Consider the following 72,089-nt stretch of genomic DNA (forward strand, 5'->3'; position numbering starts at 1 on the left):
TTTTTTTTGGTAATGTTCAGGATATACCTTATGTTAAATTATAGATGCTGTGAGGATTTTTTTAATGAAATTTTACTTACAGAAAAAATAAATTATGACATATATAAATATATTTTTAGGTTTAAATTATATTTACTAATGAAATATTAAATTTATCAAATATATATATATTTTATAAATTTATTTATAAAAATAAGTAATATGTACTTTTTGGTCATTTTACCACTTCCTACACCTCACAAGCTTTACTTTTATTAAAGACCAACTATATAACTAATATTTTCAAGTATATTTATCGGAATAATTTATTCACTTAAAAACATTATAAATTAAAATTTTTAAAAGAGCATTTAAGCCCAAAGAAAAAAAAAACTTAAAAGCCCCTATTAAAAAATAGTGAGTCGAACAGACTCTTAGGCTTAATAAGTCTGCCTGCATGATAACGAGTGATATTTTAAAAAATTGCATTTTAAATAAAATAAAAATAAAAAATAACAACCAAAGAATACAAAAACTAATATTTATAACAATAAAATATATAATGAAGTAAATTAAATATTCAAACTCCACATACAAATAAATATTTCCAGTCTTTCAAGCATTATCAGAGGCGAAAGGTTTCTTTTTTTTGGGGTGGGGGGGGTACCCTACCAACATTTAATATGGAAGAAATAACGGAGAAATATATACCCAAGAAAATAAATACAAAACAAAGCAGACAGACAAGAGGAATCTGATACTTCATTTACTGCTTTGAGTAGTAGAATGGTAAAATCCCAATCAGCTGCAGAGATGAGCTCTGTTTCAATCATAATTCATAAATAAATCTGACATTTCTGGGTGCCAGTCGGTCTCCCCGTGATCTGAGCTTTTTTCTTTTTTTTTTGGCTGGGCGGGGGGGGGGGCAAAAAAGCCCATATTTATAAAATATATATATATATAGTTAGTATAATAACATTAGTTATAATTTTACTCCACTAATATTTTGTGAAAGATTGTATGTATAAATAAAAATATTTTACTGAAAGAACTAAAAAGCACTGAATTCAAAGTAAGAGCAGATGTGAAAATGAAGACGATGCGAAAGTGCAGATAGAAAGAGTGTTTCAGGGTGAGAGTAACCTCAGCTGGTAAGTACAAACTAAATGAACTTAATATATACGCTTTAATATCAGTAAATGATAAATAAATTTAGTATGCTTTAAGATCCCCCATTGTAGATTGGGCATAGATCCCCCTTATATTCATTACCTTGCACCATTTGGAAAAGCTCATTTTTGCAGTTCTAATTTTATTTTATACAAAGACTGCTTTTACTATTCAAATTTAATTAAAATGCTTAATACCTGAAAGGAAATATACCCTTAGAGAGGATAACATCCAGCAATCTGTCACAAAGCTTGGTTTAGATTTGTTGGACCACAGGATCAATGTTTCATTTGATAGGAACACTACTATATATATGTATTGAGAGAGAGAGAGAGAGGAAGTAATTAATTAATCCATAGAATTAAACGATTAAGACTAGTTAGAAAGCCATATATGTCATATATATGTCCATAAGAGTCGTTTTCTCTAGATTTATTCATGGTCTTAAAAAGGTATCTTATGTCCATATATAAGAGTCATTATCTCTAGATCTATTCATGATGAGGTTTTGCTCAAATAGAGATATGTATATTCAGTGACAGACAATGTCCACTTCCCACCTTATCTCTAAGCCACTTTTAAGATGGAAACTAACGTAAGAAAGCCCCCGAAAGTGATAATTGAGCGGGACTTAAAGCTGAAACAAATATCAATAGTTTTAACTTAAGTGTTACGTTTCATATGAACTTGAGTTTTCATTTGATATAGCTAATTAGTGAGATGTAAAAGTGAAAAAGTTAGTGATTTTTTATTTAAGGTTTAAAGTTGATGATTCTAATTACTATTAAAAACTCAACATAGGTTTCGGAGAGGATAAACAACCATGCATGATCAAACTAACGGACCTCATGATGAAGCATAATTTCATGTACAAGGTAGGGATATAAGAATCTCTGGACGCTGATTTAACCTTTCTTTCAAGAAGTAAAATTTACGTGGATTAATGCATAACATTACTCCATAACTGAACCCGAACTGTGAAAAGTAATACACCCAATGTGATGTTGACTCAATAAACCACATTAATGGGAAGGAAAGCAAAAGGATTTGGAATCTCTATCCCCATTAATGGGGGCCGTTTGGGTTGGTGTGAACCCCAAAGAGCCAACTACGTACAGTTGCATGAATGATGAAGAGATGTGAATGAATTTTAGTTGAAAAAATATATATTTTAATTTATTTATGATTTTTTTATTTAAACACTCAATTTTTTTTGTTGTTTTAAAGACATTTCTGAACTTGCAATTTCAAGAACTTTCAATTTCAAATCAATTGATTCAAAATTACATATGGATATTTTTGAAACAATAAAAAAATTAAGTATTTAAATAAAAAAAACGTACATTGGACTAAAATATGTATTTAGCAAATATAATATACATTACTACCATCTTTATAGCCTCTTCTCCAAGACCCAGCCTTCTCCTTCAGCTCAAGCGTCTTAACTCACCGCCAAACGCCGCCCAATTCCCCAGCTATAAGAGCACACCTCCATTTCCATCTCAAACCAGCTTCAATATCATCAAACCCAGATTCTTAATTTCGTTCCCAACCTCTTCTCAGCAATGGCTGCTCTTAACCCTAAGCCAGTCCTCGCTCTCCTCCTGCTCTTCAACCTCTTGCTCGCCCTATCCGGGTTGGCATTTGCCGGCCGCATCACGCCGGCCACCGCCACGAACACAGACGTAAAGCAGCCGGAATCCTTCATTGGTAAAGACGGCAGCTTTCTTGTTCCGGGCATCGGCCGCTTCATCCTCCCGGGTCATGGTTTCAACCCTTTCACGTACAATCCTGTCACCGGCACCAACGGAGGGCAGCCAAGCGTTGGCGGATCCATCGGGTCCGGTGGTGGCACCGGCCACAGCTACGTTCCCGGAGGCGACGATACCTTCGTCCCCAACCCCGGCGTCGAGGTGCCGAACCCTGGAACTGGGGGCAGCACTCCTGGAAGAGCACGTCCTTAAATTTGCATGGATGCAGGATGCATGGACGGCTCTGGGTTTTCCTAGGGTGGTTTCTTTCGTTCTCCGGCAAGAATAAAGGTTTAGTGTAACGCTGCAGTATTGGATTAGTGTCTCTGGGTTTTCTCCATGTATGGATGTCGTTGTAGAATGTCTCATTTGTTTCTGAATAAAATTTCAGTTGTTCTTGTTCATTTCTGTTAACTTGCGGTCGGTGAACGAAGCTTTCTGCCTTGTTAGGGAGAGGAGAGGAAATATTTCCCTTTAACTAAGTTAAAAGAGTGGTACTGAGATATATAATATTAATTGTTTTCAAAAAATCACGTACAATACAAAATCATACAAAATATATAATAATGGGAAGTGGGAACAAAGTTTATGTTTAATGTCCCATCTTGCCTCAATCTTAAAGTGAGAAAATGATGAAATCAGATTCTACTGAAGAAATTTGATGAGACAAGGATGATGAATAAAGGATGGCTCTCTTGTGTGAAAAATTATTTTGACATTGAAAATGGCATAATTAAAAACAAAGATATTTTTGAGAAATTAAGACAATTAATAAAAAAAGATTTTAGAAAAAAGGAAAGATGGAACAAATGACAACCTAGCTACCAAGTCCAAGTCCAATTCCAATTCCAAGCCCAAGCTGTTGGAGAGATTGAATCTTCTTCACCCATATTTGTTGCATTGCTTAGAAGCTAGAAGCGACAGGTTTTTATGGGTGCCCTACAAACATTTAATATATATGATGGAGAAAAAAAATAGGGAAATACAAGAAAACAAACAAACAAACAAATTCCAGATAAATTGAAGAATAATCTGATAGTTCATTTACTGATCCGATGATTCCGATCTGAGTTGAATACAGGGTGAATGAGTCCCAGTCAGTACGGATGAACGTCAGTGAGTGTCTTGTCGCTGTGATCTTCAGTTTGTTTTTTTTTTGTAAAAAAAGGAAAACCCATTTGGTATAATGATTGAAGAGCTTAAAAAAAAGTATTGATTTAGTTTTCCGAAGAACTCTTTTACAGTGCCCAACAAATTCTACTGAGAGGGTTATCCAAGGATTCAAAAATATAAAAATACCCTCAACTAAATTATAAATTTACAAATTCTGCTATTATCTTACCTACTTGCTCTCTTGTCTCTCTACCCTTTACATAACCATTGATCGTCATTACTTTCTCAATAGAAGCAGAATGTAACGACAATCAATTAAACGAAGACAATGATGGTTGACAATTATATCAACAAGAGAAGAGAACATGCGGGCAAAATAATGATAAGATTTGTAAATTTACAATTTGAACAAGAGTATTTTTATCTTTTTAGTATCCTTCTATAACCCCCTCGATACAAGAGTGATATTTTGTCAAATTTGCATATAAATAATTATATTTTACTGAATGAAAGAAAAGTCATGGAATGGATTCTTTCGAGAGTAGATATTTACAGGACGGTGCAGAAGAAGTACAGATGGAACAAGTGTTTCAAGGCTAGTTTTTAGTACAGAGAAAGGATAATTAAGCTGGAAATTAAGTTTTAAGATTTCCCAAAACATTTCAAAGTATCTACTTGACATTTAACAAAATTATTCCCACAAGTTACGTGAATTTTAAGTTTAATGATATTTTGTATAACATGAAAAAACTTTTTTATAATGTAAAAAAGTGTGTATTGGAGTACCAGTCAATATATGGCCTGCCGCAAGAAAACATAATAAAAATAAGTTAGTATTATTCGGGCGATACTGAGACGTCTCAGGTGAATTAAAAAAAAAAATTAATATTATTTCAGTGTCAGTATTCACCCGTAGTAGTTGTACCAGTTATCATTGGGTTATATTGAGGTATTGTACCAAATGATATTATTTTTTAAAATTAATTTAAAATTAAAAATAAATAATAAAAAATAAATTAATTACACCAATAATCACTCAATTTTACATTATGTTACTGTTTGATCACTGAATTTTGAAATACTATCATTTAATTACTAATATTTCAAAACTGTTACTGCTTAATTACTAAACTTTAAAATATTATCTATTAGACACTAATATTTCAAAATTATTTTTCATCCGTCACTCGTGAATTTAAAGTTTAGTAACTAACGAGTGACTGTAAGAAATAATTTTGAAATATTAATGATTAACATGTAATATTTTAAAGTTCAGTGATTAAGCAGTAACACTTTTGAAATATTAATGATTAACATGTACCATTTCAAAATTCAGTAATCAAACAGTAACAGAATGTAAAGTTAAATGATTATTGGTGTAATTAACCTAATGAAAAATATATAAAATGTTTGTGTGTATATTTTTTCAAATAGAAGGAATTTAGAAGTGGGGTGGGAGAGTGAATTGAGTCTTGTAAGATCTGAAAATTTTCTTTCAATTTTTCAGTTTTCAAAGTTGATCAGTTAATGTGTCATTTGTTGATGGATGGATAATAGCAATTAGTTAAACTGATCAAGCATAAACACATAAGATTTATAAAAATTAGGCTTTAATCTTGTATTAAACTGTCGTTACAATTAATTTTACTAACAAGAATACATTGTAGCAAATATGAACCTTCACAAATTGAGATCACCTTACATGTAAGTGAATTAAATACAAAATAAACTTACAGCCCTTTAAATTAGAACAAAGGAGGAGGATTTACAACGAAACTTCACACTTGAATGCTTTAAGATGCCTTGGATACGTTCTGCTTTCAAAGTCTCTTTTAAGTCTGAAAAAAGATAGTTCGTTTTAGCTTTGTAGGAAGAAGAACTTAGCTTAAAGAAGGGTTAGTCAAACACATTAGACCATCTATAATAAATGACGTATATATAAGAGGAGAAACAATAGCTTGGGGGTTTGTAAACTCTTCTCAGAAAATCAGGAGTTTATTTAACATGTTATGAGTAAAAGAAAATAAAAGAGATTGAAGTCATTAAGTACTTGGATGTGCCCTCTCTTGCAGGAGTTCTCGTCGCTCGGTCTCACGATTTTTGATAGGGGAGGTAAATTTAAATTTAATCCATAGTGATTATATAGAAAATGGATTCGAAACTAGAAACCTAGCCCGTCCACCACTCCGAATTCATTAAGTACTTATACGAATATGGAGGGGTATAATTCTAAAGCAGGATATAGCTTTCAAAAATGAGAAGAAAAGGAATATTTGAGGTTAGAATAATGTTTCAAATTGTCGAGGACACTTCAGTGATGGGCATTAATGCCTCAGAGAAAATTGTAGGTTTGTATTATGTTCCAAAAAGAGGAAATCATTGTTTTACAACAAGAATATCATGTACCAAAAACTTAGAAAATTGTTTAGAATGAATAAAGAAACCCCAAGTTTAAAAAAATGATAGATAGATAGTTAATTTCTTTGAAGATAATTTTTTAAAATAACAGCACTTGATCGACCAAAGTGAATCTTTGATTGACTAAACAATCTTCTTCAGAATGATCGGAAATAGTTTTGGAGGACTTTAGTTTACTAAAGTATATTTTTTGGTCGACCAAATTGATTCTGATAAAGTGTTCTAAAATATATTGAAGACCTTTGGTCAACCAAGACTTGTATTTAATTGACTAAATTAAGTATTAATAAGCCCTTGAAGAACACACTACCCTTCTTTGGTTGATTACTTACCTCCATTTGGTTGACTAGATAGGTAGAAGATTGCATTTTCTTTATCGTTTTTAAGTTATTTTTAATTTTTTAAAATAATAAAAACGTATTTTTTTATTATTTTTAAAAATACATTTTTAAAAATAAAAAAAAATTATAAGGAAAACTCAAAACAAAACAAAATTGTTTATTTATTTAAATTCAAAATATATTTATTTATTCATATTTTATTATTATAATGAAAAAAATATTACAAAATTCATGAACTTTAAAATGTATTTATTTTTAATAATATATTAACATTAAATATTTTTAATTTACTAAATAATCAAATTTATTGAATAAAATATTATTAAAAAATTATTTTCAAAATTTCAGAGAGAATGCGTTTTCTAATTTTCTGTTTTGAGAAATAATTTTTCAAAATGACAAATAGAATGCGTTTTAAATTTTTTAAAAATAGACTACCAAAACAAAAAATTAAAAATGAATTCAAAATTCAAAACTGAAAATTAAAAATCAAAGAGAATACAACCAAATTTTTGAGTGTTTTTACTCACTCGTTTGTTATGGTCAACTACACAAAAGAGGGACAAGGCTTAAACCTCGCTACTAACTTTTGGTCAACTAGACAAAAAAAAATTTTAACAAACTTTAAAAATATGTTTACTACTTTTGTTTGATGGATCATTCAACAACATTTGATCAATCAGACAAAAATTCATTTTAACAAACTTAAAAATTTAAGAATTTATGTTGAAGGAATAATATTTTCAATTTTTATCATATCGATTTTACGTTTCAAACAAAATAGTTTATTTTTCATGAACGATGATTTCAAAGAAAAGGAATGACGAATTTAGTTACTATCAAAAACCCATTGGATTGTACCCTTAAAGTTAACAGAACTATTGTCGATTTATCATTTTTTACTTGATTGTGTTAAATTAGTTATTCAGGCATATTTGATTATTTAGGTTATATAATTTTTTGAAGTATACATTGAAAGTGCTTAAAAACAAATTTTCACACACAAAACAATCAGAATGATGCGATTTTCTTCATATATGAAGGGAAAAACCTGCAATTGATGGCACTAAGTAAGCCTGGTTTAGATTTGTTGGACACAAGATCAGTTTTTCATTTGATGAGAACACTTAGTAGAGGCAGTAATCCAATCCATAATGACAAATGATCAAGACTGGTTAGAAATCGATGTTATGCCTATAAGGGTCACTATCTCTCCCTATTTCTAAGATAGAAAAACAAAAATAAATTAAATTTGACAGTTGAGTCTAGGATATGAAAATTGTTAAAACTTTACATATGGATAAAATATTTCGTGGTATATCAGTTAAGTACGTACACTACACAATAACAACAATAAATCATAAGTCTTAATCCCATAAGGTGGAAAGTTTAACTAATGAAGCAAAAATTAAATTTTCATTTAACAAAACTAATCAAATGATGAACCGGATATAAAGTGACAGACCTAGTTGTTATGACAAACTCTCCTTTTCCAGTTTTGGGTCATGACAGACTCTCCTTTTTCAATTTCGGACTCGTGAGGCCAAAAATTCAATATCTCGATCTCAATCTGACTAATATTAATCTTAAAAAACTTTCTTGACCTACACTCACCAATAGTGATCTTGGTTTAGCTCATCAATTATATTACCATAAGTTTCTCACTCAAAAATTGCAAAACCATTTGTAACAATACAGGTCTGTGTCCAAAAATACTAGCTAAAAATGACTAATAAATTCATAGTATCAAGTACGGTTACCCAAGAACTTCTCAGTAGACTACCAACTTCGGATTTGGGTCATGAAAAATTGGCCTTATGGAACCAAGGAGAGGAAATAGACCCATGTGGCCAACCTAATAAGCTTTGAATGAATTAGCTTAAGTCAATTTGAGATTACAACAACGTGATTTATGGCTACCGTTATGTGTATGGAGCAACAAGGGTAGCAGAGCTAGCTACTCTGTTTATTCATAAAGCACAGTTTTGCCAACTACTCCTATCTCCACCACAGACGCCAGAGGGCAGAGAAGACAACCACCCATAAAGCAAAGAGGAATATAAACTCAAATACATAAGAGAACAAAACAATTACGAGGTCTGAACTGCAAGGAATCATACACGCTATCAAATTTCAAGCAAATTGATGTGCCGCCGCCTAGAATAAATGCACTTAATAACTAGACCACCTACCACTGATCCTCCAGCTTACAGGACCACAAGGACATTCTTGTATTAACAGTAACCAAAGAGTCTTATCTTCTGTGATTTGTCATTGGAAATTAGCTGTTATTTGGTATCAATGATAAGCCACGTTAGTGAACCTTCAAATCATTGTTCCCCTGTTCAACAGCAATAAGATCAGCTAATTAATTCCATTGTTTCCTTAAAAGGACTTTCCTAATACAATCTAAGCATAGAAGCTACCACCTGTATCTGTCCATCAACACCAATATTATCACTAACTAAAGCTCAACTAATCAATTCCTTTGTTTCCTAAAAGTCATTCTCTTATACCATCGACATCTGAATATAAGCCATTAATGTCTAATCTGGGAAATAATTCAGAATTCATTCATTGCTACCATATAACCAATTTAGACAAGCAAATTATAGGGGGCCAGTCTCCATCCACAACCTCATTACTTTAATTACTCGAGCTACCACTTAACTGAATCAAGGCCATCAATTGCATCTCATGTCTAGACAAACAAGTTATGCGGATGACAAGCAACCTGCAATAGATCCCATAAGAAACATTCAGCTAGCAGACAAAGAACAGATTCAGTAATTAAATCTTGCATCCATGAAAAGGCCACTAAACCTACTTCATGCCTACCTAAACAGGAGGTGGATCATTAATCAGTTTCTTTGCTTGATTTTTCCATAAAGAAGGGATGGGAAACATGAATACTCAAAAATAGCACATGGACTCCATCAATCATAACAAACTAGTTATTTTCTTTGTCATTAAGATGGACCCAGCTATTGTAATTTCACGAATGAAATTAATTTTTTGGTGTGAAAGTATACAATAAATTAAGAAAAACATGTATAAAAAAGCTCCAACTCTTTAAGTTTCGACCAAGGAGAGGTTCCAATGTTAGTGAACAGAAATTGGAAACCGAATATGTCATGAGAAAGTGCACACAATCCTTGAAGCACATTAACCATGAGATTTATTTCCAGATAATCAGCTCATGATAAAATAGAGCTTTTGTAGATGTCTTCTTGATAAATATTTCTCAAGCTGAAGTAAGCATAAAGCTATCAACTTTGTTACATAGGCCTTCCTCAACTAAATTGGTCATGTGCCGAGCCACCCTTCAATCAAGTCAAATGCATCTCATGCATGAATAGCATCTCCAAATATCATTAGACATCACCAGGATAGCATCTCGTATGAATAATGCCACCATGTATGTTTATGAGTGACTTCATGCAGAATTTAAATAAATAAAAAGTTGCTGCCTTTTAGGCTTTCCATAAGGATTCGTGGATTTCTTGAATAGATGTTACAAAAACCATAAATTATAACGTTGAGAGCGTAGTAATATGGCCAGATCAGAAATGTTCATTATCGGATCAGACAAATGACATTGGAAAAATACTAACTTGGAATGAAAGTTCATAGAAAAATCATATTATCTCTACAAGTAGGAAAGAATAAGTAAATATTATCTCAAACAGTTATTAATCATGAATATCATAAACAGGACTGAGAAAAAGAAAATTCCTTGGAAGCTCTGAGCTGAACCAGGAATATACAAGAATTCCATGAAGGATTCTAGGAAAGACTACACTGGACAATGCACAGGAGCACGAAAGTAGAAATGTCTTCTCTTCAGTATGTTTCTTGATGAAGTAAAATAGTATGCGTCATTCTGGTCATCATCATCATCATCATCATCATCATTGGCTTTAATTCCCCAAAGAGGGATTGGCTATATGTATTCTAGCTCTACAATCATCCTTATCCATGGCCATATCGAGTACAGGTTCATTCTGGTAATTCAGAAAAGATTTATTGAGACTAAAATTGTTTCACAGAGAGACAGAAAAAACTAAATAATTATTCTTTAATGACCATCAAAAACAGTCACTAGACAGATAACCTACATGAATTGATAGACTGCATACAGAACAACAATGCCAGTAAGTCTGCCCATAGCATCTGAAAAAATGTTAGTTTTCTAAACACAGAGAAAGTTCAAAATTTGTCAGAAAAACTAGCTTCACTATTTTTGTTCTCTGTTATTCAAATTTTAGCAAAAATTCAATTGTTTTCTTTTTAAGTAAAATTGTATCCCTGTCCATTGAGGATTAAGACATATAAATCCCAGCCTCTAGGTTCCAAAATTTGCATACCCCTCCTTGTGAGGTAAAACGTCAGTAACAATTTCCCCTTCCTGTAATTCAACTGTCAGGCCAAGTCATTCAAAAAGTATATTTTATGACACAAATGGCCTTAAAAGCTTCAAACTGGAATTTTGTAGCCTCTGAAGCAGTTATAGACTTGCCAATTTATCCCCATTATTGATTGTATGATAAGGCTGAGGAGCCGAGGATCAGGCCAACATGGGACAAGGCCCGTGTGTCAAACATGACAAAGATGGGGCGAGCAAGGCTGTGGAGTGGGGTAGCCTTGCTGAAAATGGGCACAGTGGGGCACATCAGAGCTGCACTGCATTACATGGGCACACAGAGGCAGCCAGGCAACAGTACTATTGGTCTAGGCCGTACAAGGCCTTACAAGCAGATGGAGTCTGGCAGATGTCAGCACCACTTGATCTGACAAGGTTAGGGGCGGAATTCAAGGGAATTCCGACTATTCGGAGAAGAGAGTAGGGAGAGAGAAAACCAAGAAGATTCTTACTAATCATGAGGAGCATGGCTCCAGTACAACCGAATATATATATATGCTGTTAGAGGGCCCATCTAGAAAGTAGCTATCGCTCAACATTCCCTACCCTACCGAGGCTCACCCAATAGACGTTACAAAATATGGATGGACCTTTCTACCCCTATTACATATTAGCTACGTGACAATTCCCCCCTCCTTAAAATATTTCTTGTCCTCAAGAAATCACACCGGCTGCCCGAGAAAACTGTTTAAGCAACTCAGGGAGGTACTCCCAAGTTGTGTCATCTGGAGGCTGATTGTTCCATTGTACCTGCACTTGAATCAGGGGCAGGGACCCTCAGTAGATGACCCTCTTGTCAATAATTGCCATAGGTTCAGATTCTCCCATGTAATCCTCCTCCAAGGTTGGCGATTCGGCACTTACAACTTCATGTGGCCTTACTGATTTCTTGAGTAGTGATATACATGGAAGATTGGATGGATGCCTACTCCCTCAGGTAGTTGTAGTCTATAAGCGGAGCTCCCTATCTTAGCTATTACTTGGAAAGGGCCGAAGTACTTAGGGCCTAGTTTAGAGGGGGGCTTACCGGTAAACATTTGCTGCTGAAATCTTTTTACCTTCAAGTAAATGGAATCTCCTCCTTCAAAATTCCTTTCAGTTCTCCTCCTATCTGCCATTTGCTTCATTCGGTTTTGTGCTACCGTTAATTCTTTTCTTATTAACTGAAGGGCTTCTTGTCTCTGCCTCAAGTATCGATCCACATCCCATTCCACATTGGAGTAATGCATCACTGCTAGGATGAGTGGCAGTTTGTAACCAAAGAGTGCCTCGAAAGGCGATCTCTTAAGTGAGTTGTGGAAGTTTGAGTTGTAGCACCACTGAGCTAAAGGCAACCATTGATTCCAGCTTTTAGGTTTAGTGAAACATACACACCTTAGATAAGCTTCTAAGCATTGATTCATGCTTTTCGTTTGTCCATCCGTCTCCGAATGATGGGCTGTAAACATATGCAAGCCAACTCCCAATTGTTTGAACAATTCTCTCCAAAAGTTGCTGGTAAATATCTTGTCCCTGTCTGAAGTGATAGACAAGGGCAAGCCATGTACCTTCACCACTGAGTCCAGTAGTATTCTAGCCACATCCGAAGCTGTAAATGGATGAGCTAGGCTGAGGAAATACCCAAATTTAGTCAACTCATCCACCACTACTAGAATAGTGTTCTTCCCTTCGGATCTAGGTAGTCCCTCCACAAAATCCATGGAAATTCTTTGCCAAGCCTGGTCTGGTATCTCCAATGGCTGAAGTAAATCGGGGTATGGAACTTGCTCGTGTTTGCATATTTGGCAAACGGAGCATGCTAATACATGAGTTGTCACCTCCTTCTTCATTCCCGGCCAATAGAACAACTGTCTCACCTTGTTGTAAGTAACATTCAAGCCGGAATGCCCTCCAATGGGAGATGCATGCAAGGCTTGTAGGATTTGGATCTTGAGTTGAGGGTCTTCTCCAATCACCATCTGCCCCCTATACCTCAATAACCCGCCTTCAATGTGTATCCTTTCTGTTCGCCACCTCCAACTGCTAAACTGGTCATAAGTTCTTGAGCCCATGGTGTCCCTTCATAGCTACTTGACACCTCTTTAATCCAATCGGGAACAACTATAGAGATTGCTCGGCATTCACCCTTTTCTTCCCTCCTTGACAGTGCATCAGCCACTGTATTCTCTTTTCCTTTACGGTATTGGATACTGTATTCCAATCCTAGCAGCTTGGTTACTCCTTTCCTTTGTAACTGTGTGTGTAATCTTTGCTCTCCTAAGAACTTGAGGCTTTCATGGTCGGTCTTGATAACAAACGAGTTTCCTTCCAGAGAACATCTCCATTTGTCTACTGCCATGAGTACAACTATTAATTCCTTATCATAGATGCTCAGCCCCAAGTGTTTGGGAGCTAAAGCCTGAATAAGGAAAGCTATCGGCCTAAATTCTTGTGCGAACACCGCTCCCACTCCCGTGTCACATGCATTTGTTTCCAATATGAAAGGTTTGAAAAATTTGGTAAAGCCAGAATTGGAGTTTGGGTCATAGCCTCCTTTAAGGAATTGAAGGTTGTTGCTGCTCTCTCCCCCCATTCAAATCCATTTTTCTTGAGCAGTTCAGTCAGCGGCTTGCTGATTATCCCATACCCCTTAATGAACTTCATGTAATAGCCGGTTAGCCCAAGAAAGCCCCTCAATTCTTTGACAGACTTAGGAGTAGGCCACTCCACCATAGCGGTTTTTTTTTTTTTTGGATCAATGAGCACGCCTTCTCCAGTGATGATATGCCTAAGGTATTCCACCTTTCCCTCTACGAAGATACATTTAGACTTCTTAACATACAATTGGTTAGATTTGAGGACTTGGAATGTGGTTTTGAGGTGGGCTAGGTGTTGCTCCATGGTTGGGTTGTAAACTAAGATATCATCGAAGAAAACAAGGATATACTTTCTGAGGTAAGGGCTGAAAATATGACTCATGAGGGCCTGAAATGTTGTGGGAGCATTTGTTAGGCCGAAAGGCATTACTAGGAATTCATAAAGCCCTAGATGGGTGCGAAATGCGGTTTTAGGAATATCCAAGGCACTCATTTGAATCTGGTGATAACCAGATCTAGGATCAAGCTTGGAAAAAATTGTAGCCCCCGATAATTCATCAAGAAGGTCATCTATGATAGGGATGGGGAATTTGTTTTAGATGGTGGGTGTTTAGCTATCTATAATCGACACAAAACCTCCAACTTCCATTTTTTTCTTAACCAAGAGAATAGGGGAGGCAAACAGGCTTTAACTTGGCCGGATGACATTTTTGGACAGCATTTCTTTCACTAGGCATTCAATCTCAGCCTTTTGAAACGGGGAATAACGATAGGAACGAATGTTTATGGGTTTGGTATTTGGCTTGAGGTGGATGGTATGTTCTAAAAAACAGTCTAGGGGTAAGGATGTAGGTTCCACGAATAATTCCTCAAATTCAACCAACGGAGAATGTAAGGAGTCAATAAATTTATCTTGCTCAAGGAATTGACCAAGGCCTGTAATATAAACCATTGATTTTCCACTATTTCTACTTCTTTTCTCCCTTCCCACATCTCAACGGCATAAACCGAATGAAGCTGAGCAACGGTTCCTTCTTCCTGCTCAATGAGTTTCTTCAGGTGGCTTCCTGAGATTGCTTTGCACTCTCCTCCATCCCCACATCTTGTTATCGTTAACCTTCTTCCTCCCTTATCAAAAGTCACCTCTAAGGTGTTGAAGTCAAATATGAGGGGGCTGACTATTTTCATCTAGTCTACTCCCAACACCACTTGACATCCACCTAACTGTAAAATTCTCAAATCGACAGAAAACTCATGCCCTTGCATCCTCCATGTAAAACCTTGGCACTTGTACCGGCTAATCATTTTGTGACCATTAGCGACCGTGACATATAGGGGAATAGTGGGTTGGAGTACACATAGTAGTTCCTTGGTTGTGGTTTCATCCAAGAAACTATGCGAGCTCCCACTATCTATCAATATCAAAAGTTTCCTCTTCCCAACGTTACCTCTGATTTTGATCATCTTCTCCGAAGGGTGGCCTTCCAGGGCGTGAAGTGAAATCTGCCCTCCTTCCTCCTCCTCTTCCAATTGCTTCCTTGTTTCCATGTCAGGCATTTCTTCTTCATCTTTGTCATCTTCCCCTTCCATTTGCATTTGTGCCCTTTTGCATTGGTGTCCCACTGTGTATTTCTCCCCACATTTGAAACACAATCCCATCTGTCGTTTTTGATCTAATGTAAGGGACTGTAGGGGATTGGCTACAATCTGTGCCTTTGGTGGGTAACTCCCCTTATACATTTGAGAGTCGCCAGCCTTCTAACCCCCTCCCCCCCCCCCCCCCCCCCCCCCCCCCCTTACAGGGCTTTGCCACCACACTCTAGACCCTTTTTGTGAGAGTCTGTGCTTCTTAGCGAAGGCATCCAAGGATAACTCATGTAAGCGAGTCTTCTCTGCCACTTGCCTGACGGTCGCTAATTGTAACATCTTCACCATCAATCTTAGTTCATCATTCAATCCGCCAAGGAAGCTAGACACAAAATACTGCTCGTCTAGCATGGGGTAGGCGTGTCCTAGCCTGGATTTCAACTCCTCAAATCAGGCCTAGTACTCTTCCACTGTTCCTTCTTGTCGTAGTTTATTAAACTGTTCCACCACATCAGTTAAGCTACTTTCACTAAACCGGGCACAAAATTCCTCTACAAACTCTGGCCACCTCCATTCATGTCGCTTAGCACTCCAACTTTAAAACCATGAGTTTGCTACATCGTTCAAGTATGCAGCAGCCATGTTAACTTTGTTTTCTTCCACCACCCGATAGTGATAGAAGAAGCGTTCGCACCTTCTTATCCACCAACGAGGCTTCACCCCTTCAAACACTGGTATCTCCATCTTTGGGATGGGAGTGTTTGTTGCAGCACCTAAGCCTCCTCTTATGGTCGCCTCTCCTGCTGGCTCCATCCTTTCGTCTCTCTCCTGACGGCCCCTTGCTACCTGAAGGATAGGAGCAGTAGCCGTTCTCGGTGGAAAATCCACGAGTAGTGTCGCGTTTAGTTGTTGGGAAAAAATGGCCAGTGTGGCGTTCAGCTGCTGGCTCAGTCCCGTAAATTCCACTCAAAGATGAGCGAAGTCATCTCTCAAATTTCGCTCCATTTCCATAACATTCCGCATCCTGCTTATGTCTTCGTGAGTGTTTCTAATACCCGCTTCTATAGTTTCCAACCTTTCCTCAACCAACTCATGGCCTTGTCGCACGCCCTCTTTTATGGCGTCCAGGCGAGCTTCCATTTGTTTCATGCGAGTACCCTCCGCCATGTTCGTCGGTCACAACTCATCAGTTCTAAACCGTCAGCTCTAATACCAATTGTCAGCATCGCTTGGTCTGACAAGGTTAGGGGCGGAATTCAAGGGAATTCCGGCTATTTGAAGAAGAGAGCAGGGAGAGAGAATGGATAGAGAGAGAAAAAATAATCGAAAAAAGAGAAAACCAAGAAGATTCTTACTAATCATGAGGAGCATGGCTCCAGTACAACCGAATATATATATGTTGTTAGAGGGCCCTTCTAGAAAGTAGCTATAACTCAACATTCCCTACCCTGCCGAGGCTCACCCAATAAATATTACAAAATATGGATGGACCTTTCTACCCCTATTACATATTAGCTACGTGACAGTAGAATGTAGCACTGGACGAGGAGTTGGGGCACACTAGGCCAGGTAAGTGGACTGGGCCAAGCTGGTGTCAAATCCTTGGATCTGATGAGGGTTATTCTAGTGAATTGAGAGTAAAGAGGAAGAATTGAGAAGAAAGTTGAGATAGGAATGAGAGAATCAGAAAGAACGAGAGAATGAATCTTCAATGGCATGCGTTCCTTTCTCCTACAACCATCCTTTTAAAGGAATTAGCAGTAGCTACCTTCAGTTACCGTAACTAGAAACCCAACAGCCCAACAGCCTTATAACAGCCCTGGCTTCTAACTGTTTTACAACCAACGATGCAACCCTAACTGTTTCTAACCAACCTACAACAACTGCAACCCCCAATTTACACAATTACCCCCTCCCATAGCCTAGGGTCGTGACAAATTCCCCCTTCTTGAACTACTTGTCCCCAAGAAGTATTAAAGTTGACTACGGATTGGTAGATCAACTAATACCAGCCTTGACTGCCTCATTTATCTTCCTTTCTCCTCTGCGTTTTTTCACCGGTCAGAGAGTAGTAGTGTTTGCAGCTGTTGAATGTTCTTCCTCCATCTCAATTCCATCTTTTAACTCAACTGCCTGAATTGAGTGTAGCTAGACCGCTGAAATCTCTGTTTCTTCTGGGAGAACAACCTTTCTTTTTCCTTCTTCCCTTCCTTCTTCTAATCCTTCCATGTGCAATAGCAACCTCCGACATTGGTGGCGAGACTGAATTTGTCTCCACATTTAAAGCATAACCCTAACTTCCTTTGTTGTTCCATAGTAGAAAATTTAGTTGTATTAGAGTTAGGATAATCTTGAGAATTCCCTCAATTTCCTTCCACTTGTTGACTGAACGAGGGCTTAACTTCCATGGAGAGCGTGTACTTCTTTACGATCGTTCTCAATGCAAGTTCCTGGAGCATGCTTCCTCTGCAGCATGCTTGACGGTAGCTGGCTGCATCATCTTCACCGTTGACCTTAGCTAATCTTTCAAGCCGCTAATAAAACTCGACACAAAGTAGGGTTCATCTAGGGTCGGGTAGGAAAGAGTTAACAATGATTTCAGTTCTTCAAACTTGATTAGGTAATCCTCCACTGCACCTTCTTGTTTCAATTTGTTGAACTCTTCTACCACATCTGTCATTGTTCTTTCACCGAAACGAGCACAAAGTTCTTCCGCAAACTCCTGCCAACTCAATTCAGATTTCCCACCACTCCACCCTTGGAACCATGCATCCTCAATATCATTAAGATACATCGCAACCAGATTTACCTTTTGACTCTTGACCATACGAAAATAGTGAAAGAACCTTTCACATCACTAGATCCACCAACATCGCTTGCCCCCATCAAATGCCGGTATTTCCAACCTTGGCATTGGTATATTAACCTGGTCAATATATCCCCCTTGGTTGGAAGCCCCTACCATGAATTCGAATCAATCCTTTGCCTCCACAAGATTGGAATTATCGTCGCGATTCCCTGCTCCTGTCAAGATCGGATCCGTGGTTGTTCTTGGAGGGAAATCAATAGGCAAACTTGCATTTGGCAGCCTTGAAAACAAGCATAGGACAGTACGCAACTACTGCCCAAATCCTACAAACTCCTCCTTGAGGCTGGAAACGTCCCCCCTAGATGCGGGTGATCTCAGCCTTCATGCTCTTCTCCACCGACATCATCATATCCTTCGACGTTGCATTCTCGACTCTACCCCTACTCACCTCCTGAGCGTTTGGCGAAAGCCAAGCTCCACCAACTCGAATCGCTCCTCCAATTGTTCTTGAGTGTGGCGAAGGCCCGTCTCCATCGCATCCAAGCGAGTCTCCAATTGTTTTATTCTTGTTCCTTTGGCCATGCCTTCCCTTGTTGCTACTTCCAGTTGACCACGGACTTGGAAGGAACCACCTTTTTTGACCTAATCAACTCTGTTGACGGACCCAACCACCACCTTTGAACCCAATTTCAGCGTCATTAATCCCGCTCTAGTTACGACCGCCCTGGGTCTACCCACACTGCCTCGACTTGAGTTCACTTTACGCCTGTCTCTTTTGGCCTGCTTCGCCTTTAATTCTGACTTAAGATAGTTGGAATTTGCTTGGGTGTTAAACGCAATTAACACCCCGATGTGCTAGAAGTCAATCGTATGCCTTAATCGCAATTCACCACTTCAGTCACTGCTTCCACCTTTCAACCCTATTTTGCCTCTGAAACAGCAGTCACCCAAAATTCACCATCACCTTACTTCCCTTCTGAGTTCGCCTCTTGAATCCTGCACTGTAGTAGCAGAGAGTCAACTATTGGCTTCGCCTTCAAGACTCGAAGATCATTGCTGGTCCTCATCTCCACCTTCAAGACTTGAAGATTGTTGCTAGTCCTCGCTCGCCTCTCAGTGCCGAACCTAATCAAGAACATCCAGTTCTTGGATCAACGGAATTCAGTCGTTGGAGTTGCTGGGTCTACCTCACCTTCACACTTGGCTTGCTCGAAATTTCCTAGACTACTTCTTCTTCACATTTCGAATAAAGTGGCCACAACTCTGACCTTAAATCGATTAGAATTTTACCCACGGATTAACTGCTCTGATACCACTTTGTCAAATCCTTGGATCTGATGAGGGTTATTCTAGTGAATTGAGAGTAAAGAGGGAGAATTGAGAAGGAAGTTGAGAGAGGAATGAGAGAATCAAAATGAACAAGAGAATGAATCTTCAATTGCATGCCTTCCTTTCTCCTACAACCATCCTTTTATAGGAATCATTAGCAACCACCTTCAGTTACCATAACTGGAAACCCAATAGCCCAACAACCTTATAATAACCCTAGCTTCTAACTGTTTTACAACCAACGATGCAATCCTAACTGTTTGTAACCAACCTACAACAATCGTAACCCCCAATTTATACAATTACCCCCTCCCATAGCCTAGGGTCATGACAGCTAGATAACAGACCTAGTCAAAGGACCTTGGTGATAACCCAATGGCATGGTGGATGTGGGTAGGGACGATCAAGCGCTCCTAAGGTTGGAATGCAGTGGGCAAAAGATAGGGATGATGCAAGCAGCGACTTGGCACGCCAAGTGGGGAGAAAAGACTTTGAGAAGACACAAGCAACAACATGTAGATGCCACACAAGTGCGTGGTAGGCAAGGATCGATGACTAGGACACAGTGGGGTCATATGAATGAGCATGCTGAGTGGATGAAATTAACTAATCCCAAGAGTGTGACTAGGCGTGTTGACTAGATGCAGTTGCCTAAGCACAAGGGTGTGATTGGACATGCTAACTGGATGCAATAGGTGAATCACAAGGAGGTGACTAGGCAAAACTGCATGGCACAAGAAGTCTTATTTGTAGGGTTATCACATGGCAAGATAAGAGAGAATGCTTATCCTCAAAGCTGCCACAGTGGGAGAGAGAGAAGACTTATCAAGGATATGCCACATGGCGAGATGAGGGCTATAAATAGGTTTTGGAAGATTCCATCCTTATCCAAGTTGTTGGAGACGGATGAAGATGTACATTGTAGGAGTTGTAGATAAGGATCAGTGGGGGTATTTTGGTCTTTTGCACACATAAATAGGGGTGAGTTCCTTATTCATTCCATTCTCAAGAGAGTTTCTTAAAAGTTCTCTTAAGCTCTCTTGTTCTCTCTTATGCTCTCTTGAGTTCTTAAGTGGTGGTTGTTCTAGTAATGTGAAGATATAAAGGCAGAAGCAAGTCTGAAGAAAGGTTAACTTAGCCATCACCAAGCAGGTGATTTTGAGCTAAGTGTCAGCACAATTGGCTTGGAGGTCCAAGCCCCTTGTGCTACCACACACCCTCCTGTTACTGGCACCTGTGTCCCCATTCCTTATAAATACACTAAACACATAGTTGTCAAAGGCACGAGGGACACTAAGGCACAAATTAGTGCTTGGGGCCTAGGCACAAGGTGAATCACAAGCCTTAGGCACATGAGGCACACATTTATTCAAAAAGCTTATAAAATATTATATACTATTATTTTCAATATATACCTGTAGATGCAAACTCATAAAATCATAAATAACAATTAACCAACCCCATAATAACAACTAATATTATTACAAAAAAAATAATTAGTTTATTTTGAAATTAGTTTTTTCTAACTGTAAAAGAGATTAGAGAAAATAAAAAATTATAGTAGAACACATTACAAAAAAACAATTACAGGAAAACAATTAATTTCTTCTAAATTTTTTTACAATTAGAAGAAAGAAAACAAAAATTGTAGCAGAACACAACACAAAAAGTTATAGAAAAACAATTTGTTTTTTTTAAATTGCAAAAGAAATTAGAGGACAGAAAAAAAATTAATAGATCACTGATAGACAATTTTAGAATTAGGGAAATTAGCTATTAGAGGAGGGGTAGAGCAGGAATTGCAAGGTTGTATAACAACTTGCATGTGCGGACTCTAATTCCGTTAGAGAATGAGGAATAAAAGAGAGGTGGCGGAGGTGTGAAGAATTTTCGAATTACCCTGTTTTCTTTCTTCTTCGGCTATAATTGGTTTGGAACTCTTGCTTATTGAATAAAGTATTCTTAGAATTCTACCATTTTGGTATCAGAGCATTGCGATCCCAATGGTGAACTTAACAGATCGAGTGGGAGATTTAGAGAAGGGGTTGGATAGCGTACAACTAGGCGTGGACGCCATGAAGAGTGAATCGAATGCCACGAGAAGTGAGATTCGATCGGTGGAGAAGAACGTTGCTTCCTTGTTGGAACAGTTCGAATGGATGACAGCGAGACGGGAGGAGTAACAACGAGAAAGGAAGAACAAGGAGAAGTGGGGAGAACAATCACCTGGGGTAGGTGACTCGGAGGAGACGCCTGAGACGGGTGGGAGGCGAACTGAAACGGAGGGGGTCGAGGGTGGCTGGCGATTAGAATCTCGCGGACTATAATATCCCAAGAGTCCAGAGAATGGTAGTATATATCGAGGATAAGTAAGAAAGGAAACAACACCAGTTGGATATCTTTTGGGCTAAATGTAGGCAAGAAACTCCGGGGTTAAGCGTGCTTGAGCTAGGAAAACTCAATGATGGGTGATCCCCTAGGAAGTTCGCGTAGGCTCATCAGGGTAAGTTGTTCTGGTCTTTTTTATCGCTCGATGCGGGATGCTACAGGTGGTATCAAAGTCAACCCTTGGTGAAGGCCATTCGATAAGGGCGGGGAGTGGCTCCGGGGCTCGAGGGCCTGTACAAGGAGCGGCTTCTGGCAGGCTTCTAAGATGGCAACCCCCAAAAGGGAGAAGATTTGGGATCAGTTGTAAACATGACAAGGATGTCATGTGCTCAAGGGAGGGAGAATGTAATACCCCAAAAGCCCAGAGAATAGTAGTATATATCGAGAATAAGTAAGGAAGGAAACAACACCAGCTGGATACCTTTTGGGCTGAATGTAGGCAAGAAACTCCGGGGTTAAGCGTGCTTGAGCTGGGGAAGCTCAAGGATGGGTGACTCCCTGGGAAGTTCGCGTAGGCCCATCAGGGTAAGTTATTCTAATCCTTTCTATCGCTCGATGCGGGATGTTACACGGACGCCAACTGGAAATGTCGTTCTTCGATGGAGGTGACCCAGATGGCTGGATTTTCAGGGCCGAGCAATACTTCTCGATGAATGGGTTGACTGATATGGAGAAGGTGAATATAGCAGCTGTATGTTTGGAAGGACCTGCCCTCTCGTGGTTTTAGTGGGAAGAAAAAAGGCAGAGAATGAGGACTTGAGAGGATTTCAAGCTGTTGTTGCGAAACCGATTCCGACCCACTCAAGAAGGGTCGGTAGAAGAGAGATTTTTAACTCTTCGGCAAAGAGGTACTGTCTTGGACTACTGTCAAAGCTTTGAGGCGCTGGCATTGCCTCTGGAGAATCTGCCAGAAGCTGTGCTAGAAGGGCATTTCATTAACGGTCTCAATCCGGAGATCAAGGCTAAGTTGAGGGTGTTGAGGCCAAGGTGTTTGGAGCAAACGATGGACCTGGCGCAACGAATAGAAGAGAGGAACCTAGTGCTCCGGGGAAGTGTAGTTGGACCGACTTCGAATAGAGGTTAGTCCGCTTCACTCGCTATTCCAAATTACCAGCATGGGAGTCCTCAGCCCCAGGCGCAACCTGCTCCTAAATCTTTGGCAGGAAACTTTCCCTATCCATTTCGGCTCCAAAACAGTGGGAGGGTGAGTAACCAGCCTTGGAAACGGCTTAGTGAGGCCGAATGGAAGTCCAAGCGAGATAAGGGCTTGTGTTTTAGGTGTGACGAGAAGTATACGATCGGCCACAAGTGTAAGAATAAAGAATTACAGGTGATGATAAGAATAAAGAGTTGCAGGTGATGATGATTTATGATGAAGAAGTAGAGGAGGAGGAACAGTGGGTAGAGGAAGGAGATGCCAACCAGTGCCTCAGCCAAAAAAGGGAGGAAGTAGGGGAACCAGTCCAAGGGGGTGAGGTTATTGAGCTGTCCATGAATTCTGTGGTAGAATTGATAGCACCCCAAACGATGAAGTTAAAAGGGGAGATAGAGCAACAACCAGTTGTGGTCTTGATTGATGGAGGAGCAACCCATAACTTCATTTCTGTGGAGATGGTGCAGCTGTTGAGCCTAAGTAGGGAGGAAACAGTAGGCTATGGTGTGATTATGGGGACGAGAATGGCAGTTCAAGGGGCTGGAATTTGCAAGCGGGTGAAGCTTCAGCTCCAAAACTTGCAGATTGTGGAAGATTTCTTACCTTTAGAGCTAGGAAGCTCGGATGTGATTCTAGGAATGAAATGGCTAGCAGCAGTAGGTAAGATGAATGTAAATTGGAAGACTCTCACAATGAAGTTTCAAGTAGGAGACATGGCTGTAACTTTGTAGGGGGATTCTAGCTTGAGCAAGACCTTGGTATCCTTAAAGGCTATGGTGAAAGCATTTAAGGAGAAGGGGAAAGGAATGCTGCTGGAATTGGGGACATTGGCAGCTAAAATTGAGGAAGATCCGAGGGCAGTTCCAAAATTCTTAAAGGGCGTATTGGCAGAATTTAGAGGGGTGTTTACTGCTGAGGAAGGGCTGCCACCAAGCAGGGATAGAGACCATGGCATAAACCTCATTACAGGATCATCTCCGGTGAGTGTAAGACCCTATCGTTATCCTTATTTACAAAAGAATGAGATTGAGAAGCTAGTGGGTGAAATGTTGGCCGTGGGGATCATTCAACCCAACTCCAGCCCATTTTCTAGCCCGGTATTATTGGTTAAGAAGAAGGATGCTTTTGTGTCGATTATAGGGCCTTGAACAAGGTAACGGTTCCAAACAAATTTCCCATTCCGGTAATAGATGAGTTACTTGATGAGTTGCATGGTGTTAGGGTTTTTTCCAAACTTGACTTAAAATCTGGTTACCACCAGATTCGGGTTAGGCCCGAGGATGTCCCAAAGACAGCATTCAGGACTCACGAACGGCATTATGAGTTCCTAGTGATGCCTTTTGGATTGATGAACGCTTCGACTACTTTCCAAGCGTTGATGAATGAAATTTCCAGAGATTATTTGAGGCGTTTTGTGTTGGTGTTTTTCGATGATATCTTGGTGTACAGCAGCAGTTTGGAGCAGCATGAACAACACCTAAGATGTGTGTTAAGGGTGTTAGCGGACAACCAACTGATGGCTAACAACAAGAAGTGTGTGTTTGGGCAGCTGGAAATTGAGTATTTGGGCCATGTTATTTCTTATTTGGGGGTTTCAGCTGATAGCAACAAGGTGCAAGCGATGATAGATTGGCCTACTCCAACAACGATAAAGGAATTGAGGGGGTTTCTTGTGCTTACGGGGTACAACAGACGCTTTGTGAGAGACTATGGTAAGCTTGCTCAGCCTCTAACTGATAAATTAAAAAAAAACAACTTTTGTGGGATGTGGTTGCTGAAGAGGCCTTCCAACAACTCAAGGCTAAAATGGTATCCTTACCCGTTTTAGCCTTACCCGACTTTGAGAAGCCTTTCACCATTGAAGCTGATGCCTCGGGGCATGGAATGGAGGCTGTTTTGATGCAAGAACAGAGGCCGATCGCTTATTTCAGCCAAGTGTTTAGTCAGTTGGGGAGTAAGAAATCCGTTTATGAAAGAGAACTCATGGCCATAGTGTTTGCGGTGAAAAAATGGAGGCACTACTTGTTGGGCAGAAAAATTTTTATTAGAACGGATCAAAAAAGCCTCAAGTACTTGATGGAGCAACAGGAGGTAAGTCCGGAATATTTGAAATGGATGGTGAAGTTGATGGGATACCAATTTGAGATACATTATTGGGCTAAGATGGAGAATAAGGCGGCTAATGGGCTATCCAGAATCTGTCACACAGCAACTTTGATGGCTTTGACAGTGCCTAGGGTGGTCCATTTGGAGCAAGTGGCAAGTGAGGTAAACATTGATGCAGGGTTGCAAAAAATTATCCAAGAGTTACAAGCTGACCCCTCCTCCCATCCTAATTTTCAGCTGGTGGACAAGCACCTCGTCTACAAGGGACGGCTTTACTTACTCAAGGGATCCGCACTAATTCCATTGATACTCTAGGAAGGGCATGATGGGAGCGTGAGAGGTCATTCGGGGTTTTTAAAAACTTACAAAAGGGTGACGGCGAATGTCTATTAGCTAGGTATGAAGAAGGGTGTGCATTGGTATGTAAGTGAGTGTTTGACTTGTCAACAAAACAAATATATAACCTTGTCACCGGGGGGACTGTTACAGTCACTACCAATTCCTAACCAGATTTGGGACGACATTGCCATGGACTTTATTAAAGGACTTCCAAAATCTAACAAGGTAGACTCAATCTTGGTCGTGGTGGATCGACTTAGCAAATGTGGGCATTTTATTGGACTTAAACATCCATTTACAGCTGGGGAGGTGGCTGGAACTTTTATCAAGGAAGTGGTAAGGCTCCATGGGGTTCCTAGGTCCATTGTGTCAGATAGAGACAAAAATTTTATGAGCAAATTTTGGGAGGAGATTTTTAGGCTACAGGGCACCAAACTCAAAAGAAGTATAGCTTATCATCCACAAACGGATGGGCAAACCGAGGTACTCAACTGGACTTTGGAAACCTACTTGAGATGTTTTGCTTCTTCCAAACCAAAGGCCTGGTTCGCTTGGTTACCATGGGCTGAATTATGGTACAATACTTCCTATCACATAGCTGCTAAATTAACTCTCTTCCAAGTGGTGTATGGGAGGGAACCGCCTCCCTTAGTGAGGTTTGAGAAGGGAACTACCCCCGTCTCGATGGTGGAGCAGCAGATGATTGAAAGGGATGAGGTCCTAGATGAATTGAAGGTGCAACTTTTGAGGGCACAAGCAATAATGAAGAAGAGAGTAGATGGGGAAAGAAGGGATGTGAAGTTCCAGGTAAGCAGCTTAGTATATTTGAAATTAAGGCCGTATCGGCAAAGGTCTTTGGCTGCCCGTGCAAATGAAAAACTAGCGGCACGCTACTATGGCCCGTTTGAGATTGAGAAGGAGGTAGGCCCTGTGGCTTACCAGCTGAAACTACCACCGCATTGTCAAATCTACCCAACATTTCATGTGTCCCAACTACGGGAGGCTAAGGGTGCAATGAAGGCCACGAGGGAGCTGCCCAAACAGCTTACTAAAGATCTGGAAATGGTGGTGGAACCCTCAACGGTGCTAGGAGTGCGTTCGGGAAATGGTAGGAGCATGCAAGGAGCAGAAGTGCTGATTCAGTGGAAGGGCCTGCCACCATTGGAAGCCACTTGGGAGCCCTACTCAGTGATCCAGCAGCAGTTTCCATTTTTCCACCTTGAGGACAAGGTGAAAGTTGGGGGAGGGAATATTGATAGACCACCGATTCACTGGACATACCAAAGGCGTCCAAAGAATCAAGGATAGTTTTGGAATTAGGGAAATAAGCTATTAGAGGAGGGGTAGAGCAGGAATTGCAAGGTTGTGTAACAACTTGCATGTGCGGATTCTAATTCCGTTAGAGAATGAGGAATAAAAAAGAGGTGGCAGAGGTGTGAAGAATTTTTCAGAAAGTAGGAGAGATTAAGGGCCTCTCAAATTGCTCTGTTTTCTTTCTTCTTCGGCTGTAATTGGTTTGGAACTCTTGCTTATTGAATCAAGTATTCTTACAATTCTTAGAATTCTACCAATCACACAATGTAAACATTTATTTTCTAGCAATTAGTTTCTTTTAAAATGCAACAAAAATTAGAAGCAAGAAAAAAAAAATTAGAGTAGAACACAAAGCGAAAAACAATTATAGCATAGAATCAGTTTCTGCTAAATTGCAAAAGAAAGTAAAACAAAGAAATAAAAATCAAGTAGAACACGAACGTGAGTAGTTCTCTAGAGAGTGAACATCATTGCCAAACGATCTCGGCGAGTGGGAGATCCGACAAACCACCATTTTACATCACTAGGTTTGCCTCTCACCAATATACAAACCACCATTTTACATCGCTAGGTTTGCCTCTCACCAATATACAAACCACCATTTTACATCGCTAGGTTTGCCTCTCACCAATATACAAAAATATGCGATCAAATCAACAAAAAATAGGATCTAAGATGACATGTGGATAAGAAATAGGGTTCATGGGCCTTGTATGAGGCAAGGACCTTGTGCACATAGGCAACACCCCGAGCATGGAGCTGTGCCTACGTGATGATGAGGCACACAGAGTTGTGCCTCACGCCTAGGCACGCCTTTGACAACTTTGACTAAACACAAAGTCCTCCTATCTGTTGCCACCCACCACTACCCTACACAAGGTAACCAGCCACAACTTAACCACACTACCAGCATCATCATCACTATATTACATGAGCTTGCAAACCACCCACTACTGCACACCATTACCACCCACCATCCCCACCAACATTTACACCCAGACAGCTTACTAAACCTTAAAAATGACCACCATTCAACAATGCAATGGAGGTTTGTTGACCACTGACCAGCATTGTTATACATACACATGCAGAAAGAGAACAACTTGTAAATGAAGGAGTTCGGAAAAATCAAAGACCAAGCTTGAATGAGACCTGTCAGGACCCTATGACCTGTAAGTTGGTGCCAAGGAGAAGCTATAAAAGGCTTCTCATCTGAATGAGAAGCTACCGATGAATATTCAAAGCAATTGAATCTCTGTCTCACTCAATTTCTCTCCCTCCAGTCTCTCTGTTTTTTGTCTCTCCCTCTCAGTTTTCTCCTCTCACCCAGCTCTAATTCTCTCCCTCATGAAGAGAATTTCCATTGTTAGACTCGAGGTCCTAACAATTTTGGTATCAAAGCTTCGAACCTTAGCCTTCAACCTTCACTTGGATGCAGAAAACAATGGCAAACGGAACAAGAATGAAACAGATGGAGGTGCAAATTCAGCAGATGACCACGGCAATGTCCCATATATAGATGTGAGTGGGAACTATTGGTGAGGTGATGGATCGGAAGCTAGATAACGTGATTTCTTAGATGCGCAAGAAGGTGGCGAACCAGATCCAAGAGAATGAGAGAATGTAGGGAGTCATCCGAGAACAACTGCAAAGCTTCATGCTAATGTTCACGGGGCAAAATCAGGTGCAGCTGTCTTTCTTGACTTTCCTCCTAGGGAAAGAACTAATCCAGTCTTGCCAGCAGTTGGACTAGACCCTAGGGCAGCAAATTCCTTGGATTTCGAAGCGGAACTTGCTGTTATTGGAGAGATGTTTGAGGAACGAGCACCAGGCAAGAGGCAGGGAATGCAAGTTGCTCAGTCTCAACCTCATTTCCCTATGCTAAAGCTGGACCTGCTGTTGTTTGAAGATCAAAATCCACGGTGGTGGGTTCGGAGCTGTGAGAGGTTGTTCACCTTGTATCAAATTCTGAGGCATTAGAAGATTACCTTAGCTTCAACCTACCTAAACGATGTGGTGGACTCCTGGTTCCAAGGTTGGAACAGGTCACAAACGGACGGTAACTGGTTAGACTTTGTAGAGGAATTCTGTGCCAAGTTTGGAGATCGAAATTTGGCTGACATAGTGGAAGAATTCAATAAGCTGTGGCAGGAAGGGACTATTCAGCAATACCAGGTGAAGTTTGAAGAACTAAAATCCCTCATGATCACATTGAATCCTGGTTCGAGTGAGGCCTATTTCGTTTCAAGTTTTATCAGCGGCTTGAATGATGAGTTGAGGCCAATAGTCAAGATGTTGTAGCCAAAGCCTATCAAACAGGCTGCAGAAAGTGCACAGCTGCAGGAGATGGAAGTGGAAGCCTTAATGAAGAAGCAAAAGTTTTCTTTTCAAGGTAGTTAGGTGGTGCTAAACTATGGAAGTTGTAAGGACATAGTGAAATCCAACAAAATCCTAAGAGGCGTTGTTGTCCAACCTACAGTAATGGGAAATCAGCCAATGGGAGGTAGATCTGAAACTTTTGAACAGTGAAGGCAAGCAAGTCAATGTTACAAATGTGGAGACTGGTATGTGCCTCGACACCAATGCTGAAAGCAGTTGTTGATGTTGGAAAGAGATGAGGAGATGGTGGAGATAGATGAAGCTCCAGAAGAAGAAGGGATTGCAGTGGAAGAAGTAGGAGATGGTGAGATTTCTTTGCATACCTTGCGAGGCTTGGTTAACAGCAAAACTATTAAGGTGCAAGGAAAGGTCAGGAATCACAAGTTGATGGTTTGATTGACAGTGGAAGCATGCACAGCTTCTTGAACGAGAAGTCAGCCAAGAAGCTAGGGTGTCTAGTTACCAACATGCAGCCATAGACAGTGATGGTGGCAAATGGGGAGAAGATGATCAGTAGATTTGCCTGTGTGAATTTTCGTTGGGAGATGGGAGAGTCGTTTATGACTGACCTGAGATTGTTGAAGCTTGGAGGCTGCGATGTGGTGTTGGGAGTTGATTGGATGAAGACGATTAGCCCTATCAGCTTCGATTTCAACAAGCTGGAGGTTACTATTACCAAGTAAGGGAAGGCAGTGACCTTGTTTGGAAGTATAGACACGGGCTCTTGCAAGATTATAACTGGAAAGAGGCTGCAGTGGCTGTTAAAAACAAAATTGGATCATGTGGCACAGCTCTTTTCGTTGCAGGCCATTGATGACTGGGAGGTAGAGATGTCAAAAGGGTCGGCCCGGGTCAACCCACGGGCTTTTTAAACTGGTCAAGCTGACCCTTTTACTAAAAGGGTCGGGCTGGGCCCGGCCCCTTTTGCCGTGGATAGGGCCTGGCCCAGCCCACAGCCCCCCTACAGGGGGGCCGGGCCGGGCCAACCCATGGGCTAGAGGGCCGAGCCAGGCCCTTAGCCCATAGGGCCTAGCGGACCCGACCCCTTTTTTCTTTTCTTTTTAAATAATTTTTTTAAAAATAATGCATATAATATATACATATATAAATATCAAAATAATGCATATATAAAAACCATTTTTTTTCTTTTTTTCCTTTTTAAACAATTTTCTATCTTAAGTTTTAAATATTATTTTATCATTTTATATTTCAAAATTCTATATAGCTTTTAAATTTTTTGTGAATTGATATGAAAAATAATACACATATAAAAAGAAGAATGTTTATTTATAATTTAAATATATAAAAAATTTAGCTTGAAAATTTTAAATATATTGATGATTATTATTTATATATATTGTGAAATATAAATCTTTTAGCATCCAATATCAATAATTAATAAAAAATAACAGAATTAAAAAAATAAATGAGCAAGGGACACTGCAATTTATAGAGGTTCGAACCATTCGGTAAACAAATGGCCTACTCCTCTCTCTTCAAGCTATCACTTGAAGAAGTTCAATAAAATAATTTTTTTACCTTTTTTACATGAGCTAGCAACCATCCCTAATAATCCTAGTCTCTTTTTAGAGGTAGGAAATTTTTAAATCTATTGCTGCAGCAAGATCATTATCTTGCGGCTAGCAAAAAATCCCATCACTCAAATGGCGATTGCCAATACTGATTGGTGAGGGAGTAAAATAGTTACATTAAATTTTTACATCTTTTCAATTAAATAAAAGAAAATAGTACAAAATTGCAAAAGTAAAGTGGCTTCAACTAGTTATCAACATCATCTTCACTTGATTCATCTACTAACTCGATCCCTTGTTGTTCGAACTCCACATTGAGCCAATCTTTAAAGCAAACACACATTTCTAATATTTTTGGTGATAATTTTGATCTAACACCTTGTTACTTGCAGAGAAAGCAGACTCCGATGGTACTGTGGACACCGGAGGAGTTAGTACATCACGAGCCATGGCAGCCAAAACGGGATATGTGTGTTGGTTTAGGCGCCACCAGGCCAAAACATCAAAATTATTTATTTCATCATCAGAAAATTGCATATCTTTATTTAAATAAAAGTCTAATTCATTAAATGCACTACTTGACGTTATAGTTGTTTTTTTTTTATTGTTTACTTCTCAAAAATTTTGAAAATTCAAATTTTAAATTTCCTTTGGATTTTATTTGTTTTGACGTGTCTTCAACTTGTTGTCTAGGTTTAAAATGAAATTCGTACAAATTATACATTTCATATACTAATTGTTTAACTTCATATTTCGTATCATTTGTATCAATATTCATAGCATTGCCATACAAATCTAAAAAACCATTTACAGCATTCCACTTTTGTGTGGGATCTAACGTACTAACTATTAGGTAAAGTGGTGGAATTTGTGTCCAATATTTCCTAAATTTTGCTTCCATTGGGTCAAGAAATGGCATGTAACTTTGATGTTCACTATATTCATTAAAACAATTTACTATACTATATATTTCTCTTAAAAAAAGGTGAGTTGTTGGGTATTTACAACCAAAAAATGTAACTATAGCATGATAAAATTGTTCTAATATAAAAATAAGTATATCTAACAAATTCCAATCAAGTTCAGTTATGTGATAAGATGGGGGCATTTTTTTATTCCAAAACATTGTTAAAAGTTCTCTATATGGTGTTATCATTTGTAATAACAAAAATGTTGAATTCCATCTAGTTTTAATGTCTTTTGAAAAAATTTTATAGGGCCGTTGATAAGCATGAACTAATTGTTTCCATTCTCTAAGTCTAGACGTATTAGTGCATATGAATTTTAAACAACTTTTTACTTTTTCTAATGACTGAACCTACACGAAGACCATCTTGAACACAGATTTAAAATGTGACATGTACATCTATTGTGAAACAATTTTCAACCTAAAATTAAGGGCACAGAAAGTTTTAATCCTTCCACTGCGACATTATTATTACTAGCATTATCAAAAGAAATAACAAATAATTTTTCCAAAATATTGTAATCTAATACAGACTGCGAAATCGCTTAAGCTATGTAGTTTCCACTATGTGCTTTTACAAGTTCTTTAAAAGTAATTATTCTTTTTTGAATAACCCACATGTCATCTATCCAACGAACTGTCACACATAAATAATGATTATTTGTTAGTCCGTTATACCATATGTCAGACGTAAGTGAGATTTTACTAGTAAGTTGATTAAGTACATTTTTTAGCTTATCTTTATATATTAAAAATAATCTCATTGCTTCATTTCTAATAGTGTTCCTAGAGAAACCTCTAGACTGAATTGTGTACAGTTTTACAATACCACTTAAAAGCAGGATCTTGTGCAAACAAAAAAGTGCATTTTGATTTAATTATCATTTTAGCTAAACACTCATTGTCTAGTTCTGGTTTATAGCGATGAATATTACCTGGAAGATTTAATTGAGTTTGTATATTACTTTTTTTACTACAGGCCATTGCCCCCTCATGCTTTGTCGCGTGCTTTTTTAGATGACCTGTTCCATCGCCACACACAAGACGTTTTTTACATACCTTACATTGGGCCCTTTCACCCTCGCCTTCAACCTGAACTATTTCATAATAGTTCCAAACAGCACTTGTCCGTTGTCTTTTCCTAACAGCTCCCACATTTGACGGACCTGCATCATCTTCTTCGTTCTCTCTAGGTGTTGGTGGGGGTGGAAAATCAGCAGGCTCAGCAAAGTTGATGTTGTCATCTTCTTCTAGTGAGTCAGGTGGAAGTGATTCATCCTGATCTGCATAATTTGTATTATACAAATCATGAATGAAATCCACTAAAGGTTGGGGCTGAGGACGACGAGATGTACGGATTATGGGGTTAGATATGCTAGACCGTGGTAGATCCATAGAACTAGAAAGAGTTCCACGAGAAAAACGGGTGGATTTTGAGCGACGAAGGAAATACATTATTATTTATTGGTTTAGAAATAAGAATAATATCTAACTTGTGAATGGATAAAACTTATAAAATAGAAAGGCAAAAATAAGTAAGAATTAAGAAGTGTAAACTCAAGAACAATCGAACAACAGAATTGCATGGAATTCGAAAGCAAGTGAAAATAACTCATATTTGTTCTCCTATTTATAGACAATCAGGGGACTTGCAAATTTGAATTCAAATTCAAACGTCGGTGAATTTCAAATGCAAACTTAGCACTTGTGACATAAAGCATTTGTCAGGCTGTCACAAGTGCTTGTCACATTGTGACAAAAAGGTGACATAAAGACATAAATTGACATAAAGGCAATCTGGCAAACGTTGGTGAATAATGAATTTCAAATGGCAAGGCTGGCAAGCTTAGCATGTGATATTTATAAAGACATAAGTTGCTTGTGAGTTGACATAAAGGCAAAGCACATGTCAGAAGTCTTGTGACATAAAGGTGCTTGTGACAACTCATTATTCACCAACTCATAAGCAAAGCACATGCAAAATTGTCCATAGGGTCTAATCGGCCAGCCCATAAGGGCCTCATGGGCTTGGCCCATAGGGTCCCAATGAGCTGGGCCTAGTGGGCCACAAGACGGGCCCTTAGATGGGCCGGGCTGTGGGCCCAAATTCTTTGGCCCAGGCCGCCCCCCCCCCCCCCCCATGGGGGCCGGGCTCGGCCCAACTCGTTTGAACAGTGACGGGCTGGGCCGCCCGGCCCTTTTGACAAATCTATTACCGGTTTACCATGAATTTTCTAGCAGGTTTCCCTAGTATGATAGGGCTTGTTGCAGTGGTCACACCACTGCCTATCTTTCTGGATTTCACCCTTAGATGCTGTAGGCTTCATCCGATAAGTGTTTAGGGCAGAATTTTGAGTATTTACCTCATAGTTTGAGTGAACAGAAGCTGATAACATAACCTTTCTCCTACTTTCTTCACGCCTTACTTCAGCAAAGGCCTCACGCAGGGATGGAAACGGCTTTGTCTCGAGCAATTTTCCTCTTACTTCATCCAATTCCGGATTTAAGCCATGAAGGAAATCAAAGACTCGTTCTTTCTCCACCATCTTGCTATACTTCCTACCATCCTCTGAACATTCCCACTTGATCTCATAAAAGAGATCCATCCCCTGCCATAAGGTTGTTAGAATGTTAAAGTATGTTGTAATGAAATTAGAGCCTTGCCTGGTGGTTCGAATATTTGATCGGATTTAGAAGCTTTGAGCGGTGTTCTCTAAATCAGAGTAAGTCTCTTGAACTGTTTACCATATCTCGCTTGCTGATTTGTAGAACAAATAAGTCCGTCCGATGCTAGGCTCCATGGAATTAATCAGCCATGCCATAATGATGGCATTCTCAGCCTCCCACACACCGAAATTGGCTACATCAGAGCTGGGCTTTGGGACATCCCCTGTCAGGTAGCCTTTGCGTCCTCTTCCGCGGATGACCAACAACACGGATTGGAACCACTCTCTGAAGTTGGTTCCATCCAATTTGTGTTGGATGATCTAAAGTGAGTGACTCTCAGTTGCCATCGGGTAGGTTGGAGCTTGGGTGGTCCTCGTTGTGGCCGGAAGAAGATTCGAAGCTATGATGGCTAATGGATTTTCTGCCATATCGCAATCAAAAGCGGCTGATATGAACTAGAGCTCCAGCGCTCGGAAGTCACAGGTACTAAGCTCTGATACCATGCTAAAATTCGTATAGAATAATAACTTATTCCATCTCATTTTGTTTTACTAGATTAAGGAAATATATATACAATAAATCTCCTAAATAATCTCCAAGAATAACTCCTACTTATCTCCTATTTTCTAGGAATAGATTTTACAATATTTAAATACTAATTTACAGATTAGTTGTGAGAGATAATTGATAAATAGTTGTTGTTGATAGCCCTTATCTAGAGCCCATCTTCTCTTTATCTTCCAACACACATGATTTTGGAGAAGGTATCCTAAGAGCTTGCTATGTTCTAGGTTACGCGAAAAAAGTTTTGGAAAGGGTAAATTATTAGATGTTTTAGGCAAGGCACGGTTGGCATTAGAGTGGGATCACAAGCTAACTATAGGAGTCTAAGAACAAGCTTTATCTTGTGAGAGTTTTGAGCTACATGGTAAGACTTTCCTAGGATGAGAGAAGCTGGTCTCAATTAGAAAGTTGCTAGTCAAGCTAGGGGTGCTTGAGCCACTTCGGACTTGAGAGTAGGACATCATCTGTACTACCTCAAGTTGATGATTACCTTAGGCTTTTTACACTCTTTAAGAGATTCTAGGGGTGGCTAGGGGAGGGGTGAGTACCCACAATGTCTCTATAGACTGTGGATATTTGTTCAGTGTTCCAACACCAATCATGGAATTGTCAGGACCTCAAGTCCAACAATGGAAATTCTCTTCATGAGGGAGAGAATTAGGGCCAGGTGAGAGGAGAAAATTGAGGGGGAGGGACAGAAAACAGAGAGATTGGAGGGAGAGAAATTGAGTGAGAGAGAGAGAGATTCAATTGCTTTGAATATTCATCGGCAGCTTCTTGTTCAGTTGAGAAGCCTTTTATAGCTTCTCTCTGGCGCCAACTTACAGGCGGTTATCAAGGTACACTCCCAGTAGCTGTTTTTAGTATAACTACTAACCACTATCAACTACCTTACAACATAATCCCCAAAAGACAAAAGTTTCCCTAATACAATCATAGGGTCTTGACAAATGCCCCCCTGAAAACTTTCTTGTCCTCAAGAAAAGGAAAGGAGCCTAGCTACCTAAGGAAACTGTTGCGGCAAATCAAGGAGATATTCTCATGTGTTATTGTCAGGGTGAAGATGAGTCCACTGCACTAGCACCTGGGTAATAGTTGCTTAACCTTGTGGCAGGTGTCCCTTATGCTCAAATGACCCCCCACAGGTGACCCATGTGAGGTCTGCAGAATCTTGGACTTAAGCTGGTCACAGTCCCCAATTACAAGCCTACCACAAAATCGAATCAACCCATTAGACATGGTATAACCTGGTTTGCTAGAGGGATCAAGAAGTAGTTGTTCCAGCGGCTTTTTAGTCCACACAACCAGGGTATAGCTTGATGCCACCTCTTGCATCCAATCTGGAACTACTGTGGTAATAGTTCCAACTGTCCCTTCATCAAGACATCAGGACAGAGCATCTATTGCCACATTTTCCTTTCCCCTCCTATATTGAATTGTGTAGTCCAAGCCCATCAATTTACTCATTCCTCTCCTTTGCAATTACAAACTGTGTAGTCCAAGCCCATCAATTTACTCATTCATCTTCTCTACAATTGAGTTTGTAGTTTTTGCTGTAGAAGAAACGTCAATCTCTCATGATTAGTGTGGATTACAAAAATCTCATTCTCCAAATAGTGCCGCCATTTCTTAACAGCTATCAACACAACTAACAATTCCTTATCATAGATGCTTAGTCTCACATGTTTGGGAGCTAAGGCTTGATTGAGGTAGGCTATAGGCATGCCCCCCTACATAAGAACAACACCAACTCCCACATTACTCGCACAGCTTCTAAAACAAAAGGCTAACTAAAATCAGGCAAAGCCAGAATCGGTGCCTCTCTCATCACCTTCTTCAATTTATCAAATGCTTCCTCTACTTGCAGGCTCCATTGGAAGTTGTTCCTCTTTAACAATTTTGTCAAGGGCTTGCTAATACTTCGTAATTCCGCACAAAATGTTGATAGTACCCTGTAACCCCTGCACAACCTTCACATCGACAGGCCTAGGCCAATCCATCATGGCAGCCACCTTTTTTGGATCAATACTCACTCCTTGGGCTGAGATAATGTGTCCCAAGTACTCAACTTGTCTTTGGGCAAAAGCATACTTCGATTTCTTCACATACAATTGGTTGAGCCCAAGGATCTTGAATGTAGATTTAAGATGGCTAAGATGTTTGGCAAAAGTTGGGCTATAAACTAGGATGTCATTAAAGAAAACTAAGATAAATTTTCATAAGGGCTCAAAGATTTGGTTCATCAAGGATTGAAAAGTTGCCGGTGCATTTGTTAACCCAAATGGCATAACTTTGAATTCATAATGCCCTTAATGTATTTGGAAGGTTGTTTTATGAATATCCTCTGGTCTCATTTGAATTTGATGGTAACCATTTCGAAGGTCTAATTTGGAAAAAATGGTAGCCTGTTTAAGCTCATCTAAGAAGGTCTTCAATTATAGGTATAGGAAATTTGTCCTTGACGGTTATGGTGTTTAGTTGACGATAGTCAACACAGAATCGTCATGAACCATCTTTCTTTTTTTACAAGAAGGACGAGGGAAGCGAATGGGCTGTGGCTCGGCTGAATAATAGACTGTTATAACATGTCTTTGACAAGGTTTTCAATTTTGGTCTTTTGCTTAGGTGAATATCTAAAGGACTGTGTTGAATTGGGAGCACCAGTATTCTCAATCTTTGCCAATTCACAACCACACACACATGGTTTTGACAACAATAATAGAAACATAAAATCAGAGTATAAACAAAATTCAAAAGATAATGAAAAATATGCAAACCACACAAGAAAACAACTGGTTTATCCTGGTTTAGACCACCAATAGCGATCCTACATCCAGCCTCAGTCTCGAAGCAATCCACTATGAAATCTTGATGAAATCAGTACAAGAACCCTCTTCTCACACGAGTACAATGCTCTATGAGATTACAAAGAACTTTCCCTACAAGCCTTTCCTCTCACTTTATAGCAATTCACTCGTATAGCATAACATTTTATAGATCGTGACTACCCACCTATGCCTCTTATTTATAGACAAATTAGGGCAGTAATTACAAGGACTAAATAAAAGAGAACACAATCTCTAATATATCTCTTATAATACTACAGAAGTTAGACTCTCTCTAACTTAGTTAATTTCAGCTGCTTGATTTACCCAAGAATTCCTGTGATTTCTTCTAAATCTTCAAGGCTATACTTGATGCAAAACATAACAGACCAAATATTAACTGGTTCTGAATTAGGCTTAAGTGGAATGGCATAGTCAAATGAACGTTGGGGAGGTAAGGACAAGGGTTTTGCAAAGAGATCCCTAAACTCTTCCAATAGATTATGTAAAGAATCAGATTCGTGTACCTGCCAAATAGGCTGAGTTGAGCTACTAACAATCACTAACAGCCTTCCCCCTCGTGGTTGCATCTCCTCCCAGTAGAGGTGTCAAAGGGGCCGGGCTTTGGCCCGACTCGCCACTGTTCAAACAGGCCGGGCCGGGCCAAAGAATTTGGGCCCACAACCCTGCCCCGGCCCGTGGCCCACTGGGCCCAACCCGTTGGGACCCTATGGGCCGGGCCCATGAGGCCCTTATGGGCTGGCCGATTAGGCCCTATGGATAATTTTACATGTGCTTTGCTTATGAGTTGGTGAATAATGAATTGTCACAAGCACCTTTCTATCACAAGACTTGTGACATGTGCTTTGCCTTTATGTCAACACACAAGCAACTTATGTCTTTATAAAGATCACATGCTAAGCTTGCCAACTTTGCCATTTGAAATTCATTATTCACCAACGTTTGTCAGATTGCCTTTATGTCAATTTATGTCTTTATGTCACATTTCTGTTGCAATGTGACAAGCACTTGTGATAGCCTGACAAATGCTTTATGTCACAAGTGCTTAGTTTGCATTTGAAATTCACCGACATTTGAATTTTCCCTAACGTTTGAATTTGAAATTCAAATTTGCAAGTCCCCTAATTGTTTATAAATAGGAGAACAAATATGAGTTATTTTCATTTGCTTTCGAATTCCATGCAATTCTGTTGTTCGATTGTTCTTGAGTTTTCACTTCTTAATTCTTACTTATTTTTGTCTTTCTATTTTATAAGTTTTATCCATTCACAAGTTAGATATTATTCTTATTTCTAAACCAATCAATAATAATGTCTTTCCTTCGTCGCTTAAAATCCACCCGTTTTTCTCGTGGGACTTCTTCTGGTTCTATGGATCCACCACGGTCTAGCACATCTAACCCCACAATTCGTCCACCTCGTTGTCCTCAGCCCCAACCTCTAGTGGATTTCATTCATGATTTGTATAACACAAATTATACAGATCAGGATGAAACACTTCCACCTGACTCACTAGAAGAAGATGACAACATCAATTTTGTTAGGCCTACTGATTTTTCACCCCCACCAACACCCAAAGAGAATGAAGAAGATGATGCAGGTCCGTCAAATGTGGGAGCTGTTAGGAAAAGACAACGGACAAGCACTGTTTGGAACTATTATGAAATAGTTCAGGTTGAAGGCGAGGGTGAAAGAGCCCAATGTAAAGTATGTAAAAAACGTCTTGTGTGTGGCGATGAAACAGGTCATCTAAAAAGGCATGTGGCAAAGCATGAGGAGGCAATAACCTATAGTGAAAAAGGTAGTACACAAACTCAATTAAATCTCTCAGGTAATATTCATCGCTATAATCCAGAACTAGACAATGAGTGTTTAGCTAAAATGATAATTAAATCAGAATGCACTTTTTTGTTTGCATAAGATCCCGCTTTTAAGTGGTATTGTAAAACTGTACACAATTCATAGTCTAGAGGTTTCTCTAGGAACACTATTAGAAATGAAGCAATGAGATTATTTTTAATATATAAAGATAAGCTAAAAAATGTACTTAATCAACTTACTAGTAAAATCTCACTTACGTCTGACAAATGGTATGACAGACTAACAAATAATCATTATTTATGTGTGACAGCCCGTTGGATAGATGACATGTGGACTATTCAAAAAGAATAATTACTTTTAAAGAACTTGTAGAAGCACATAGTGGAAACTACATAGCTCAAGCGATTTCGCAGTCCGTATTAGATTACAATATTTTGGAAAAATTATTTTCTATTTCTTTTGATAATGCTAGTAATAATAATGTCGTAGTGGAACGATTAAAACTTTCTATGCCCTTAATTTTAGGGGAAAATTATTTCACAATAAATGTACATGTCACATTTTAAATCTATGTGTTCAAGATGATATTCGTGTAGGTTCAGAGTCATTAGAAAAAGTAAAAAGTTGTTTAAAATTCATACGCACTAATACGCCTAGACTTAGAGAATGGAAACAATTAGTTCATGCTTATCAATTGCCTTATAAAATATTTTCAAAAGACATCAAAACTAGATGGAACTCAACATTTTTGTTATTACAAATGATAACACCATATAGAGAACTTTTAACAATGTTTTAGAATAAAAAAATGCCCCCATCTCATCACATAAGTGAACTTGATTGGAATTTGTTAGATATACTTATTTGTATATTAGAACAATTTCATTATGCTACAATTACATTTTCTAGTTGTAAATACCTAACAACTCACATTTTTTTAAGAGAAATATATAGTATAGTAAATTGTTTCAATGAATATAGAGAATATCAAAGTTACATGCCATTTCTTGACCCAAGGGAAGCAAAATTTAGAAAATATTGGACGCAAATTCCACCACTTTACCTAATAGCTAGTACGTTAAATCCCACACAAAAGTGGAATGTTGTAGATGATTTTTTAAATTTTTATGGAAATGCTATGAATATTGATACAGATGATACGAAATATGAAGTTAAATAATTAGTATATGAAATGTATAATTTGTACAAATTTCATTTTAAACCTAGACAACAAGTTAAAGACTCATCAAAACAAACAAAACCCAAAGGAAATTTAAAATTTGAATTTTCAAAATTTTTGAGAAGTAAACAATCAAAAACAACAACTACAACATCAAGTAGTGCATTTAATGAATTAGACTTTTATTTAAATAGAGATATGCAATTTTCTGATGATGAAATAAATAATTTTGATGTTTTGGCCTGGTGGCGCTTAAACCAACACACATATCTCGTTTTGGCTGCCATGGCCCGTGATGTGCTAACTCCTCCAGTGTCCACAGTACCATCGGAGTCTGCTTTCTCTGCAAGTAATAGGGTGTTAGATCCAAAAAGATTAAGATTATCACCAAAAATATTAGAAATGTGTGTTTGCTTTAAAAATTGACTCGATGTGGAGTTTGAACAACAAGGGATCGAGTTAGTAGATGAATCAAGTGAAGATGATGTTGATAACTAGCTAAAGCCACTTTACCTTTGCAATTTTGTACTATTTTCTTTTATTTAATCGAAAAGATGTAAACATTTAATTTATCTATTGTATTCCCTCACCAATCAATATTGGCAATCGCCATTTGAGTGATGGAAGTTTTTTGCTAGCCGCAAGATAATGATCTTGCTGCAGCAATAGATTTAAAAATTTCCTATTTCTAAAAAGAGACTAGGATTATTAGGGATGGTTGCTAACTCATGTAAAAAAGGTAAAAAAATTATTTTATTGAACTTCTTCAAGTGATAGCTTGAAGATAGAGGAGTAAGCCATTTGTTTACCGAATGGTTCGAACCTCTATAAATTACAGTGTCCCTTGCTAATTTATTTTTTTAATTATGTTATTTTTTTTATTAATTATTGATATTGGATGCTAAAAAATTTATATTTCGCAATATATATAAATAATAACCATCAATATATTTAAAATTTTTAAGCTAAACTTTTTATATATTTAAATTATAAATAAACATTCTTCTTTTTATATGTGTATTATTTTTCATATCAATTCACAAGAAAATTTATAAGACATATAGAATTTTGAAATATAAAATGATGAAATAATATTTAAAACTTAAGATAGAAAGTTGTTTAAAAAGGAAAAAAAGAAAAAAATTGGTTTTTATATATGCATTATTTTGATATTTATATATGTATATATTATATGCATTATTTTTTAAAAAATTATTTAAAAAAAAAAAAAAGGGGGCCGAGCCCGGCCCTGCCCTCTAGCCCACGTGCTGGCCCAGCCCGGCCCCCCTGTAAGGGGGCCGTGGGTTGGCCGGGCCCTATCCATGGCAAAAGGGGTCGGGCTGGGCTCAGCCCTTTTGAAAAGCCTGTGGGGCTGGTCGGGCCGACCCTTTTGACATCTCTAACTGACAGGATGGAAACCAAGGGATCAAAGGCGAGGAGGACCAGCTGCATATGCAACCGAGGCTGAAAAAGGGACACCAACGAATATTTCTCTAACTAAAAACCAAATTGAAGCCTTACAGCACCTACTCAATCAAACAAAAATCCAGAAAGCAAAACGTGAAAACCACCCAGTTGTTTCCCTAGCAAAAACAGGCAACAAAAGCTATTCCTTATTATCTCAAATGTCCAATTCGACCAGTTGGATTATAGATATTGGAGCAACAGACCATATGACAAGTTCTTTTAAACTTTTGTCTAATTTTGAACCAAGTGGTCAAGGAATAGCTGTAATTATGGCTGATGGTACAACCTCTATGGCTAAGGGAAGAGGGATTGCATATATATCTGGATTAGTGTTACAATCAGTTCTATATGTCCCCAATTTAACATGTAACCTGTTGTCTATGAGCAAAATAACAAGAGAAAGAGGTTGTGCACTGATTTTTTCTCAATATTCTTGTGTTTTTCAGGACCTATCATCGGGGAAGATGATTGGCAGTACTAAGGAAAGCAGGGGGCTCTACCAGATCTCAAGTCCTGATCATTCTACTGGAAATAGGTCTTACTTTCAATTTTCTTTAGCTACTTTTTCAGATTCGGACATTATGTTATGGCATCAAAGATTAGGCCATCCTAGTTTTGAGTATCTTCGTTTTTTGTACCCATCAGTTTCCAGCAATAAAATTCAGCATTTTAAGTGTGAGAATTGTATCCTTGCAAAACACACTAAGAGTTCTCATCCGAATCACCTCTATAAACCCTCAAAACCATTTCATTTGATTCATAGCGATGTGTGGGGCCAGCTAGGGTGCCTAATCTCACTAACACTAGATGGTTCATTACATTCATGGATGACCATACTAGGGTTAGCTGGGTATTTCTCATGAAGGACAAATCCGAAGCCTACTCTTTATTCAAAAGTTTTCACCAAATGGTCCAAAATGCCTTTCAATCGGCAATACAAATCTTGCGGACTGATAATGGTCAAGAATATTTTTCAAATGAATTCAATCAATACCTCCTCGAGCATGGTATTATTCACCAAAGCTCTTGTCCATACAACCCTCAACAAAATGGGGTAGCAAAACGAAAGAACTGTCACCTCCTTGAGATAGTCAGGGCTTTGATGTTTACAAAATCAGTTCCCTATACTTATTGGGGAGAAGCAGTTCTCACTGCAACCTACCTCATTAATCGACTTCCTTCCAAAGTTCTGAAATTTCGAACACCCTTGAATGTACTTCTTGAGAACTCTCCCCATCATACCAGAATCTTGAACTCTCTTCCTCCTAAGATTTTTGGCTGCACTGTTTTCATACATCAAAATCAACCTCAATCAAAATTGGATCCTAAAGCCCTCATGTGCATCTTTATTGGATACTCTCCAACACAACAAGGATATAAATGTTATCATCCTCCTACACGAAAATTCATTGTCACCTGTGATGTTTCATTTGTCGAGCATCAATCATATTTCCAAAATAACCCCAAAGAGGTTAACTATAATTGCAATCCAATCAGTCTCATACCTGCTACTCTACCTAATCTTCTGCCTAATACAGCTGATGGTTCCGGGTCTGATATCTCTACCTTACACCATCAAGGGGGAGAGAAAGAAAGCACTATAGTTCCAGTAGCAGATCAGCCACCATTAAAAGTGTATTCTCGCAAACCGCGCGATCCTCAGCATACCAAACCATCTGAACCACTGGTGATAAGTCTAGAAAACAACAATTCAAGTGATGTTGAAGTCCAAACTAGAGTGGAGCATGAAGAACATAATCCAAGTGATCCTGAACTTCCAATTGCCCTAAGGAAAGGTGTGAGATCCTACACACAGCACCCCGTCTCTAATTTTTTGGGGTATTCAAAGTTGTCTCCAAAATTCAAATTGTTCACTACTAACCTGGATAATATAGCTATTCCAAGGGATATATATCATGCCGTATAGGATGATAGGTGGAGTGCAACAGTTCTGGAAGAAATGCGGGCTTTGAAAAAAAATGGAACATGGGAAGTTGTGGACTTACCAGATGGCAAGCATACAGTGAGCAACAAATGGATATTTACTGTAAAATACAAAGCTAGTGGAAGTATTGACAGATTCAAGGCCAGACTTGTAGCTCAGGGATTCACTCAAACTCAAGGATTGGACAGGAAACGTTTGCTCCAGTGGCCAAGCTAAATACTATTCGGGTATTACTATCCTTGGCAGCCAACCTCGACTAGAAATTATATCAACTGGATGTAAAAAATGCATTCTTAAATGGTGAGCTAGAAGAAAAAATATACTTGAGAATACCTCTGGGCTTCGAAGAAAATTATGCTAAAGGCAAGGTATACAAGTTGAAAAAATCATTGTATGGCCTCAAACAATCTCCTAGGGCGTGGTTTAAAAGATTCAGTGATACCTTACATCAACTGGGATACCAACAAAGACAAGCAGATCATACTCTTTTTACAAAGATAGAAAGTGATGGCAGAAGAACGGTGTTGATAGTGTATGTTGATGACATTATCATCACTGGTGATAACCACCATGAGATAGAGAAATTGAAGCAACAACTGAGAGAAGCCTTTGAAGTAAAAGATTTGGGAGAATTAAGATATTTCTTGGGCTTGGAAGTAGCGAGAAGTAAGGAAGGTATATTTATAACTTAGAGAAAATACACCTTAGATCTTTTAAAGGAAACAGGCAAACTAGGGTGTAAACCTGCCAGCACTCCTCTAGAGCCAAATTGGAAGAATAAAGAAGGAAAAGAAGAGCATCCAGTTGATAAAGGAATGTACCAACGCTTAGTAGGGAAACTTATTTATTTATCTCATACAAGACCAGACATTGCCTGTGCTGTGAGTATTTTCAGCCAATATATGCATCTCTCGACTAAGAGACATCTAGAAGCAGCTTATCACATTCTCAAGTATCTAAAAGGAACACCAGGAAAAGGGCTATTCTTCAAGAAAAATCAGGATAGAAGTATTTGTGGTTTTGCTGATTCTGATTGGGTAGAATCTATTGAAGATAGTAGATCAACATCAGGGTATTGTACCAAGCTGTGGGGGAACTTGGTAACTTGGAGAAGCAAGAAACAATAGATAGTTGCTCGAAGTAGTGCCAAGGCTGAATATCGTGCAATTGCTCAAAGTATTTGTGAGATAATATGGATAGAATGGTTAATGAAAGACCTATCTATGCCAGCAGCATCTCCTAAATTTCTTTATAGTGACAGCAGATCGACCATCAGTATTGTGAATAATCCAGTGCAACACGATCGAATGAAGCATGTTAGGATCGATAGACATTTTGTCAGGCAAGAAATGGAACAAGGAGACATAAGACTCACTTATGTACCAACAGGAAATCAAGAAGCTGATATATTAACCAAAGCCATGCAAAAACAAGGATTTGAAATACTCAAAGGCAAGCTGGGAATGATTGACATCTATCCACTAGCTTGAGGGGGAGTGTTGGAAGATAAAGAGAAGATGGGCTCTAGATAAGGACTATCAACAACAACTATTTATCAATTATCTATCACAACTAATCTGTAAATTAGTATTTAAATATTGTAAAATCTATTCCTAGAAAATAGGAGATTATTTAGGAGATTTATTGTATATATATTTCCTTAATCTAGTAAAACAAAATGAGATGGAATAAGTTATTATTCTATACGAATTTCAGCAATGTGGATTGAAGAAGAGTCTGCAACTCTACCAAGGCAATCATATCTCTCGCCCAAGGAGCCTTACTCACATTTAACTTCTCTTTTTTTGCTTCTTTTTTTTTTTTTTTAGTGGGGGAGGGGAGATTTATTTAATAAGAAGGAAATTTTAAGGGATGTTGAGGATTTATATATTAGAATTTCAAGAAATAACCAGAATAATCAATTAGTGGAATGCCAGTGTGATAACTAGAGACCAACAACAATCAAGCCATAGTCAACTGTCAAATTGACTAACATATCAACAAAATAATGGGGAATTAAACAATCAACGGTTGAAGTTGGTTGTGGCTCGGGCAATTTTGAAAATCCAAAAACATGACATTCAGGCCAAGGCTATTTGTGTAAATGGATGTCGGCTTTGGATTCCTCGCATCAAGATGAGCTCAAGGATGTAAAGATTGGTAAAGTTCGAGAAAATATAGTCATACATGATTTTTCAAGATAAAATACTATAGGCACGCAAAATGAGGAATTTACCTATGTAGAATTATGCAATTGAAAACTCATAGAATGACATTTGATGTGACATAAAATGGCAAGGCATGACTTTTCTTCCAAGGCATGGCTTGAAAGAAATGAGCAATTGGTTGACTAACTTGATGGCTTGAGAGATGTAAGAGAGATCATGGGGAAGAGATTATTTCTATCCAAAGTGTAATTATAAATCGAAAATGCTACACAAATACAGAGTTTTAGCATTTCATGTGACACTCAGCATTAATGTCCAATTAATCGCCAGTGATTATTCACTGCATTGTGAATAATCATAGATCAGTGAATAATCACCGGTAATTAATTAAACGTTAATGCTAAATGTCATGTGAAGTGTTAAAACTCCATGTTTGTGTAACATTTCCAAATATAAATATATATAGGGGGAAAAGGAGAGAGATTGACTTGAATGATGGTTACTTGAGGGGTGATAGGTTATGATGAGTTTGGTACAAGGCAAGGCCATGTAAGAGGGGGCATGCTTAGAGTAAAGAAGTGCGGGGAGAGATAACTCTCTCAATTACATTACATACATATAAGTGAATATTTTTAAACATAAATAAATGGAGTTAAAGGATACCCAAAAGACCTAAATGCCCCTAGAAACTCAACCAATATAAAAGGGGCCAAGCACCCACAATTCTCCCATTTTGCCAGCATGGGAGAGAAGGGGGAGAGAGTGTCAACCAGCAATGAAAAAATGGGAAAGAAATGAGGAAGGAAGAGGAAAGGATAGGTTAGGTATTTTCCAAACAAGCTTATAGAAGGTAAAGAATCTCAATATTCTAGAATGATTTCAGCTTGTGAGAAATGCAAATATTATCCTTAAAAATGTGTCATTTGTGTGAAGCATGCTCTTCCTTTAGGTTTTCATTTTTTTAGCATGAAGCATGGCCATGATCTAATTTGTGTTAGAACATATTTTCAAGCATGGGTGTGAGATGCTTACATGTTGGCATGTGAGGTGTTGAAATTTATGAAGTATAGATGTTGGTTTCTTCATCCCTAAAATCCATTTTGGAGCCCTTTTACTAAGCTTTACCACTTATTAAGCATACTCACTCTGTTAGGTGACGGAGAGAAGTTTGATACTTGAAGGAAAAATTTAAAAGTTCATGTGTGGAAGCATTTTAGTAGTTTGTGTCAATCATTTTCTGAAAATAGAAAACCATGTCAAGAAGGCATTATGCGTGCATCACTTCGTAGTTAGTGGCATGAAAGAATGCATATGGGAATATAATGTTGTATTAAAATCAAAACTTTTAAATGTTATATTCCTATGGAATATTTGTGGAAGATGATTTTATTTGGAAAAATGATGACTTCTACTTTAAGGGAGATCTTTAGGAATATTTAGAAAAATATATACATGTTTTAGCACAACTTATGTGGGATAAGACTTAAAGATTTCAAAGTCTTTTTCATGGATTTCTTGTACACTATTCTCAGGCTTCAATGAACTATGTTTCAAAATAGAGGTTGTATGTTTCAAAACTTGCATTACAAAATTTAGTTAAAAAAGAGGATTGTTTCAAAATAAGGTTGTCTAGAATATGCATAATGTTGCTTAGTTTTGAAATTGTTAAAAATGATGGAACCTCTTCCTGTTAATTCATTAATCCGAGAAGAAGCTTTACATATCCTCTTATAGACATGAGGACTTTACACCATAGGGAAGGATACAACAAAATAACTCTTATAGACATGAGGACTTTACACCATAGGGAAGGATACAACAAAATAAAGGAAAGAATCAATTATATACAATTAGGAAATCTCCTAAACTAGAATAGGAAAGAATTGACTATATACATTAGGAAACTTCCTTAAACCATTTTTTAGAAACTTCCAATAAAGATAGTTGTCACCAACCATAGCCGCCAACCACAATGAGAATGTGTGGGAAGCACGGGATCACGAGCACATCAAACTATGTAGCCAAAATATGAAACTTTGGCTACACAGATCCACATATTTCATCACTCTCCCTCAAGTTGGTGAATGTATATCAACCATTCCCAACTTGCACACCAACTCTTCAAACAGCTTTGTTGGCAACACCTTGTCAAAAGATCAGCTAGTTGTTGTTCTAAGGGCACATGGGGAATACAAAGCAACCCAGCTTCGAGCTTCTCTTTAATAAAGTGTCTGTCCATCACCACATGCTTGGTTTAGTTGTGCTACATAAGATTATGCACAATACTGATGGCTGACTTATTATCACAACATAACTTGATTGACCCATTGCTAAAAATTCTTAGGTCTTCCAAAATGATCTTCAACCATAACAATTCACATAGACCTAGTGCTAATGCTCGAAACTCAACCTTAGCACTAAATCTTGCTACTACTCCTTGTTTCTTACTTCTCCAAGATACTAAATTTCTCCCAAGAAACACAATAACCGATGGTGGAACACCTATCAATCAAAGACCTCCCATAATCGGTATCAATGTATCCAATAACATCCAATCCAGCTTCTGATTTAAATAAGATCATTTTACCAGGAGTAGTCTTCAAATAGCACAAAATTCATCTCACAACTTACACATGTCCTGCCATGGGACAATGCATGAACTGACCGACCAAGCTTACTGCAAAAGCAATATTTGGTCTGGTATGAGACAAATAAATCAATCTTCCAACCAATCTTTGGTATCTCCCCTTGGTCCATTGGCTGACCATTGAAATTATCACATAATTCATTAAATTCCACCGGAGTACTGGCACCTTTGCCACCCAACAAACTTGTTTCATGCAACAAATCAAGAATATACTTCCTTTGAGACAAGAAAATACCAGCTTTGGAATAGGCCACCTCTATTCCCAAAAAATACTTCAAAACTCCAAGATCCTTGATCTCAAACGCCTTAAACAGATTATCTTTAAGCTGTGCTTGTTCCTTACAGTCATTCCCAATGACTATAATGTCATCAACATAGACCAAAAGTGTTGTCACCCTTCCTCCACGAGAATGCTTAAAGAAAAGAGTGTGATCACCCCTACTTTGAAGATAACCCATATGTTTCATAGCTTTAGAAAAGCTATCAAACCATGCTCGGGGGGATTGTTTAAGCCCATAAAGAGCTTTCTTTAGTTTGCATGCCCTTCCTGAAAAACCTTTGTCAAAACCTGGAAAGGGTTTCATAAACATCTCTTCCTCTAAATCCCCATGCAAGAAAGCATTATTCACATTAAATTGCTGCAACTTTTAGCCATAATGTGCTGCTAGAGCTAATAGGATACACACAGTTTTCATTTTAGCCACAGGTGCAAAAGTTTCTAGGTAATCAATACCATACGTTTGAGTGTATCCTTTAGCAACTAGCCTGGCCTTATACCTCTCCAGGGTTCCATTTGCATTATATTTTAGGTTAAAAACCCACCGACAACCCACAAGCTTGATCCCCTTTGGCTTAGAAACAATGTCCCAAGTATTTTTTTCCAAGGCCTACATCTCCTCCTACATTGTTTGAACCCAATTCTGACCTTTGAAAGCCTCACTAACTGTCTTAGGAATAGGAATGGCATCCAAGGAAGATAGGAATCCTTTATGTTTTGAAGACAAACAATGATAAGAAATATAATTAGCCAATGGGTGTTGAGAGCAGCTACTAATGCCTTTTCGAAGGGCAATGGGCAGATCCAAATCACTAGCAACATAATTAGGTAATGAAACAAAAGGGGAACAAGTGATTTCAATACCAAGATTTGGAGAGGGTACTGGTGCTAGGAGAGGATTTGGAATAAGCTGTTGCTGCCGTGTCCGTCTCTGAAAAACATAGGGAGACCCTTTGAATCGAACTAGTGAGGATGGCAGCAAAGTTGAAGGCAACCCTGCGTGAGGGTCTTGCCGATTCTGCTCATCTAAAGAAAGAATAGGTGATTCATGGATCTGAGAATCATGAGGTAGGTCAACATTTGTATCAACCCAAGAAATATGTTTCCCTTGATCACCAATGCTAGTAGGTCCAAAGAACGATTGGGTTTCAACAAAAGTAATATCTTTGGTCACATATAATTTTCTAGTAGCAGGGTGATAGCATTTGTACCCTTTTTGAGTGGGTGAGTAACCAAGAAACACACATTTAAGGGCTCAAGGATCCAGCTTATCACTATGGTGTTTGGACACATGAACAAAAGCAACACAACCAAAGACTCTTAAAGGAAGAGGAGAATGAAAAACTACTACTGGAAAATAGAAGAACAAGCATTGAACCGAGCTTTGATGCTTTAAGAGAGTAGAAGGAACTCAATTAATCAAGTAGGCAGCAGTCGAAACTGCCTCTCCCCAAAAATGCTTAGGAACAGAATGATGAAGTAGAAGAGCTCCAGTAACATTAAGTAAATGCCTCATTTTCCTCTCAGCCATACCATTCTGTTGTGGAGTATCAACATAGGATGACTCATGAAAAATTCATTTTTGCTAGAAAAAATGATGCAAGCGATGATTAAAGTAATCCTTTGCATTATCAGTCTGGAATTTTTCAATTTGAGATCCAAATTGATTAGATATCATCTTATAGAATATAGGCAAGATAGAACTGATAGTTGTCTTATTCTTTAAGAGATACACCCAAGTCATTCTAGTACAATCATCAATAAAAGTAATAAACCATCTAGCCCTAGAACAATTAGGAATTCTAGATGAACCCCACACATCCGTGTGAATCAAAGTGAATGGAATAAAGAATAATTTATTACTCATGGGATAAAAGAGTATGACGTTTAGAAAACTCACACACTTCACAATGAAGATTAGACACATCTAAATTTCTAAGTAAAGCAAGAAACATAGACTGCATCGAACTAATAAAAGGATGCCCCAAATGACAATATTGAAGCCAAAAATCAATGATGGAAGTAGACTAAAAAGAATAGGCACTGATAGGTTGCTCCCCATTAAGAGCAGCATTACTTGTCTTCAAGTAGCACAACCTGTTCCATTCCTCAGCAACATCAATCTTCTTCCTTGTGTCCAGTGCCTGAAACTCACATTTGTTAGGGAAAAAAAAAATGCAGCAATTTAGATCCTTGGTCAATTGACGGACAGAAATCAAGTTGTTAGAAAGATTAGGCACATGGACATGTTGGATAGGTAATGAGGAATTAAGGTTTACATTATCATGACCAGCTATAGGAATTGCATCACCATTGGCCACTGTTATCTTTTTGGGGCTACTTATTGGGGTATAAGAGTCAAAGACATTTATATCAAATGTCACATGATCGGTAGCCCCTGAATCTAGGATCCATAAATTATTCCTAATAGTATGTGAGGCAATACTAGATTCAGAATTCAAACAAATACTTGTTTGAGCCATGGAAAAAGAACCATCTTGAATGGTTTTCAAAAAACTCTTAAGCTTGCTGATCTCCTCAGCATTTAGTTGTTCAGCCATGATGGCTGAATCTGCCTTCTCCAGGGTAGATTCTTCCTCCCTAGTTGCTTGAAAGGCTTGAGTTTGGTTCCGAAACTGAAGTTGTTTCATGCCTCCCACCTTGTTCAGCACTGTTTCTTTTCCATGGAGCTTAAAGTAGGTCTCCCTAGTATGCCTGGATTTCTTGCAAAAAGGAACACCACAAACCATCTCGATTTTGTGACTTAGAGTTAAATTCAGTCCTACCTTGTTGTGGCTTAAATCGAGTAGCATCCTTTTTATTAATCACCATTGCAGATTCCTCAAAAGGTATTTCATTTAGCAAAGCTATCCTTCTATATTCCTCACTACAAACAATAACAAACACTTCATTGAAAGAGGCAAGTTTTTCTTTACCTAGAATCTGCACCCTTACTTGATCAAAATCAGCATTAAATCCTGCCAGGAATTCTACTACCCTGTCCCTTTCAAATATTGCAGTTATAGTGGCTGCATCTTCACTACATTTCATTTTAATATCTTGATAATGATCAAACTCAAGCCAATATCCATTCATTTTATTGTAATACTCAGTGACAGTTAAAGATCCTTGTCTTGTACTACTTATTTTCATCTTAATGTCAAACACCACAAATACATCTTGTAGTTTAGAGTAAGTATGCTTTTCAGTGTCCCAAATCTCCTTAGCAGTAGATAGGAACATGCAATTTCTACTTACCTCAAGCTACATTGAGCTCCACAACCAAGACATAATCAAAGAATCCTCAACTTCCCATGCAGCGAAACCAAGGTCTTTAGCATTTGTACTTGGTTCAGTTAGGTGAACCATCTTCCCTTGTCCCTTCAAAAAGGTCCACACGAGATGTGTCCACTGCAGATATTTCCTCCCATCAAGCCTATAGGAATGATGTATTCCTAGTAGGTCACTAGTAGGAGTACTTCCCATTGGAAGATCACACGAAACAACCTCTCTTCTTGTCATTGGAGTAGCGATTTCTAAAATTTCTGACATGCTAGAGATTGGGAAGGAACAATCAATCTAGCAACCTAGGATCAACTTCGAATATTGCTGTGGCAATTAAGGCACATAGGAATGAGAGAATAAACAGAAGTAAAAGACAAGACACTGATGGTAGGAAAAATGGTGCACTAGAGGCTTCGGATAGGAAGAGTGCAATGAAGGCACTTTAGGGTTTTTAGATGAGCAAGAGGATGGCTCAGATACCATGTTAAAAATGATGGAACCTCTTGCTGTTAATTCATCAATCCGAGAAGAAGCTTTACATATCCTCTTATAGACATGAGGACGTTACACCATAGGAAAGGATATAACAAAATAAAGGAAAGAATCAATTATATACAATTAGGAAATCTCCTAAACTAGAATAGGAAAGAATTGACTATATACATTAGGAAACTTCCTAAAACCATTTTTTAGAAACTTCCAACAAAGAGAGCTATTTTAGAAATTTCCAATAAAGAGAGCTGTCACCAACCACAGCCGCCAACCATAATGAGAATGTGTGGGAAGCACGGGATCACGAGCACATCTATTAGAGTTTTGTCTTGAATAAGAATGATGTTGGCAGTGAGAGTGCATCAATATTTAAGAGGGTATAGAAAGGCAGTGACCAACTTGTAATTAGAATTTAAGTTGGGGATTAAATCAGTAATATCCATACCCGGTTATGTAATTGCCTAGGAGTTAACGTCCTAGTTTCTATAAATAGGGCAAAGGGCTAGGCATTTATTGATGCATGATATTCACAAGAAAGCTAAAGAGAAAAGGTTGTGTAATTAGTGATAGTTCTTTGTAGTCTTGTATGCTTGTAATCGTGGGCTCGAAGGCTGTACTGATCTCGTTCTAAGAAATCAAAGAAGGCTGCTCTCGGAGGGTTCTAAGGCTAGATGTAGGGTTGTCCTAAGGGGCAATCTGAACCAGGATAAATCTGGTGTTTCTTGCTAGTTTGCATTTTCTATTTCTATCTCTATTTCAATTCAATATTCTGTTGTGTTGTGTTCTGATTTGTTTTGATAGATATGTGAGTGTGTGCGCATGGAAAAGCAATAATTTCATCCAAGAAAACAGTTTCCAGTGTTCCCAAGATAACAACATCAAAATAGAATGACTTTCATTGCAATAATCATATCTACTATTCCCTTCACATCCACTACCCCATCCTCGAAAGTTTTATCCATAATAATCTTCACTCTATTCCTTTAGCGATCCTTCCCTGAGTACCAAACTTGATATCCAAACTCCATCAACATTTGAACCTTTCTTGAGAAAATAAAGTATTTACTTCTCTTAACTTCTTGCCCTGCCTAGCGATTAAGGCGTATGGTTGTGGTGGTTGTTGTTGTTGTTGGCTTCCTTACGATCTTGATAGTGAGGGTAAATTTGTAAAAGTATGCAACAACAAAATATTTCAGGTTTTTATATGTAAATGATCAAGGGTAAAAATGTTATTTACACCATAATGAGGGGTGAAAATAGGACTAATCAGGCACAAAACCATCCCGATATAACATGTCACAAGGTACAGTGTTAAAACTTAAGAAAATAAATAATACATGATAGTAATAGCTGTACCAATTTAAAATCAAGTCCAAAATAAACTCAAATAGAAGGATGAAAGCTGCAAAATCTGATTTTGTTCCTAGATCAACAAATTAGAATGAAATTTGTTATCTCAATGGTGAAGGGTTAGAGAATAATAAAACAAGGAACTAAAGAAGAATATAATCTGTCTGATTCTCAATCAAAGAAATAAAATATTTCCTAAAACCTGTACTACAAGACATTTTATATGTTCCAGCATAACTGGTTCCTGTATAATACTTGACGGAAACTTCACTGGTCTGAGAAAACCAGTGACTCCAAAACAGACCCACTGCAGAAAAATCCAACTTGCTCTACGTTTAATGAACTAAATCACCATCTCACCATCCCCTTCTATTTTCTTTCAGAAACTGAGCATCCACCTTTCCTAGACCAAAAAAATAATAATAATAATAATGGTCTTAAATTTTTGCACCATATTCAGAAAGGAAAACCTATCAAATAAAAGGTCTTCAATTTTTCTCAGGTTGTTATATGTTCAAGTATCAAACTCAACAATTTCTCGTGTTTAAGGATATGACGATAGAGATAAACTTAAAGCTTTTAAATACCAATTATATGTGTTTAATGTAAAAGTGGTGTTCATAAACTAGAATAAGAAAATTTATGAATAAAATAAGTTCTTTCTGAATGATTTCATGGAAAACTCTTTTACTTATATGTATTGAGCCCACATCCATCAACCCATGACAAATACACACCCCCTATTTCATCCTAGGTGTAAAGTTTCCAACGCGAATACTTTAAACCCCAATCTTAAACAATATTTGGTTAAATTCAAATATGGACAAAAATAAAGAGAGATTGATATACACAACACCCAAAATGACAAGCATGAAATGCCCAAAACTCCGAGGTCTATTCCACAAAAAATGTAATTTTCCAACATCACAACAATTTGCAATAGAGAGCGCATGAATAACGTTCCAAAACTTAGAAACCATAACAAGATTTGAATAAGTACAAAGAATCACTGGAAGTGATCCAACAGAATAAAAGATTTCCTCTTTCTCTAGGGTCATTTGTACTCTTCAATATCTTTCTCACCCGCATACCAAACATGCGCTTTAGAACAATCCATTCAGGGGGTGAAAATTCTAATTCTAGCATTTGAGAGGTCAGGCCTTACGTAAATGGTATTCAAATCAGCAGATGGATCCCAAAGCAGTCAAAATTGGTATTACAATAAATAAACTGGCAGATATATTCAGAATCCCACGCATATATTGATAAAATTGGGCATAAAGTAAAGGACCTGAAAATCTTCCTCAAGGGATTACATAACGGGATTGAAAATAGCTAAACAGCAGCCAAATTACGCAAATGGATATTACACAAAATGCGAATTAGGCACAGAACGAGAAGAGGGTTTGGCAATCACCTAAAGCGAAAAGTCAAATGCCAAGCATCTTGGAGATTATGAAGCAGAGGAAACCGAGGAATACGAGGAGGAAAAGGTAGTCCACGAATACAAAGAATTTGGTGGAGCCGTGGCTCCTCTTTACATTCTTCTTCTTCTGCTGCTGCTGCTGAGTCGGCTCCTCCAGCGGCTCAATCCTCGCCATTTTTTTTCTGTGAAACTGAGATTGAATTGCAGATCGACAGGATCTAGGGTGACCGCAAAATCACTTCTCCCAGAAAAGGAAATGGCAGAGAAAGTAGTCCTCCGTTTAAATTGAGCAAGAGCCAAGAGGGGAAAGAGGACGAGAAAGAGGAGGCGGAGGAGGGAGGACTCCTCTTTTCTTTTATTTTCTGTTTCTTTTCGTCTTCTTATTTTCCATCTCCAACGGGAAGCTATTTCTGCTCGCCAAGCAAATATAATAATGAGCAAATAGCAAATTGATGCTTACTATAGACCTCGTCAACGTAAAAATTATTTGTCAAAAATTTGGCCAAATGTGGTGATCAAGCTATCCGTCTGATCTCTCCCCTACGATGATCATCAATATCGGAAGAGGTCTGATGAGATGCGGCGAAAACAAAATTGACGGGAGAAAAAAATGTGCAGACAAGACGACAAAAGATCTAAAAAAAATGATTGAAAAAATAAGTTATATACATAACGAAAGTTAAAATCAAAATGACAATTATTAGATCTCACAATTATGATGACCAACGGAGGCTATGACGACCATCAAAAGCCGCGACAGTGACTAGTAGAGGCGACAAGCATTATGAGTTGCGAATGCTTACACGTCTTACTGTTCATCGTCCATCTCATATTGGTTTGTGGTTTTTTTTTTTTTATATATATTATATGAGTGATATTGTATATTTATGTATTTTATTATTGATTTGTATATTTGATTATTGAGTTTGTGTACATACGTGATTATTTTATATATTATTAATAAATACAATCAAAATTTATTAATAAATAAATTAAATATGAAGTCAAATAAATAAGATAACAAAGTGTAGTTAGAATAAATACATTTTTTTGAGATAAAATCAAATTAGAAAGTGAATTATTTATAATATAATATAAAACATAATAGAAAATAACATATGACAATTTCTAACTACCAATTTAGTTCCATAGGAGATAGTAAAATGTAGGGATTTGAATTTTTATTTGACTTGAGTTTGGGAAAGTCTGGAATTAAATAGAGAATAATGGATAAGATGTGGAGTGTTCATATATTATTAATTAATTTTTTTTATTTTATATATTTTATTGTTGAATAATGTTATTTATTTATATATTCAGATTGATACCCAATACCTTATTAATTAATTATTAATACACCCATAATTAAAGCTAGGGTGTGTATTAGTAATTCATTTAAGCATTTGTATTTATTGCTTTAATGAATTATCAATATACCCTCCATTAAATTATTTAAATGAGAAGTGTATTAGTAATTAATTAATAGAGTGTCAATTTAGATGTGCAAGTATACTTCCTCTTTAATATTTATATTATTATTTTTTTTAATTTTATTTATATAGTTGAATATATTGTATACATCTTTTACGTATTTTTTATTTTCTTGTAAAATTGTATCTATCTTCATTTTGATTGAAAAATTTAGATAAAATTGAATTAGTATATATTTTCTTTATTTAAATTGAATGGATATTTATTATTGGATGATAATTAGATACATTATTTGATGGTGTGAGTATTAAGAATGAGAAACAAATATAAGTGAGAGTAAACGTGCTTTATTCTATATCTTATTTTTTTTAATAAAGTTTAAAATATAAATAATAATAAATAAATCAAGTTTTATGAATTGAGTTTTAGCTATGATATCCTATATTTTAGGATGATGTTCATTTGTGGGGGTTCTATTATTCATATTTTGCTTTTGGTAGAGAAAATAAATCACGAAATATATTTCGAATAGGCTAAGATTTAAACTTGTAATTTATCAAGATAATACTGATATATCATTTATTTGTCTTTTATCAATCGAATTGTGTCTGAAGGCCATGATATCCTATATCTTATTTGATGCCATGGTGGATGTAAATTTTTAATGAGGAAATTTCATGCATTTTAAAAAGTTTATTTTTTGCCTTAAGCATCTTATAAATTTTATATTTTGTCAAGTAAACCCTTAAACTTTTTGGAGTTAGCTATAATATATCTCAAACTTTACTAACACTATTAAATAAACTAATCATACTTGCTGTGAATTCAAAGTCATTCTGTCGAATATCTTTTGAATTTTACTTTTTAACAAATAAATTCTTAACCTTTTTCAAAATAACTAGAACACCCCATTTGTTTATTTATTAAACTAAATTAAATAGAGGTTAAGGATAAATTTAACTCAAAATTAGTTTAATTAAAGTTGTTTCTTATAAGGGATATCTTGGTCATTTTGGAAAAGCTTAGGACATAATTTGACAAAAAATAAATTGTATGTGGTGTTAGTTTATAAGGTCAATTTTTAGAAAATACACAATCAATTTACTTAACATTATTAGGTGATTAGGTGTTATGATTAATTTGGAAAAGTGTAAAGACTTATTTAACAAAATATAAAGTTGACTGATAAACTGAACTAAACTATCAAATTTAATTGATAAAATTATATCTCATTCCATTGTATTTTGACCATTGAGTCATTGACCTTTAATCACTGCAAGTCTCGGCACCCTTCTACATAGCCTGACAGTCTCAGCAAGAGACTTACTAAATGACACAAAAATAATAGAAATGCCGTTATTTAATTTGTAAATTTACTTCCCCATCTCTTTCTTGCCTGTCTTCTTTCTCTTATGTCATGACTATCTTCAGCCAGCCTCAATTCTCGCTGCATCGTCTTGTCTGCGAAGGCAGCCTCTTCAATTCTTCGTTTGCAAGACGAAGGCAGTTAGGCGATTTAGTAGTGGTCGACGCTTGCTAGAAATGACTATAGAATGACGAAGAAAAAAGAAAGAAGATGAAAAAAAAAAAAAAGAAGTAAATTTATAATTTAAATGAAAACATTCATCTTATTTTGCGCCATTGGATCAGCCTCTCAATAAAACTGTTGGCAGACTAGACTACTCCTCCCATTAATGGTCCGATTCAATTGAATTGATTAAAACTACGATACTCCTTTCTCACCAATTGAAGAAAGAATATTGAAAGTGGTTGACTAAGTTTGCCTTTTAAGTTCATTAAAACTACATTATTTTGATATCATATACTGCGAATAACCAGCAAAGTATAACGCTGCGATTTCAGCAGGGACGAGCTCGGCGTAATGAAATTCAAAGTTCGAACACCCAAAACCCTAATGAGAAAATTCCTAACTAAAGCCTTCTCCTCCTCCTCCTCTGTAACCCCTATTCTTCAACCTCCGTGCCACAATGGCAGCCTTCGATTGCCGCTCTTCCCGCCCCCAATCCCTCCAAACCTGGGCCAAATTCCACATATCAGCTCAATTTCCAGGTGGGTTTTCACAAATTCTGTCCCACCGCCAGAGTGGGTTCAACCCTTTATCGACGTCTCCGATCTCATCACAGACCCCAAAAACCTCCAGCCCTCGCCCTGGGTTCGCCAAATTCTCAACCTCTTGGAGAATTCCCCCAGCATGGAGCACAACTTGGAGACTTATTGCCGCAGGTTCCTGATCAAATTGTCGCCCAGCTTCGTGGCTTTCATGTTGTGTTCCGAGCCGCTTCGCGACCGGTTTGACGTGGCTCTGCGGTTCTTCCATTGGGCCGGTAAGCAAAGGGGTTATGCTCATAATCTTGAATGCTATGTTTCTTTGATCGATGTACTGTCTGCGTCTGGTGATATGGATAGAATTAGAGGCGTGTTTGCTGAACTTAAGGGTAGGGGATTCTTGATGAATGTCTCATCGGCGAATTCTTTGATCAGAAGTTTTGGAGGTCTGGGAATGGTGGAGGAGCTGTTGTGGGTGTGGCGTCAAATGAAGGAAAATGGGATTGAACCGAGTTTGTACACGTATAACTTTTTGATGAATGGGTTGGTGAATTCGCTGTTTATTGAATCTGCAGAGCGGGTTTTTGAGGTGATGGAAGGTGGGAAAATTAGCCCAGATTTGGTGACATATAACACAATGATTAAAGGGTATTGTAAGTTGGGAAAGACCCAGAAAGCAATGGAGAAATTTAGAGATATGGAGGTGAGAAATGTGCAACCTGATAAGATCACTTACTTAACTTTGATGCAGGCGTGCTATTCAGAAGGGGATTTTGATTATTGTTTGAGTCTTTACCAGGAAATGGAAGAGAAAGAATTGCAGATTCCTCCTCATGCTTATAGTTTAGTCATCGGAGGGCTTTGCAAGGATGGAAAGTATTTGGAAGCCTATGTTGTTTTTGAAAATATGATTCAGAGAGGTTGTAAAGCTAATGTGGCAATATTTACTTCTTTGATTGATTCATATGCAAAATGTGGGAACATGTCAGAGGCTCTAAGACTTTTTGAGAGAATGAAGACCGATGGGTTTGAGCCTGATGAAGTAACCTATGCAGTAATTGTTAATGGTTTATGTAAAAGTGCAAGGGTGGAGGAGGCTGTGGAGTATTTTGAATTCTGTAAAGGAAACAATGTTTCAGTTAATGCTGTCTTCTACTCAACTCTTATTGATGGTCTTGGGAAGGCTGGAAGAATAGATGAAGCTGAGAAACTTTTTGAAGAAATGGTTGAGAAGGGATGCACACCGGATTCTTATTGCTATAATGCACTTATTGATGCTTTAGCTAAGAGCAGTAAGATTGATGAAGCATTAGTGCTCTTTAAGAAAATGGAAGATGAAGGTTGTGGCCAGACTGTGTATACGTATACCATATTAATCAGTGGATTATTCAAAGACCATAGAAATGAGGAAGCATTGAAGTTGTGGGATTTGATGATTGATAAGGGTATTACTCCTACTTCGGCTTGTTTTAGAGCTCTTTCAATTGGCCTTTGCCTTTCAGGCAAAGTAGCAAGAGCTTGCAAAATTCTTGATGAGTTAGCACCAATGGGGATAATTCCAGAAGCAGCTTTTGAAGATATGATCAATGTTTTGTGCAAAGCTGGCCGTATTGAGCAGGCTTGCAAGTTGGCTGATGGAATTGTCGATAGGGGTCGAGAAATACCAGGGAGAACTCGCACAATTTTAATAAATGCCTTGAGGAAAGCAGGCAATGCAGATTTGGCCATGAAGTTGATGCATAGTAAGATCGGGATTGGGTATGACAGGATGGGTAGCATTAAAAGAAGGGTGAAGTTTCGAGTTTTGATGGATAGTTGATTCTTAGATTATGGGTGTTGTAACACCTTGCTCCCCTGGAGCGTTAAAAATTACTATATAGCTCGTGAATGATAAATGGAAAATATGGGCTCCAGAGGTTCAATTGAAGGGATATTTCCGCACCCATAAGAGTTTATGTGATAAGTTACATGAAGTAAGAGAGGTTGGTGACAACTTTGATCAGATTGACGGCTGTATGAGACAGATGAAATGTCTAGCTCTTCTCCACCCTAGGACAAGAGGACAGAATTACGATTACGTAAGGCAACTTAGCATTTCCCCAAGTTTTTTGGTAATCAGTAACGCTTTGGGAGAGCAGGGCATGACATGTGAACTGGATGCTTTGAGGTTTTGTGTGTGCTTGGAACCTCCTAGTAAGATATTGTTCAGCCCCTAACATTATCAAACCGACGAGTATTCTACCTGAGTTTATCCTGGTAATTTAGGAGTTTGTCTGTTCAGAAAATTGGTTGGGCTGATCATATAATTGAACATGGGACCTTGCTAGGAATTACCTTTTTGATTATTTAGATGGAATCGTGGAATGCATTTCTGTTCAGATTTACATGGATATTTGCATAGATAAAGCCCAAATGTTTTACCAGCTATAATTGTTTCATACATATGTAAGATTGTATGGTATGGAAAGCATTTTCTCTGTAAGATTTATCCATGCTAAGCCTTTGTTCATTATCTGAAGAGATATGTAGTTGTCTTAAATGATTGATATGTGTGAGAACTTTCAAGGAGCACTTCTACATAAATACTGAATCCTTATAATTCCCCATGAAAAATGTCAAGTTTGTTAGTTCACTTATCTGGGTACATAATTTGTAGATCATCCCTGGCCCAAAAATCGATTGCTGATCTTTTGAACAGGAAGGATTCTCTTGGATTGATCAGTTTTTCCCTATTCCTTTTAAATGTATTATTTCCCCATTTCTATCACCTATTGGTTATTTGTCCTGGTACTTATGTGGGTGTTTTGTTGTCCATGGACAGGGAAGGAATACAAGGACCTTTGCTCTAACTCTTAAGACATGGAGTAAAAAAGGTTGCACATTTTGCTACCTGGACCGGATCAACTTAGACTATTTAACACAGCATGCCACTCTTGCAATGGGATCCTTTTTGTGTTCCAAAGGTTACTGCTTATGTATTTATGTTTTGGACCAGCTTTTGGTACTGGGTTGTGGTGTTCTGTTTGCAGCGACAGTAGATTATCAAGCATCTGATACGATTAGAAGTAATGTTTCTGAAGCACCAAAAGCCTTGTTTACTGCATCATCCATGGACTGTCAGTACGTGGAAGGAGGATTGTCACTAGAATTCACAATCTCCAGGCCTAAGTTAAATGGAGTTTGGTGTAGGTTATGAATTTTAAAATTCTTTAAGCAGCCAAATTTGCAATGCTGAAAAGAAAGTTGCTTCATCGTCGTATAAGGTGCTAACTAGTAGGGTCCCATTTAATTGTAGAAAAGACAGAAACTCTGGCCTCTATTATGTGTCCCTCATATTTTGGATTGTTATAGTGAGCTTGATTTTGTAAATATCTGGGAATGTATTTTCTTGGTTCTTGCATGATCCTAAAATATAAATACTATCATATTAGTGCCGTGTCAATTGATGTAATGTGTTATTCAGGCAGCTAGGAGTTCCTGTAAAATGCTTGATTGGTAGGGAGTTTGTAAAGGCATATGCTCAGGTTACTAGCTTCATGATTAGACTAACATCTAGAAGATATCTGTACCAGATACAACCCCGACTCCTCTCCCAAAAAACTGCTTGTCCAGGAAATTGCTGTGGATACCCTGCTAATCAGCAGTTTGCTTCCAATAGTGACCACACATGCGGCATCTATAAATCAGATTTCCTTGAAATGAAATGGGTTTCAGAATTTAGTTCAGAGCATGAATAGTACTGATTACTGCCCTCTGCCTAGGACAAATATCTTGGCCAATTGACAGTACCCTATTGGGGATATATTCCTTTCTGTTTCTTTGCTATTTTGGGCCACTTTATCTGGGTTTGATTCTATTACTAATGTACAAAACCAGTCGTCTAGTATGGCCGTTCTCACATTCCAATATTGTCTCTATCCTACTATAACATTTCAGCCAAAATATACTACTAAATTAACCATGACCATGACAACTGTACAGGGAATGATGGCTGATACAACAAACAAGAACCCACTGGATAATCATTAATTTCAGGATTTTTTTAATTTTAATTCATTAGAATAATTATTGGTTTGATATCATTAGTTTTGTGCAAGTCTATCTCAAAGTATTTTGTTTTTATTAGGATTTTTGACAAATTTGATGATAGACTTTATGGTCATAGATTTCTATATTAGATAGGATCAGTTTCAAGGAATTCTAGTTGTTTTAGAAGTTTTATCTAGCCTATAGATATTGTTGTAACAATTCTCACCGACACACACTCAAATCTCCCTCAAGACAAATACAATCCCTCACTCATGGATAGAACAAAAATAGGAATACAAGAAAACAACACATAATCAAAGCACTCACACACAAGACAAGAGATTTATCCTGGTTTGGAACTCCTAGATGGAGAACCTACATCTAGACTGAGATGGTCGCGTTCTTCCCTATCTTGAAAATGAAAACAAATATTACATGCACTGATTTCTCTCCCAACCCTATTACCAAGTTGCCTCACCTGGAGATTACAAAGTAATACCACTTTTCTCTCCCACAAACACACATCACATACTCTTTTCACAAGACAGAATGAAAAACGTATCGAGAGTGAAAATAAGACTCCCAGACCCTCTATTTATAAATTATAAAGAGCGGGATATACAAGGACTTCAATAACCACCTGCAGTTACAGATATAACCTAAACTACCAGACTTCTAGAAGCTTTAATCTAATATCTTCTATTCATTCTTCCTCTCCCGTGACCATATGTCTAATCCTTAGGCAAATATTTTGTCAAATATTGTTTGTTGATGTATGAAATTATGCTTGTGTAATGGATACAAGAAATTAAATTTTGGAATAGCTTTGTACTAGTTTTCACTTCTCTTTTTCTCTATCTTCTCTACCTTTCTCTTCTCCCTTCATTTCTTTGATTTTTCTTCTTCTCCTCTTCACCTTCCTCTCTTCTATTTTTCTCCCTCGATTCCTCCTAAATGGTTGATCTACTTATTGGAATCCATGCTCCTATATTTGGGTTTCCAGTCATGAAGAAATCTTTTATAGTAGGTTGATGGATAAAACAGAGAAGAAAGAATGTCGATTTAAACCCTAACAAAGAGAATTTCCATTACATATCCTTCTTTTCATCTTTAAAGGGCATTAAGTGCATTAGCAATATTTTGAATGGATGAATTGTTGATAAGTTGGGAAACGGAGAAATCAAACTCGGGCTATAAAGGTGGACTCAAGTTCATGCCTTGCCCTTGCTACATTTAAGCGTGAAGAACAGTCTTAAGATAAACAGTGGTGTGAGCATTGTAATAAATCCTATCACACAAAGGAAACTTACTGGAAAATACATGGTAAACTAGCAAATTGGAAGCCAAAAAATAAAAGGGAAAAAGAACGATAAGTTTATACAATTGTTGTTTTCCTTGTAACTGAAAAAATGACAAGCTTGAACCTAACCACCGAACAACTAGATATCCTACACAAGCTATTGAGCAATACACATTTGGCTAAGGGACCAGACACCTCAACCACTAATCTAATAGTCTCCATGGCACAAAAAGGTAATTTGAAATATTCATTATCTAGAAAAATGAATGGAAATTGTTGGATGGTAAATAGAGGAGCTTGTGATCATGTGATAGGTTCTGTGACTACAATAAACTAGCTCTAGTCTAGTGATAAGAACTTGATAGTCTTGATGGCAGATGGTACTATGTCTTCAGTTATGGAACAAGGGACAACTTATGTGTCTGGTTTGCAACTAAAATTTGTTCTATATGTGCCTAAGTTAAAATGCAATCTGCTGTTGTCACGACCTTGAGGGCAATTATGTAATAAAACACGGGGGTGCATTAGATATTGTACCTAGCGGTTGATGCTTATGTTGATTGTACCTTTCGGTTATGCCTAACTAACTGAGGGACTAGCCTATAAAAGGCATTATAATAGAGGACGGAAACTATGAATGAGAATTTGGTTCTTTCCCTCTAATTCTTTCCCTCACTCTCTCTCTCTAATTCTCCCTCCTATTTCAAATTCTCCCACTATTTCTTTTCTATTCATAATTTTCGGAATTGGTCACACCTTAGATTGGAGGCGTGACATTCTGGTATTAGAGCCGATGGTCCCCGACGACGTTTCTGTGATGGCAGTGGAAGTGAATTGTGTGGTTGGAAGTGAGATCGAATCAGAAGATGGGACTTAAGCAACTGGAGTCGAGGATGGAAGCACTTGAGTTCATGATGACTCAGACGCATGAAGCAATCACACAGAGTTGGGAAGATGTGGCTGCGGGAGGACTTGTCCACCTCTTAGGAGAACATGCAACGAGAATTGGAAAGGAATAGAGAAGTTATGGATCAATTTGGATAGCGAATCAACAACATGTTCAACATGCTGTCATCCCTACCACAATTCTAGCTGCCACAAGAATTTACCCCAGATTGGTGGCCAATCTAAATTTAGCCGGTCAAGGCATACTCCCTCGTCCACAAGGAGGAGTTACAAGACACGGGGTCTGGTGTCCAGGTAAGGGGCATATTGGTACCACCACACCATTGTCAAGGTTGGAGATACCTTGATTTGACGGATCCAGACCGAGGTGGTGGATCGGTCGATGTGAGCGTTTTTTCTAGTTTTATAATGTGGGAGAACCTCAAAGGATCACCTTGGCCACATCCTATCTCAATGATACGACTGATTCCTGATTTCAAGGATGGATCCAATCAAGGAGAATGGAGACTCGTTGGATTGATTTTGTTGAAGAGCTATGTAGGAGGTTTGGGGAGAAAAATATGGCCGACGTCATTGAAGAGTTCAATAAACTCATACAAGAGGGGAATGTAATGGAGCACCTGAAGAAATTTGACGAGTTAGGGGCTTTAATGTGGAATGCTCAACCATCCCTCACTGAGCAATATTTCGTATCAAGCTTCATCAGTGGACTCAAGGACGAGTTGAGGTCCATGGTGAAGATGATGATGCCCTCCACCGTTAGACAAGCAGCTAAAAAGGCAAGGTTACAGGAGCTTACCTTAGAGGCCATCTACAAGAATAATTGAGTTCAACCTCAGACCCTTCCATTGATTGGCCCACTTGCAGGGGTAAATTCCAAGGTTTCGAGGTCAGGAGTGAGTGCAAGCCAACAAAAGGGAAATTAACAACCCTTGGCAATCAGGAACCCCACCTTGGGCTATGTTTTAGATGTGGGGAGCATTATGGCCCTGACCACCAGTGTTGCAGACAGTTGTTGAATATGGAAGGGACGGATGAGGAGAAGGAAAAAGTGAACACTGGGGCCATTGTGGAAGGCGACGAGGGGGGAGAGATTTCCTTTCGCGCGCTCAAGAGGGAACCCACTGGAAAGATCATCAAGGTGAGAGGACAAGCTGGGAAGAGGAGGATTGTGGTGTTAATAGACAGTGGTAACACCCACAGCTTTTTGAACGAAGCCACTGCCACAGAGTTAGGATGCAAGCTTACTGCCACCACTCCCCTGTTTGTCACAGCGACTAACAACAACAAGATGTATAACGGCTACAAATGTGCAGGCTTCAGGTGGATCATGCAAGGGAAGGAGTTTTCTGTTGATTTGAGAATTCTGGAGTTAGGAGGGTGTGATGTGGTCCTTGGGGTGGACTGGATGCGAACGGTGAGCCCTCTAACCTTTGACTTCAACAAATTAGAAGTCACCTTGGAAGTGGAAGGGTAGAAATTAACGTTGAGTGGTGATCACAGGGAAAAGGCTACAGAAATTCATGACTGAGGGGAAAAGGCAGATATTGCAGATGTTTTCCATCCGTGCTATGGAGGTGGATGAGGAGGGGTCGGGGAGCCCTACTGCCAATGATCCCTTTGCAAAAGCAACCTACCCTACTACCCTACACTCTCCACTATTGGAATTCCAAGACTTATTTGCTGAACCCCAGACCTTACCCCCATACAGACCCTACAACCACTCCATTACTTTGAAACCCAATTCAGAACTGGTTAACATCTGCGCCTACCGTTAGCCCCTATCCAGAAGCCTGAAATCGAAAAAACAAGTTAAAAGTATGGTCAATGCTTCCCTGATCCAGTCTAGCCAGAGTCCCTATGCATCTCCCATCCTTTTAGTTAAAAAGAAAGATGGAATTTGGCTCTTTTGCATAGATTATAGACAGTTAAATGCCCTTACTGTGAAAAACAAATTCCCCATACCCCTAATTGAGGACCTCCTAGATGAACTTAAGGGGGTTGCAATATTCTCCAGGCTTAACCTTCGTGCAGGGTAACATTAGATCAGGATGAACCCTGCAGACATCCCAAAGACTGCCTTCATAACACACCAGGGCTTATATGAGTTTAAGGTGATGCCATTTGGGCTCACCAATGCCCCAACCACTTTCCAGGCCTTGATGAACCACTTGTTTGCCCCCTACCTAAGGAAATTTATACTCGTCTTCTTTGATGATATCTTGGTTTACAACCCTAACCTGAAACAACACCTATCCCACCTTAAAACTACCTTTGAAATCCTTAAAGCCAACCAACTCTATGTGAAGTTGTCCAAATGTACCTTTGCAAGGGAAGAGGCGGAGTATTTAAGGCATATCATTTTGGGCAAGGGGGTCAGCACGGATCCAAGAAAAATTACAGCCATACTGGAATGGCCAAGGCCTATAGTAATCAAAGGGTTAAGGAGATTCCAAGGACTGATGAGGTACTACCGAAGATTCATAAAGCACCATGGGCTGATTAGTAAGCCACTGACCGAGCTACCTAAGAAGGGTAATTTCAATTGGAATCCCCAAGCAGAGGCTACATTCCTCACACTTAAAAGGGCAATGACAGAAGCATCGGTCCTAGCCCTACCTGATTTCTCTAAGCCCTTTGTGATCGAGACAGATGCATGTGACAGTGGGGTGGGGGCAATGTTAGTACAAGAGGGAAGGCTTGTTATGTTAGTTGAATGTTAGACCTATGTAATAGGCTGAGGCCTTGTGTAAATAAAAGCCCACGGATAAGCATAGCTAGAGGAATGTTCTAGCATGCTATCGGGCAAGTTGTTAAGCAAGTGGGTGGGATAACTGTTTTGATGCCCATTTAGGCCATAGATCAGTATAAAAGCAATTGATCTACGCCTACCCCACATGTTGAATAAAATCTGGAAATTAGTTTCCCTCTCAATTCTTGTTCTCTCTTTCTTTATGATTCTCTCAATTCTCTCTTCTTTCTTTCTCTCGTCATTCTCAAGTGATTGAGAATTCACTTGTCAGATCAAGAATCTGACAAGGCCTATAGCCTACATCAGTTAAGCATTGGTTGCAAGGCACCTGGGAATGAGTGTTTATGAGAAGGAGTTGCTGGCTATGATTGTGGCTATAGATAAGTGGAGACACTACTTAGAGGGTACCCAATTCGTCATAAAAATAAACCATGAGAGCTTAAGGCATCTGTTGCAGCAAAGGCTCCACACCTAGCTACAGAGGAAAGGGGTGTTCAAGCTATTGGGCCTTGATTATAAAATTCAGTACAGGAAGAGTAAAGAAAACATGGTGGCAGATGCCCTGTCATGGAGAGAAGAAGAGGGGGTTTGTCAGGCAATCACAACAATGGTACCTGATTGGGTGAGGGACCTAACTGATAGCTATGACAAGGCAGAGTGGACTAAAGCCTTGCAAGCCCAATTGATAGTCAGAGCCACTAATGCTTAGGGGTACTCACTCTCCAACGGCCTGATCAGATTCAAAGGGAGATTGGTGGTGAGGGATGATAAGAAGCTAAGAACTAAGATACTTCAGGCACTTCACAGCTCCCCTCTAGGGCGCCACTCAGGCTTCAGAGCAACCTACTACAAGGTACGACAATTGTTTTATTGGCCGGGACTTAAAAAGATGTGATGGAGTTTGTGATGGCTTGCATGACTTACCAAAGATGCAAGCATAAGCAAGTGGCGTATCCAGGATTGCTACAGCCGCTGGCCATCCCTGAACAAGCCTGGGAGGAAATCTCAATGGACTTTATAAAAGGCCTCCCAAAATCTTAAGGTAAGGATGTCATTATGGTAGTGGTTGACAGGCTAACGAAATTTGCTCACTTCATCAACTTTACACACCCCTACTTTGCCCCATAGGTTGCTCGGGTATTTTTAGGTGCAGTGGCCAAGATACATGGAATTTCCAAGTCCATTGTATCAAACCGAGATAAGGTATTCACGAGTCACTTTTGGCAAGAATTGTTCAAGAGCTTAGGGGTGGGGCTACACATGTCAACCGTATATCACCCCCAAATCAATGGACATACCGAAATGGTCAACCAGTGTCTGGAGTCCTATTTGAGGTGTATGTGCTTTGCAAAACCCAAGAGCTGGGGTAGATGACTCTCCCTAACACAATGATGGTATAACACGAGCTACCACAACTCCATCAAGAAGGCCCCCTTTGAGACATTGTTTGGGTATAAGACTCCTACGCTACTGGAGGCACAAACAACAGTAGGGGAGTATCTAAGATGTAAGTAGGAGATGCTTACTTTGCTAAAGAGGGAGCTTACTACAACAAGAAATAGAATGAAGCAAATTGCAGACCATAAGAGGAGTGATCGGACCTTCAATGTAGGTGACCAAGTGTTTCTGAAAGTGAAGAGATTCCTACAACACTCTTTTTCTACAACACCACCTTACAAACTGAGTCCAAAATACTTTGGACCCTTTCCCATAATTGAAAAGGTGGGGAAGGGTGGCCTACAGGCTTCAGTTGTCGGAGGAAGTGGAGAGCTACCCGGTGTTTCACGTGTCCCTCCTGAAGAAATTGGTGGAACCTCCTGTTACTGTGAGTACTGACTTGCCGCCAGTGGATGAAGATGTAGAAATTGAGGTGGAACCCCAAGCTATCCGGGACAGAAGGGTAATTCAAGGGAACATACCCGTCATTCAGGTATTATAGTGGTCACACTTGCACCCGGAGAATATCACGTGGGAATACCTCTTGCAACTACTGAAGAAATTTCCCTGAGTTGCTCAACTACTTACCTTCCTTGGGGACAAGGAAGATTCTAAAGGGAAGGGAGGGGAGGGGAAATGTCACGACCCTGAGGGCAATTATGTAATAAAACACGGGGGTGCATTAGATATTGTACTAGTGGTTGACGCTTATGTTGATTGTACCTTTCAGTTACGCCTAACTAACTAAGGGACTAGCCTATAAAAGGCATTGTAATAGAGGACGGGAACTATGAATGAGAATTTGGTTCTTTCCTTCTAATTCTTTCCCCCCCTCTCTCTCTAATTCTCCCTCCTCTTTCAAATTTTCCCTCCATTTCTCTTCTGTTCATAATTTTCAGAACTAGTCACACCTCAGATTGGAGGTGTGACATCTATTTGTTAGTAAGATAACTTAAGACATGGATTGTATTGTGACTTTCTTCCCTTTTTATTGCATATTTTAGGATTGGTCTTCGAGGAAGATGATTAACAATGCTGAGGAAAATGGTGGGCTTTATTATGCTTTAGGAGATGATGCTTTCTCGAGACATCAATCACCACATAAGCTTTCTCTAACTGTTATTTCCAATTTTGATGTTATTTTGTGGCACAAATGCCTTGGTCATCCAAGCTTCTCTTATTTAAGACTATTGTGCCCTCATTTGTTTATCAACAAAGAAAAAGTGTCATATTAGTGTGAGCATTATATTCTTACCAAACAAACCCACAACAGTCATTTGATCCATCCATACACTCCTTCCAAACCTTCTTACCTGATTCATAGCGACATTTAAGGACCTACATAAACCCCAAATTTGTTTGGTGCAAGGTGGTTTGTCACATTTATTGATTACCACACTAGGGTTTGTTAGGTATATCTTATGAAAAAGAAATATGAGATTTGTGTCATCTTCCAAAGCTTTCATAAACTCATTCTCACTGTTTTTTAGTCCCCTATTTGTGAATATCTTTCTCATCCCTTTACTCAGTATTTCACCATTCATGGGATTTTCCACTAAAGTATTTGTCCCTACGCACCTCAACAAAATGAGGTGGCTGAGAGAAAAAATCGTCACCTACTTGAAGTTGCTTGCTCCTTAATATTCACCAGTTCTGTCCCTAACAAATATTGAGGAGAAGTTGTCTTGACTGCTTCTTACCTAATAAACCGTTTACCATCCAAAGTCCTCAACTATCAGACCCCTTTAAACACCCTTTTGGCCAAATTTCCTCATGTCCAACTCTTAAGTTCTCTCTCTCCCAAGGTGTTTGGCTACACTGAGTATGTTAATAACACCAGTCCTACTCGCCACAAACTCGAGTCAAAAGCCCTCAAATGCATCTTTGTTGGCTATTCCCTTACTCAAAAGGGATACAAATGCTATTGCCCCTCTCACAATTTTTTTTTGTCTCCTGTGATGCGACCTTTGTTGAAGACCAATCCTTTTACCCAAGTGTCTCTCTTCAGGGGGAGATATCAAAGGAAGAGTGTTGTTATTGGGATCCCATTGTTTCTCTGCCTATCTCTCTTTGACCTCTTCCAACTCCTAATCTAACCACACATGTTGCTCTTGACCTAACCAAACCTGCTACTCCTAACCTAATCAAACCTGCTACCTTTGATCCATCCCAACAACCAACCCAATTAACTGAACTAGTGGTGACTAGTTAAGGGGAAGAATTAGACTATGAAAAGTCTACTCTAGTTTATTCCAGGAGAATCAAAATTCCTGCTCCTCAACTTAACCAATCATTGGAACCATAGGCTTGTCCATCAAGAGAAAAACACAATAAGGTTGTAGATGACTTGGATGTTCCA

The 72,089-nt window shown here is 38.4% G+C and overlaps 2 protein-coding genes and 1 long non-coding RNA gene across 9 annotated transcripts in view; 2 read left to right on the forward strand and 1 right to left on the reverse strand.

The window, feature by feature from the left end:
* Window positions 1–2,570: 2,570 nt before the first annotated feature.
* On the forward strand, window positions 2,571–3,304 carry LOC127792374 (putative cell wall protein). The gene has a single exon (XM_052322849.1). It carries the CDS (start codon window positions 2,715–2,717, stop codon window positions 3,111–3,113), a length of 399 nt encoding a protein of 132 aa, XP_052178809.1. The 5' UTR covers window positions 2,571–2,714; the 3' UTR covers window positions 3,114–3,304.
* A 7,078-nt stretch (window positions 3,305–10,382) lies between these two features.
* On the reverse strand, window positions 10,383–56,245 carry LOC127792113 (uncharacterized). Its single transcript, XR_008021084.1, has 2 exons — window positions 55,800–56,245; window positions 10,383–10,776 (listed from the first exon to the last, which is right to left on the reverse strand). It is a non-coding gene; the product is annotated as an uncharacterized LOC127792113 (long non-coding RNA).
* Window positions 56,246–58,942: 2,697 nt separating this feature from the next.
* The window catches only part of LOC127792322 (pentatricopeptide repeat-containing protein At1g03560, mitochondrial), a 33,288-nt gene continuing 20,141 nt past the window's right edge, over window positions 58,943–72,089 (forward strand). For 2 of the 7 annotated variants that reach the window (XM_052322781.1, XM_052322780.1), the window contains exons 1-2: window positions 58,943–61,499; window positions 62,128–62,569. In XM_052322781.1, coding sequence (XP_052178741.1) covers window positions 59,122–61,125 — 2,004 coding nt within the window. In that variant the 5' untranslated portion in view covers window positions 58,943–59,121 and the 3' untranslated portion in view covers window positions 61,126–61,499; window positions 62,128–62,569. Of the gene's footprint in view, window positions 61,563–62,127; window positions 62,749–72,089 lie in introns of those variants that run through there. The other 5 variants (XM_052322783.1, XM_052322782.1, XM_052322779.1 and 2 more) reach the window with 4 other exon arrangements.

This window comes from Diospyros lotus, chromosome 15 (assembly GCF_014633365.1).
Source record: "Diospyros lotus cultivar Yz01 chromosome 15, ASM1463336v1, whole genome shotgun sequence".
Lineage (NCBI taxonomy): Eukaryota > Viridiplantae > Streptophyta > Magnoliopsida > Ericales > Ebenaceae > Diospyros > Diospyros lotus.

What these genes read in the sequence shown, in the direction of transcription:
- LOC127792374 (XM_052322849.1), top strand. Translation starts at nt 2,715, where the DNA reads ATGGCTGCTCTTAACCCTAAGCCAGTCCTCGCTCTCCTCCTGCTCTTC.